General features: G+C 42.9%; 2 protein-coding genes across 2 annotated transcripts; one reads left to right on the forward strand and one right to left on the reverse strand.

The window, feature by feature from the left end:
* Positions 1-11,205: 11,205 nt before the first annotated feature.
* Positions 11,206-41,935, forward strand: LOC147634963 (small ribosomal subunit protein bS1c-like). Its single transcript, XM_086804224.1, has 7 exons — positions 11,206-11,713; positions 12,061-12,336; positions 40,446-40,526; positions 40,635-40,916; positions 41,044-41,154; positions 41,244-41,330; positions 41,580-41,935. Exons 1-7 carry the CDS (start codon positions 11,399-11,401, stop codon positions 41,679-41,681), a joined length of 1,254 nt encoding a protein of 417 aa, XP_086660350.1. The 5' UTR covers positions 11,206-11,398; the 3' UTR covers positions 41,682-41,935.
* A 16,139-nt stretch (positions 41,936-58,074) lies between these two features.
* LOC147634964 (uncharacterized) lies at positions 58,075-60,248 on the reverse strand. The gene has a single exon (XM_086804225.1). The coding sequence runs from the start codon at positions 60,044-60,046 to the stop codon at positions 58,262-58,264; it is 1,785 nt and encodes a 594-aa protein (XP_086660351.1). The 5' UTR covers positions 60,047-60,248; the 3' UTR covers positions 58,075-58,261.
* Positions 60,249-72,089: the final 11,841 nt, after the last annotated feature.

Here is a 72,089-nt window from a genome sequence, read left to right on the forward strand (position 1 = left end):
CATGTTGATCCAATGGTACATAAATGGGCTTACAACTAGCCATACCATATTTGGACAACATGTAGATCAAGCTACCCACTATCTTCCTGTACATAGTGGTATTCTCTAGCATCTCGCCTTTATTTGCACTCAGCTTGCCATGTTGATCCAATGGTACATAAATGGGCTTACAACTAGCCATACCATATTTGGACAACATGTCCAAAGCATACTATCACTATGACAGCCATATACCCCCTAATGACCTTAATTCCAAGAAAGTATCTCAGCTCACCCAAATACTTCATGTCAAACTTCTTCTTGAGGAGACCCCTTCATATGCTCGGTTTTCTATTCATTGTCTCACCTCTAACAATCAAATCATCCACATAAATTGTAATGATGTTAAACCCCTTATCACTCTCTTGCATATAGAGTGACTAATCTACATCTACCATATGAAAGTGAATGGTGATAGGATACTCTATGATTTTGTCATGCTAAGATCTCAATGCCTGTTTCAAACCATACAAGGCTTTACACAACCTACACATATAAATTGGGTGACTCAAATCCTCATAAAACCAAGTGGTTGGTCCAAATACACTTCTTCTTAATTCACCATGCAAGAATGCATTCTTTACATCCATCTAATGTAAGACCCAACCTTTTGATGCAACCACTACAATTACTGCTCTCATGGTAGCAATGAGGCTGAATGTCTCCTCATAATCAATGATGTAGGTTTGATTAGAACCTTTAGGAACCAATCTAGCTCTGTACCTGCTAATGCTTTCGTTTGAGTTATGCTTCACTTGGTACACCCACTTACATACAATTGCCTTTTTAGAGGACCCTCTTGGTCCACTCAATGACTGTGATTATTGACCTGCATTTTGTGCAACCATCTGTTCTTGTGCATCAGCCACAATCGAGTCTTTTACATCAGCATACCAGTTGCTCATCTCATCAAACACAACATGCTTGCTCACCCTCATCTCACGTGTGATAGGGATTGTAACATATATACCAATGGCAACACATTTTTCAGTCTTCGGATCCATCTTACATCATATCTCATCAGGAATATGTACATATGCAATGCATCCAAAAACTTTCAAGTGTGATAAATATGGTTTTCTATCACTGTACTCCTCTGGAGTTATACCATGCACTGCAAAACTATGAGACTCTTGTTCATGATGTAAACTGCAGTCGTAAAACTACTTCAATTCAATAATGATGAGGCATGCTCTTATCAACCACCATTAATGCATGAATAGCTTTTGCAATGTGCATATTCTTTCTCTTAGCAACACCAACCATTGTGTTGCGGAGTGCACCTGCATGTAAATTACGGAGTGTACCTGCATGTAAATTGCCTCTGAATTCCATGTCCTTTTAGATACACATTAAACTTATTGGAGAAATATTCTCCCTCTCCATCTAACCTCAAGCACTTAATCTACAAACCTATTTATTTTTCAGCCAGCATTATAAAATTTAAAAACGAGTAAACACTTCACTTTTCTATTTCATGAAGTACACCCACACCTTCCTTATGTGGTCTCATCAATGAAAGATACATAATAGAGACATCCTCCCATTGATATCATCTTTGCTAGCCCCCATACATTTGAGTGCACCACATCAAGTGTCCTCTTGCTTACATTTCTATTATGTGGAAATAGGTTCTTTGTTTGCTTCCCAGATTGACATGCTTTGCAAACCTTATGCATTCCATCCAGCTTAAACTTTGGTAAACCTAAGAATTCTAGAATTTTGTATGGACTTCAATTATTGCTCATTTACATGACCAATACATTTGTGCCAAATATTTATATCGGTCACAACACCTACACCTTGTGTAAACATAGCAGTTTTGACCTCAGGCATGTTTACATTCAAAGTAAACATTATGCTCACTCTCTTGCCCTTTACAACCAAATGACATTTGTTCTTGAAGTCTTCTACATAGAAGCCATTAAGGTTGAAGCGTACCTGCAAACCCTGCTCAATCATTTTTCCAATAGAAACTAAGTTATTTGTAATGTTGGGCACATGAAGTACATCAAACAAGTACTTTATCTTGTCATCCTACATAGCCAATGGCACATTCCCAATATGAGCAATAGGACGAGTTGTGTCATACCCCATCTTTACATAAGCTGGTTTTTCCAAGTTCGTCACATCCCTAAATCACTCACCATGGCTGGTCATGCGGTTAAGGCTCTTGAGTCCACATACCATACATCATGAGCATTTGTGAATACATCTACAATCATCATTGTATTTACCATGTGCTACATAACAAATAAATATTCACATCTATCTTCATCCTGCTTGCTTAAGGACGTATAATTGTTTGCTGTAATTTCCCATTCTTCATGTCACTTTGCTTCTTGTGACATTCTGTAAAAAAATGACATGTTTTGCCATAATAATAGCACTCTTTGGAACCTGTTCCAAATTGTTGTCTGTTCCAATTACCACGGCCTCTTTGGCTCCCCCTGCCTTGAGACTAGCCTCTTTCACCTGTGTGTGATTGTTACTACTGCTGTGAATCATTGGATTGTTGTTGTCCATAATTCTAGTTTCCATGTCAGCCCCCCACCACATTAGCCTCAACCACGACCTCTACCTTTGCCTTTACATGAATTGGAGTAAAAGTCCTATTTTAATGTGTTCTTGCTTTGTGAAGAGAAGAGTCCTCACCTAGATCCTTTTTTTTATATGATCTACATAGACACTAAGTCTCGAACGTTTGGGAACATTCTCCCTAACTGCAATGGAGGTCTTGAATGGATTGTACTCTTTGCCAAGCCCATTCAGATAGAAGCACACCAAATCATTATCTTCCACTGATACATTGATAGACCGAAAGGATTCAACAATGCCCTTGATCTTCAAGGCATACTCATTAATAAACATACTTTTCTTCTCCACAGTATGCAGCTCTTGTTTTAGCTGCAGATTCCTTGCCTTTGTGTTGGTATGGAACATCCACACCAAGTTTTGCCATGCAATTGCTGGAGTGTTGGCATCTTGTATATGTCATATCATTGTGTCTATAACATTGATTGAAAGCCAATACATGAATTTCCTTGCACCCTAGTTTCCAATCACATTGAATGACTTTACATCTACTAGAGTGGCATTCTCTTCAAGTAACTCTGGAGGCTCTTCATTGTCCCTTTAACATAGTCCCAAAATCCTTTACCCATTAGGAAATTGGTCATTCTAAGTTTCCAAAAGCATGGACGTTATTCTTGTCTAGCTTCTCACTAACAATCTAATTGAGTATATCAGGCATGTTTACCTGCACACAACCAGAACCCTACAAACAAACAATTTTTATATGCAACCTATAACATAGCAATATCTTCTACTATAGCGGTACTTCTGCACAACCTTGTTATGGGCTACCACACCAAGACGGAACTCAATACATTCACCTAAAGGATGAGCAATAGATCACAACTGTCGTAAGGCATTTATCAATGCTTCGAACTTGAGTCCTTTGGAGCCTCCAAGCTCGCTTGTTAAGCTCCAACCTCCACGCTATAGTGTTGTGTGTATGTCTCTCCTTTTCTAGGTGTTTCTTGTCTAGGTATAGCTCCATTGCCCAACATACGATAAATATTTCCTTATAGTGGCACGCCCGGTGGGACCCTATCTCTAGTTTAGGGTCTTGTGACACAAAATCTCACAATCTTGGGTAGATGGAGCCTTGCATTACATGAGCACTAGTGGTTGGGAAAAGCAACTGAGTCTGTCTCAGAGGGTTGAACGATAAAAGTGTCAGGAAGAACTTTAAAAGAAAGCATGATCTTTGAGTCCACCCATCACCAGGGTTAGTTCACCCCCTTTTACACAATCAAGTGTTGGTATACCTATCATTAAAACACATCCCAAAACTCTTCAAGTAACTCACATTCCTACATAACCACCAGGGTTAGTTCACCCCCTTTTACACAATCAAGTGTTGGTATACCTATCATTAAAACACATCCCATTTAACATCCCAAAACTCTTCAAGTAACTCACATTCCTACATAACCACCACTACCCCAAGTTGTCATCATGGCCGCGCTAGCCCTAGCACCCCAAGAAATTGTGAAACCTACAAACATGGCTCATTGAGAAAAACCAATTATACCTTTGCCTGAATTTCATGCTAGCCTAGTGGAGGATCCCCAAAGGCATTTAAATGACTTCAAGAGAGCTTGCCATATATCACAGATCTATGATGATGCTCATTTGATGGTTTATTTTGCTACAACTCTTAAGGGCCATGTTTTGCTGATTGGTACTGTTGCCAACCATCAAACTCAATTGTTGATTTTGCTGATTTTGAATGAAAATTCTTGGCTAAGTTTAGACCACTAGTGAGAGTAGCACTCAATTGGTGCATGAGTTATCTAACTTTAAGCAACAACCATGGGAAAATGTGAAGTAATATGGTTGGTAATTGAAAGATCTTATTCGACAATATGCTAATTTTGCCAACTTAGATCCTAGACTTGTGCTTGAAACTTTCATGAAGGGGTTACAACCTAATATCCAAATCTTGTGCTTGAAACTTTCATGAAGGGGTTACAACCTAATATCCAAATCTTAGTTAGATCCCAACAACCTACAGATTTAGAAGCTGCATCACCACAGGGACTCAAGTTAAAAATTCTTTAAATTCACTTTTGATTTTGCTCAACCATTGATGGGAAGTATTCATTAACCAACAAATTCCTATACCTCCATATATACACTATAGGTAGCACCACTTAATTATTTCCCACCACCACAATCCACTTTCTCACCTCCACATGTCTCTCAAATTTCAACCTCACCATTCCAACCTTTAGCCTTGCCACCTCCATCTCTCAATGCTTCCTCTCAGCCCACTACTTCACAAGCTCTACCAAGTACTTCTTAGTATGTGCCAGTGCCACCATTAGCCTCACAATACATACCACCATCACCACAAACCCGACAAATAGTCCAAGTTTCCTCTTAAGATGCGTATGAATCTAGTGCCTCTAACACTAATGATTTAAAAGATATGTACACAAACCATATGAACCAATTGAATGAAAACATCAAATCTATCATTTAAATGTGAATTTTTTGAAGAAGCAACAAAATCTCCTTGCAGCACCAAAAACTGAACCCCAGCCCACAAGGGTAGTTTGTCGAGCTTGTCTCACAAGGGAATGCCCTAATGTTCAATGCACATATTGTCTTGGGAATGGGCATGTAGAGGTCGATTTTTTAAAGAAATTTAGGCCTCAAAACAATAGACGAGGAGCTTTTCCATCACTTGTACCTTTGAACCATTGTAGTGATGTTACAAAACCACCTGGACCAAATTGGACCCTCAAAAGGAGCAGCCAAGTCCACAAGACCCAAATTCTTACACTAATAGGTTAACAACCATATTGGATTTGATTCATCTTCTCACTATGCATATGAATACCTTTTCTCCTTTGTGTTGCAGATGAGAAGGTAGTAAATAGGAGGACTATGTGGTTTGATGGAGCTAGCAGAGGGTCTACAAAGTCTAGATCATATGGCATTGTTATACATCATCCTGATGGGTCCATTAGTCTTCTAGGGGTTAGTTTTGGGGAATTTTTTAGTAACAATATGGCCGAATATTAAGTGTTGCTACTTGGGTTAAGGGCATTGAGAAAATTTGGGGCATCTTTGGTTCATGTTAAAGGGGATTTACAAATAGTTATCCACCAACTTTTGGGCATTTCTAAAACACTCCATCCTCTCATGCATTACTACACCACAGCAAGCCTATGATCTTTTTTCATATTTCTATGACCCCATTATTGAGTATGTCCCACGTTGTTAAAACACCATTGTCGGCACACTTGCCATGATGGCTCTCTCTAGATCCTTTGCCCAAAACTTAGGAACTTTGTCGACTTGTTCTCACTCGTTAGAAGATCTTAGCACTATGATTTATGTGTATCATTATTTATCCATTACACACGCATAATATTTTAAATATTAGCTCACACACTCACACCATGAAAATTACAATGATGCTCTCACTTAGTCTTGGCCAAAGTTTATCGTTCTCGTAGGGCACATTAACATGAAGATCTTGGCACAATTGTCCGTCTACGTGAGCTCAAAGAAAAGACTATCTCATTCAGAGAGAGACAGTTGAGGTGAAACTCGTTTGTCCTCAACAATGAAACATCAAAAGACATAGTTTCAGGATGTAGAAGATCAAGCCACAACTCCATCACAACAAATGTCCCCCAAAAATGCCATCAATGAAATGCAAATCAAAGAGGTCCACGTATGCCGTTCACAAGAACGGGATCACGTAGCTCAGTCGGCCAAAATCAACAATGCCTGGACATCCAAAAGCAAGTCAACAACTATATTTTAAAAAAGCAACTATTAAAAAAAAAGTAATAGCAATGGTGGGAGACCCTTAAAGGTAGTGTTCAAGAACCACCGTGTGGAGCCACATCGACCACCACATCCGGCAGAAGCGCCACAATAGTAGCAGCAGGCACCATAACAACAGAACCCACAATGGTGCAGATTGTGAGCAATAAAGTCGCACCTTGAAGAGGCAGGAAGTGAAAGGCATCGCAAAAGGAGCCGCCGTGTGGATAGAAGAAAGGGGAGGGGCACAACAAAAAAAGGGCAGTGGTGTTTAAGAACCACTGTGTGGGGCCACATCGACCACCACATGCGGCAGAAGTGCCACAGTAGCAGTAGCAAGCACCACAACACAACCCACAATGGTGCAAATCGTGAGCAACAAAGCTGCACCTTGAAGAGGCAAGAAGTGAAAGGTGTTGCAAAAGGAGCCACCATGTGCAGAGAAGAAAGGGGAGGGGCACAACAAAAAAAGGGCGGCGGTGTTCAAGAACCACTGTGTGGGGCCACATCGACCACCACATCCGGCAGAAGCGCCATAGTAACACAGCAGCAGACAGCAGGCACCACAACAGAACCCACAATGGTGCAGATCGTGAGCAACAAATCCACACCTCGAAGAGGCAAGAAGTGAAAGGCATTGCAAAAGGAGCCGCCATGTGGAGAGAAGAAAGGGGAGGGGCACAACAAAAAAGGGCGACGGTGTTCAAGAACCACCGTGTGGGGCCACATCGACCACCACATTCGGCAGAAGTGCCACAGTAGCATAGCAGCAGCACAGGCACCACAACAGAACCCATAATGGGAAGATCGTGAGCAACAAAGCCGTACCTTGAAGAGGCAAGAAGTGAAAGGCGTTGTAAAAGGAGCCGCCGTGTGCAGAGAAGAAAGGGGAGGGGCACAACAAAAAAAGAGCGGCGGTGTTCAAGAACCACAGTGTGGGGCCACATCGACCACCACATCCAGCAGAAGCGCCACATTAGCACAGCAAGCAGGCACCACAATAGAACCCACAAATGGTGCAGATCGTGAGCAACCCACAGTAGCACATCAGAGCAGGTACCACAATAGAACCCACAATGGTGCAGATCGTGAGCAACAAAGCTGCACCTTGAAGAGGCAGGAAGTGAAAGGTGTTGCAAAAAGAGCGGCCGTGTGGAGAGAAGAAAGGGGAGGGGCACAACAAAAAAAAGGGTGACGGTGTTCAAGAACCATCGTGTGGGGCCACATCGACTACCACATCTGGCAAAAACGCCACAGTAGCAGCAGTAGGCACCACAACAGAACCCACAATGGTGCAGATTGTGAGCAACAAAGCCGCACATCGAAGAGACAGGAAGTGAAAGGCGTTGCAAAAGAAGCCGCCATGTAGAGAGAAGAAAGGGGAGGGGCACAACAAAAAAAGGGCGGCAGTGTTCAAGAACCACTGTGTGGGGCCACATCGACCACCACATTCAGCAGAAGTGCCACAGTAGTAGCAGCAGGCACCACAACAGAACCCACAATGGTGTAGATTGTGAGCAAGAAAGCTGCTGCCAAGAGCAGATCGATAAAGCAACCACAACTGCAGCAGTGCAATGTCAAGAGACGCCAACATGGCAGCCGCATGAGAGCAGATTTTCTCTCTCCTTTTCTCTCTTACAAGTTGAAAGTAAAGAGTTTCTAAGTTGTATTTAAACCCTAACCTTTAAATGTCTCTTCATGTAATGTGGGATTATCTAAACAACATGTGGCAGTTTTGTGAGCTTTCCCTCCCTTAAAAAAAAAAGACTCACACGTGATTTCATACACACAAAGGCCCTACTAAAATTTGTGAAATTCTATTGATTTTGTGTATTTTGAACATTGAGAGGATATACACACTCGAGAACAACAACCTTAACAATGAAACAAACGGATTCAACATAAAAACTCAGCGAAAGGAGATAAGCTCTTCTTTTTCTTTTCCCTCCTCATATGTGATAAACATTAATAAACAACAATATTAAAAATTTCATCATCACATATATGAAATATTTTACCGAACTCCTATGATTCATACCTTTGTCAACATCACCATTGTGAATTCAATGCGCAATATTTTTACTCAAAATGTGATTCGTTTTTAGTGATTGCGTGATACATTATAAACATTGCAAGAATATTAATTACATAACATTTGTGGAATGGAGTGGGGGGTTGAGTTTGACTGCATTGCTCATGGGAGAAATATTAGTCACACACTCTAGCCTTTGGTTCCTTCTTATAGCTTTGGTATAGTGTTGTGTGTGCATCTCTCCTTTGCTAGGTGTTTCTTGTCTAGGTATAGCTCCATTGCCCAGGCAAGAAATATTTCTTGACAATTATTCTTTGTGAAGGAGATAGTGTTCTCTAGTACAAGCATGAGTATAAGGGATATTATTATTATAAAAAATACATTCTTGATGTATCTATGTTTATTTTAACTTTTTAGACATCATCCTTACTAGTCTTGAGTGAGTGTGTTGCTTTAACTTGATGGGATTATAGGCTCTAAAAGTCTATTTTATATCGATGTGTCCTTTTTGGCCTACCAAAAGCATGTTAACTGGGAGCCTATGGGGCATGGTTGTAATGAGGACTATTAATATAGATTTTTTGAGGTTAATATATACTCCTATCGAAGAAAACGGGGGTTGAATATTGTGATTATATGATTGTAGAGCTCTTTGTCTTTGAAAATCCAAAATTCTTATGGGTTGTATGTATTAACTAGGTACAGGTCAAGTCGAGATATCTTCATAGGGTTGTAGGTCCTTGGAAGTCTAAATTGCATCACCGTGTCTTACTTAGGCTATAGAGAGTCTACTGACTAGCAAGCTATTGGGCATGGCCATAATTATGATTATATGTATAGATTTTTGAGGCCTACCTGTACACCTATCCATAAAGTATGTATAGATTTTTGAGGCGTACCTGTACACCTATCCATAAAGTATGCTGTCTATTGACCAATGTATGTTATATCTTATGTATAGATTTTTGAGGCCTACCTGTACACCTATCCATAAAGTATGCTGTCTATTGACCAATGTATGTTATATCTTATGATTGTACAATTGTAAAGCTCTTTTGTCTCAAAAATCCAAAGTTTTAAATGGGATTTTTATGCACTACCCAAGTACAGATTTGAGAATAGAGTTGGTAGTTTTGAGTATAGGCATTATCTCGCAGCATGCGCAGGCCAACACGTAGACGTTGCTTTTTTGATGAACGAGGCTCTATGTTTGCTACACACCAAGATTTTGTGACACCATTTGATTCTACTTAGATATATTATATCTTCTTCATTGTATATAAATTTTTTTGGTGGTCCTGATATAGGTTATGATGACCTTCATATGTGAAACATTTTGGTTACCACATTTCAGTATAGTCTATTATATTCATGAGATTTTTTGGTGTGATGGGGACATTTGAATGTAAAGCATTCCAAGAACCGCATTTGGTGTGATGGGGACTTTTGAATGTAAAGCATTCCAAGCACCACATTTTCGTATAGTTTTTAAATGTATTGTTTTTTGTGTATAATGTTCATTCATGATTCTAATTATTGTTTTGGTCATTTACAAAGTTTCAAGTTTTGAGAGAGAGAGAGAGAGAGAGAGAGAGAGAGAGAGAGAGAGAGAGAGAGAGAGAGAGAGAGAGAGAGAGAGAAATGAAATGAAATGAAATGTTATATTAACGTCTTCAAAAGGCCAAAGTGACCTATGAGACCAAAGTTACAACCATGTGACATCTGATACACTATTTGGAAAAGAAAAGAAAGGACTGAAGGTAAGTATCTAGCCCTACAATACATCAGTAGGGAGCATCCGGAAGCAGCAACTAGGGAGAGTGGGAAGCTAATGCTACTAGTCAAAATGGGGTACATGAGTACATGGATACATGAATACATGAATATGGGGGAGTACAAAAGTGACAGTGAGTACAACTGGAGTGCCATAGTGAGATGCCTGGTCGGACGAGCCCGATGCCTCGCAATGATGCTCTGAATCCTCCGGTGTAGGCACCGTCTCTGATGTAAGGATCCGCGAACCCTCTGGATCTGCCCAACTGGATAGCTCTCTCAACTAGAGTCTCACGTGGTGCCCACTGTTGGGCTGTCGGGGTTGTGTGTCCTCCCGGGTAGTCCCTCTAAAGAAGTCAGTAATCTGTCTCAGTGTGGAATCTCTGCTAGTCAGGCGTCTGCTCCTCATAATGGACTCTCTGAGCTTGCAGATCTCCAGGAGATAAAACCCAAGCATCGCTGATCACAATAGTCTATGACTCTAGCCAGTGGTCCATATCCCTCTCTGAAAAGGCAATGGCAGCACCCTCGAATCTCATAATATGCTGTGCAGCGAGACAGATGTAGTGCTCCTCCGTCTCTGGCTCTATCCAACGAGAGAGAGAGAGAGAGAGAGATGAAATCTACGAGAGAGATTAGATTACCAATTGAATTGGGGTGGATTTGTGCCTATTTCCAACCCATAGTCTTGGGATGAACCCAACAGGAGAGTGAAACACGCTGCATAATTTGGTTGCGACTTTGTGATGTAAGTCAAGTTGCTATCATTGATGTTATAATACCTATCATTAGTGTCCCAAAGTGGCGAGACATTGGCAATTGGATGGTAAGGTGGTTTGTGAGATTGATGAGAAGACAATAATAGGGAGATGCATAGGCCAATGTAAAAAGGGCCATGAAGAAATGTTGGGAAAAATATTCACATTCTACTTGGTGGAGGAGCTTTGTTTGAGAAATTGATTCATATTATATATATATAGATATAAAATATCAAATACATTTGATTCATTTAAATTATTCAGGCATAAAAAATCGGAAGGAAAAAAGGCTTTATCCGGATGAATACAAGCAGTAGTGTGTGGCTTGCTGACCTACGACGAAGCCGAAGAGGTGCAAGGAAGCGTTTGTCCAAAAAAATTTCGTAGTCTCCTTCTTCTTGTTTATATTTCTGTGTAGCCAATTGCCATAGCCACTTTTCCCTATATGGCTGCAGTAGCCCAGCACATTGCAGCCGCAGCTAGCGCCCTCAAAGAGCCTCTTGGGCTGAGCCCCAATTCTTATGTGGGCTTCAGAAGCAGTGGGCTTGCTGGGAAGAGAGTATTCAGGGTTTCCAACAACGTCAGCAGAGTGCAGTGTGCCACCGCTGTTGTGCCCAAGAAGAAGGACAACCTGCTCGCAGCAGCTGAAGAGCGATGGCTCCGCGCAGTTGAGAACCCCCTCGAAGGCCTCACCTTCACCCCAGAAGAGTTCTCTCAAGCCCTCTCTAAATACGATTTCAGTTTCGAGATTGGACAGACGGTAAGGTTTTCTGGCACCTTTCAACTATGATGGGGGATGGAGATGCTGGCAGAGGTGTTGATAGAGGAGATGGTGTTAGTGCTGATGGTAAATATGGTCATGATCGTGATTGGCATAGTGGTAGTGATAATGATAGTGATGATTTGAGTTGCAGTATTGATAGTGACGATGATGGTGTTAAAAATGGAGATGGTAACAACACTTTGATGGTGATGATGTGATGACCATTGTGCTACACAGTTATTGGACACAGTTTGATTAAAATATTTATAGCCTCTCTTGGAATTAATACCTCAATTTTGGCTTGCAAATTAATACCTCAATTTTGGCATGTATGGTCTTTGCAGGTGAAAGGGGTTGTTTTTTTGGCCGATAACAATGGGGCCCTGATCGATATTGGTGCTAAAGCACCAGCTTTTTTACCTATTGGTGAGGCGTCCATTCTGAAGCTGAAAAATGTAGAAGAAATAGGCCTTACTCCAGGCATGGAAGATGAATTCTTTATCATCAGAGATGATGATGAGAACGGGCGCATGATCTTGAGCCTCAGGAAGATTCAGTATGACTTAGCATGGGAGCGCTGCAAGCAACTGCAGGCTGAGGAGGCCATCATCAAGGCACCTGTAAGTTGAAAAATGCACATTTACAAATTAATCTATTACATGAAGCTTCTCTTATAGCAAGTGGTGGTTGTAATGTTTCTCTTTATCGATTTAGCTGAAGCAGACATGAGTGCCCGCCTCAAAACATCGTGTTTGTCATAGTTCCTCTTGATTTTTGTGAAGTTGAAGATGGAAAGTGTGCTCTTGACGCTTCTATGTCCCCAAGGTCCACCTCTTTTATGAGATGCATTGTGCTCCATCAGGCCAGTAGGGTGGGGCCTTGTTGTGAGGATGAGGGGTTTGACTCGGCGTAGTTTATGCACGGACAAGGAAGGGATGACTTACCATGATAGCCACATGAAAACATGTTTTGCTAGTGCAAACGTGCCAACATGCTTTTAGCATGGACCTTGTGAAATGCATCGAAACTTCCTGAAAAGTTAGGGGAACTTAAATCATGCTAACAGCCAATCGGTTTGTTTTTGGATATATTGTGTAATTAGGAACCAGGTCTCTACTTTATACAATAGCTAGAACTCTCTAAGTTACATTAATTTGCCTTCTCCCAACCCAAGCCTCCACTTCTTTTCCTCTTGGTATCGCATTCGTATCATGGATAGGTAGGCTATATATTCTAGAAGCCATGCAAGGATTGTTGGGTATTTCGGAGTCTAGTAGTGTGTCCATTGGTGTGAACACCCCCATAGGGTATGAACAGCCCTTATTAAGGTCTAGGTCAAGAGATGAGGCTTGATGCCTATCAAAGCATGTACTTGGGTGTTTCCATTAAAACAGTGAGTATCATTTGAGTCGTGCAATATCTCTCTCTCTCTCTCTCTCTCTCTCTCTCCACCATTGTCATGGATTGAACTTCCTCTCTCCTTGAATCGTCATCTTTCTTTTCCACACCCTCCATAGCTTGCTCTCTGATTCTGTGGGTACAAATGTGGTATTAGAGCATGCTCATATGCTTCATGCAGCTTTTTTTTATTTTCTGCATTTTAGGGTTTCCAATCAACCATCTTCTGCCCATATGTATGCTACTGGCCGCCTGAGATCTCACCATCACTGCTTCAATTTGCGCGTTAATATCCATGGCTGCATTTTTGATCCTGCTGCCATCATCATCATCGTCATCGTCATCATGGCTGCGTTTTTGATCTTGCCACTGCCATCATCATCAGTACCTGCGTTTTCCTCATCATCGTCATCGATGTTTTTTTCTCTTGCATTAAACCTGCAGCAGTCGCCTTAGTCTCAGCCGCCCTCTACTCCTCTTTTGCTCCAACCTCTCTACTGCGCTGCACCTGCAAGGCACCTACATGTGGTTTTTCCCCTTGGATATCTAGTGTGAAACGACACTCTATCTATTGCTTTTGTACTTTCATATTATCAGTGGATGTGATATACGTGGAAGGTTGACTCTATCACCTCCACGGATTCTCACTCTTAACATCTGTGTATTGTGTCCATCTCCATCTTTGTGTGTAAAACCAGAGTTGAGGGAAATGGGGAAACAAAAACAGAAAGAGATACAGAAATGAAAATTTTGAGGAGAGCCAAAACGGAAACGGAAACACCACGTCAGCAAGGAGGGCTGAAATGGATATTAGTTGTTGTAGTGTGACATTTTCATATTAGTTCATGTTGATTTGGGTGGAAAGATCTCTGAAACGTGTGGAAAAGGCAAGCTGAAACGTTTCCCTTGTTAGCTGAAATGTTTCGGGCAGCCATTTCGGGGTTACCAAAACAACTGAAATGCGTTTCAGTCCCCTACCTACCCCGAAACGTGTTTTGGCCCTCAAAAACAACCGTCTCCTGTGACTATGGATGAAACCCTAACTCTCTGTGTTGTTGATTTTGGGGTGTGGCTACTAGCCAAGGAATGACTACTAGTCCGGGTATACGAACTTTACATATTCTGATGTGAAGCCATGGGACCTGATGCTCTAATATCAATGCTGCATGCGCGGAAGCCTTTCTAATGTGAAGTTGTGGGACCTGATGCTCAATACCACTGTTGGTATCATCAAGTCCAAAAGGTGGGTTTTATTTGTATTATGGTGCAAAAAGGTGACTTAAAAGTTTGTACATCTTCTAGGCCCTTGGTCTACCCCGTAGGGGTGACTTCTGGCCTTCTACATGCTTCTACTGGCTTTTGACTTCTTCAAAAGGTGATTGATGAATGCAAATGATGGCTTATGCTTATATAGGCTTGGATAGAGCTGGTCGGCCAAGAAGATGGTGTTGGCTTGTTGATTCTATCCACGACTTGAATATCCAGCATTAAATGCTGTCTTCTTTACATGTGTGGCCTTGATGCAATCCATGGTACCGACTGCTCCTAAGCCCATAATTAGCCCTGCTAATATCCAAAAAGTTAGCATTTCATCCTTGTATGCTGCCATTGTTCTAGCTCATATTTGTTCCATTTTTATGGCCCTTGATTGTAGGCTGGCCACCACTATTTTTTCCCATTTTTCTGGCATTATTTTAGGTATTGTTTCAGATCCCCCCTAGGTGAGACCCATCGCCACGGACTTTTTTCGATTCCTCCTCGCTGGTGCCCCAGTATCTCCATAGGTGGTTGAAGCACACGAGAGGGTTTGGCGGCATACGAGGGAGGTGGTTCCCTCTTCTCTTCGGTCATTCTTATTGACACCTTTTAGTGCTGAGGAGTTGGCAGAGGCAGCGAGACGGCTTCCAATCTCTTTCTTCGCCATTGGGACTTCATGGAAGGTGGCCTTTGTGCTGCCTTCAATGAGATTATGATCACAGGTGCCATGCCAGAGAGGCTCTCAGAGGGTTTGATTCACTTGATTCCCAAGGAGGGTGGTGACACATTGGAGATCCGGCAGCGGAGACCCATCACTGTTCTAGGGACAGCCTATAAGATCTCGGCCAAGGCCATCAGTAGGAGACTTCAGCCGTTTCTCCTAGACTTGATCCACGATGTTCAGATTGGCTTTGTTTAGGATCGGAGCATTCTGGACAACATCTTCACCTTCTGGGAGGCAGCATCTTCGGCCAGGATGCGGCAACAAGACCTCATTATGCTATTCCTCGACTTTGAGGAGGCTTATGATAGGGTGGATTGGAGCTTTCTGGAGGGCACTATGAGCTGGATGGGATTCCCCATGGAGTGGATTCGTGGAGTCTTAGGACTTTACTGAGCCTCACACAACCAGGTTCTCAGTTAGACAGGGCTGTTCTTTGGCACCTTACCTCTTCCTATTCGTCGTCGAGGCTATGAGTAGTTTTCTCGCCGCACAGGAGATTGGGCTTCAGGGATTGCATCTTCCCCTCCGCATGCAGGAGGAGCTGCTGGACTCAGAGTTTGTAGATGACACGGCAGGTTTCCTTGCAGGAGATGTAGGGAATCTACAGAGATTTGCAGAGGCGATTGAGGTTTTCTGCTGCACTATAGAAGCACAGATCAATTGGCACAAGTCGTGTGGTTTTTGGGTAGGCTCAGCACCTGCCCCGACTTTGGCGACCAGTTGAGGATTTTCAGTGGATCCTGAGGGGCACTCCAGTTTGATACTTGGTTGCCAGGTTGGCATAGATCTCTCTCTAGAGCAGTAGCTCGCCACGCTTCTTCTGAGTATTCGGAAGAAGCTTCTATATTGGAGCTCGATGAGACTCTCCCTAGCAGGCAAAGTGGTGGTGGTGAATCAGGTACTGCTAGCCACCATGTGGCCAGGTTTAGCGGTTGATCCGGAATTTCTTATGGGCCGGAAGTGATGGGAGGCCAGCCAGGGCCAAGGCGGCATGGTGAGTGATCATTCAGCCATGTAGCAGAGGTAGCTTGGACTCATCAATCCTGCTATTTAGAGCCGTGCCCTGCTGAGCAAGTTGATTGTTAGAGGACTCCTTCCCGGTGGTGAGCCCTTGAAGGATTTCTTATTGGCCCGGATTTCAGTCCGCACTCTGAGCCTTGGGGGCCCATGGCCGCAGAGTACCCGATGGATCTTCACAGAGATGAGAGCTCGTGGTTTTAGCCTAGCTTTTGAGGACAGATTTGCAGCCAGTTTACTTCGGGCTTGGGATCATCTCAGGCCAACCCTCAGACAGATAGTTCTAGTTGCCTTGGAGGAGTGGCTCCGGCAGCCTGTGGTCTGGAACCCCCTGATCCGTTTACCCAGTGGACACATGTTGAGGGCCTGACCGCATGTACCTTGGGGAGCCTTGAGCTCGGGACCAGCCAGGTCTCTTGGAGATTGGATTGTACACAGGCAGTTACCCCTGGAGGAATAGGAGAGAGGCCTGACAGGGATCTGGGGTCGAGATAGGCTCAACATCGACATTGACTCAGCTATCCCTTAGGAGTGGTTGATGCCTATTCCAGACCGACCCCCCCCCAAGTGTGGTTAGGAGTGTTTACTAGACATGATATCCTCGTGGTGGTCCACGGAGCAGATGAGGATAGTGGTATGCTCACTTTTTCTATTGGATCCTAGGGCAGAGTAGAGAGATTAGAGCTTCCCTTGGAGGATTTCCGAGGCTGCCCCTTGCAGAGGGTGAGGGTGATTGGTTTTCGGGCACAGGAATGGCACATAGGTGGCCAAGGAGAGACTATGGCGGCTATGGATCTGAGAGTGTTGACCTCTCACGCAGATGTAGTGGGACCCGGGAGAGTGGACTTGGCATGATCCTGAGGATCGGGAGGAGACTATGGACGCCCCTTTCTTTGCATAACATATACAACGCAGCTAGGCCGCAGGATCTAGATGCCTGAGATAGATGGCACACCGGTAGCAACAACACATTGGCAGTCACAGGGCCTATCATAGCGTTTCCTTTCAGATTTCTGGAAGAGGCTTTGGGACAGCTTTCGACCTAGAAAGATAACACTCTTTCTTTGGTTGATGACACACAGGAGTTTGGCAGTCGGTACTTGGCTGGCAATTGGAGGTTAGTCAGCGGCTTGTCTGCGGTGCAGCCACCATCAGGAGTCTCGGTGACATTGCCTTTGGGATTGCCCGAAGGCTCAACAGATTTGGCAGCAGATTCTCCGCATCTTCGCTATGGACATGGCATTGACTCGGATCATCACTCGGGGCACTGTCGCTTGGGTCACAGAGGCAAGAGCGATCAGGGCTTATGAGGAGGATGGGGCCTTGAGGTCTCTCACCATCGTATTGTAGCAGTACTAGTCACAACCCCTCCGACAGGTGACTGAGGTGGGAGATTTGCAGTAGCATCGCAGCCCGGCACATTTGGCGAGCTAGATGCAGTGAGGCCATCGAGGGTACCCACACTTTGCCAGCTGAGACCATCAGGAGCATATGGCTTGATATTATTCACACCCTCCGCGATCAGTGGGGGAAGCTACAGGGAGGTTCTGATCGCATGAGGAAGCAACGGAAAGCCTTCTTGAGACTTTGGAGGCCTGGCACTTTCCTCACAGATAGAGGCGGTGATCCCATTTGGCACTACAGACCACCTATGTGGTTGTTTCCTCCCCCTCCCCTTGTATGAGATAGCCTTCTCCTCATAGAGCGGCCAGCCGGAGCAGAAGCATCGCTTCCCCCTATGATCACTTGTTTCCCGCCCTTATATGAGGCGAGTTTGTATCTAGCCCGCCATGGTTGTACTTAGCCCTTTGTGGCTGTTTTCTTCTTTATCTAATTGAAGGATCTTTTTCCTGGAAAAAAAAAAAGCATACCAGATGAAGATAGGCAGAAGCAGATGCGCTGTGATGGAGATGAGAAATTTCATCCACAAACCGTATTGCATGTCTAGAAAGGCCTTTGGGATGGTGAAGGCCGCTGAAGCTGGAACGAGCATGGGCTGGAGAAGTCTTGTATCACAACCTGAAAGAACAGATAAGAAAGCTCACTAGGCCCAATACAAAGACGAAGATTGGCCCATACCTGGATGCTATGTTTAAAGGGAAGGCACAACTAGGAGCTGGAAAAGATAACGAGGAGGGCCCCAAGGAGAATGCACCAAGAAAGTCAGAAAGTGCGAAGCCCTCCGGAAAGCCTCAAGACCAGGCAACCTCGGGACAAAGGGAAAAAGAGAGCATTTGAATTTGGAGAGAAAAAAGCTGGCAGCAAGGAGGGGGCCACGGGGCGATGGAAGCGACAAGTGGCTGACAACTGAAGGAGGACTTGGCAAATATAGGCAAGTCAATATTATCCCAGAGGTTGGAGCAGCAACAGCAGGAGGCTACCTCCACCACTAGCCTATAGCTGGATACGTAGCCTCCATAGCCAGGACTCCTTGCACCCATGTCTGCCCAAACATTGCAAGCACATGCAAGTTTTCCAGATACCATTGAGACAGAATGGGTGCAGGGAGCCCCACATTACCTTCAACGATGCATGAATGATGGGTTGAAGGAGATGACGAAGCTACAATCCGTCATCAAGGAGAAGGACGTTGCCGTGCAAATGGTGAAGAGCATAGTTGACAGACGTTTTTAAGACGGGAAGTATTATACGAGTTTTACACTTTTAAAAACGTTTTTTATTTTTGGAGAACTGTTTTAAAATAAGTTTTTTATTCATTAAATTTTAAAGCTGTAATTATGGCATGTGTCTATAGTTTTTAAGCCTAGGATGTTGGAACCACAGATTTCATGTATAAAAGTTAACCTTGTGCATGAAAACAATGACCAAGGAACATAGATTTCAAGTCCTTCTCGCATTAGGAGAAGCTCATCTTCATTGACTTTAATATTGATTTACCAATGACTATTCAACATTAACCATTCATGTACATTGTAAACTTTAAAAATCGAAAGAATGATGACTGAAGAACTTAGACTCCAGAGGCTAGAGCTAAGAGACAACAAGTAACAGGATCCACCATCCATGATCAAAGTCGAATCAAAATGCCAAATTCCAATCACAAGTGCCAAGTTCAAATGAAATAAAAATAATGTCAAGACTGAAGAGACTGACACTCTAGAGTCTACATATCCATCTCAACATCATGATCAGATGCCTCAGCCTCTAAATGTGTAGTGTAAGAAGATGAATCATCGGATCTACCTCCTCTATCTGTGCTGCAACACTCTGACTCGTGCCAGCTCGAGCACTAGATTCCACCGCTGATGAACTGGTCGTGGCGTGAACTCGGGCTTGGACTCTCGAATGGCTCTGCGTGGTGCGAATTGGGTGCATGGCCTCCTCGTAGAGCATAGTATAAATGTCTCGCTCATCTGGTGGGATCTCTGGAATTTCCTTTATCTTCTCGATGTCGATCAAGTTGACATTCACTTGGTGAGGCTCAATGGGATTGCCTTTCTCCTCAAGAAGACAAAGGTTGTAGTGGCAATACACCAAACGCTCTAGCTGAGCGGTAGATAATCTATTCCTCTTCTTTGTGTGAAAGAGGGTCCAAGTACTCCAGTTTCTTTCACAAGGACCCGAGCTGCAGTCCTGAGAGAGAACTCTCATGGCAATGCGTCTCTGCCATTTAAAAATTAGAAGAACTTAGAAGCTGCTACGATAAATGAAGATTTAAGAAGTTGAGGAAAATTTACTAACACTCCATCACTCTAGGATCACAAGCAACAAAGTTCCTACCAAATGGGGAGTACCAATGCCATATTTCTTCCACCATGACACAGGCTCAAGTTGGCATTCTCGTAGGCGAGCAGTGGGGGACCCAAATTATTTTCCTGTGCCATTCTGAAAGTTTAGGCGCTCTTGCTCTAGTATCCTCAACTGCTGCACATCTCCACCAGTCAAATCATCGATGTACTCCCTCCAGCCATCCTCCAACTCCTCACATAAGAATTGCGTATCATTTCTCCATAAAGGATGGAGGTGTGTGCAATAGCATGAATTGGTCTATGAAACCAATCCCATTGAGTGAGCCACGTATTGCGAAGATCCGTCACCCTAATTGATTCATTAAAACATTATACATAAAACATTAAAATTCATTAGGGGTGTTATGCATAAATGATACAACTTACAAGTCAATGCAGTAATGTACTTACTCCTCTTCTTCCAAGCCTTGTGCCTTGTTAATGCATTCATCGATCTTGTCCATATACTCATACAATAAGCCAAGTCTGCTGCCCTCCATATTGGTGATGCGTAAGACATTGTAGAATGGCTGTAGAATCCTCACCAACACTTTAGCCTTCTTCCAAAAGGCTTCATCTCCCATTATAGTGGTTTCAAACTTCACATATTTGGGCCTTCTTTCTTTCACCTCATTCATCTCAAACCATGCGCGTGAAACAACTGTGTGCAAGAGTCCGGTCCGAACTCGTAGTACCCTGTCAACTAGAATAAACATGTAGGCAAATCTAGTGGAGGAGTGTTTTTGGAGCTGTAGCTCACTCTCTACTCTAAAGATGTTCAGCACCTTTGGCCTCTTTGTCACAAATTTGACAATGAACTTTGAAGTGGCCAACACTTTGGCAACCTATGGCATCTTTCCCACATCCTCTATCAACAAATCCAAGCTATGTGATGCACAAGGAGTCCAAACAATTTTTGGAAACTCCTCATGCAACATATGGCCCACACTGACACAATTAGAGCCATTATCTGTAATAACCTGCACTATGTTCTCTGGTCCTATCTCCATCACAGCCTCACGCAAGTGTCTCCAAATGAACTTCCCTGTCACCATTGTACCTGGCAAAGAGGCATTGATAGCCTTTAAGAACATAGTGCCCTTGCAGGAGGACACCAAAATGTCACACACTTCTTTTATGTACATCTGATCATCCATCACATAGAAGTGTGCGTCCATATTTCTCCCATGTAGCACTAAGGGGTTGTATGTTCTCCTCTACTTGCATACGCTCTCTCCTAAGCTAGGCCTCGTATGAAGGTTCCTCCCACTGATAGCCGATGCGGCTCACTGCCCTCATGCAACTTGTCCATCACTTTGTCTTCAATGAGGAAGGATAACGCACATTGAATGAACAATTTGGTTCTCTCGTTGGTAGCCGCTGCCACTCTTGCTTTTGGATGCCTGCTTTCACACTCCCTCTCTTCAATGCATTCACAATGGGCAACTTAGGTGGGCGTGACGGTGTGCCACTAACAGGCATTTGGATGTGCACCGAGCTTGAAACCACATCTTGCCTAGCTTGACCTGATCTTTCACTTTCCTCTTCTTGATCCTTTGTCCTTTTGGTCACACCTTGACCACTGCCTGACAAATCCTCTCCCTCATCTTGAGCCTTTGCAGCCATCTGTGCTCGTACCTGATTCACCACATCTTTGGGCACTCTAGGGCATATAGCAATGCCCTTTACCTTTAATGCAGCCAAGTGGGCTTTGATACGGGTAGCCTTCCCTGTGTAAATGTCACCACAATATTTGCATCTCCACCTGCCTTGGCCACTTTCATTGTAATTAGTTAGGTCCTCTACATGTGCATTCACTAGATCGGGAGTTCGGCCCATTTCAAGACTCAGGAGCAAATGGGGCAAAGGCGGGTATAGAAGAGGGGAAAAATTACAAAAGGTGGGAGCAGAGCTGCAGATGGCAGAGGCGGGAGCAAATGGTGGGGAGGCAACTTGCCAGGCGGGAGCAGAAGGGGCAGGTGGCCCGTGGGAGCAGTAGAGTGGCAGGAGCAGGTTGTTGCCTGCAGAGCAGATAGCTAGGAGCAGGCTCACAGAGGGTTTAGCTTGCAAGACAAAGACTGGAGCAGCACTGTAACAGGCGGAGCAGAAATTGCAGCAGGCGGCGGCAGCTATGTGGATGGTGGAAGGCGGCGGCAGCAAGATTGAAGGAACGTACAGGCGGTGGCAATCGAAAAACTACATGCGTGCATGATATCCAAGGGTTTTTTCATTTTAAAAAAATCACCTGCAAAAAAACGCGTACCCAAATAAAAAACATTTCAAAACGTACACGTTTTTTATTCCTTCAAAAAAACGTGTTTTTTAACAACTATGGTGATGAGCCAACAGGAATCCCTGCAAGAGGAGTTGCACAGGAGAAGGGCGGAAGCAGATCGACCGGATGAAATGCAAAAGCAGATCAAGGAGCTCCAGTAGGCCAGTAAAGAAATGGAGACGGAGATGGAGGAAATGAAGGAGATGATGGCCAGGAAAGACAGGAGACTGTGCAAATGCAGGAGGAGTTGGATAGGGCCATAGAAAACCAAGCCAGAATGGAAGGACAAGTTACCTTGATCCGCGAAGAGCACATCAAAATCATAATAGACGTCCAAGACAGGGTTGACACAGATAAAGTGGAGTTGGTGAAGGCAGAAGCCAGATTGGTAGTTCTGGACACATAAGAATTCCCAGAAGTGTACGAGTTGGATGCGGAGAGAATGGAGCAGTGGGAAGGTCATGCGGTGGATGACCTTAAGGAGGTGTGCGGAGTTTATCTGGAAAAACTAATAGCAGTAATGCAAGCGCCCACACCTTCTTGCAAACAGTTAGCTCCCCACCAGTCCAAAGGTGGAAATCTGGATCCAGCCCGGATAGCAGGCCTAGAACTAGCAAAGGCTTTGGAAGCACCAGCCACCGGTGGAGCGGGCAAAGAAGCTGGTAGCAACGGAGGAGGCGCCGGCAGAGAAGAGGAGCTGCACAAGGAAAATGAGTAGCCAGGGCAAGAAATTGAAACCTGGAAAAAGAGATTTGCCGTTTTGAAAGAAGAAGGGAAAAAGCCGGCTGTGCAACCCGAAGGGAAGGGGAGAAAGATCGTTCTATGGAATGGATCAACAATGGATCTCATCCCCGAGAATGAATTAAAGGAGCATGCATGGGCAGCCATGAAGAAATTGGAAGAAAAAGCGAATGATGTCACGTGCACACCAGTCGGGTGTACAGTGACATGGCTTCATTCTAGCATCATTAGCATCATCAGGAATCATCAGGCTTTTAATCATGATTTATTCAGGCATTTTATGGGCATTTTATATCAGCCGACTAGCATTTATGCTATTAGTGGCATTATTTATGCAGTCGTGGACATTCAGTAGGCTGGCCGACTGCATTTAGGCTGGCCGACCAGCAGCCCTTATGCATATAAATAGAAGAGCATATCCATTCAGCACATCATCCATTCAGTCATCAGCAGGCTCATCAGGGAAGCGCATCCTAGTCTGGATCATCAAGCGTTTCAGCCTGTCATCATCAGCATACAGCAGCAAGTTCATCATTGAAGCATTCAGCACTCAGTCCCTCAGCGTTTCTGCTCCAGGAAGGCTGAGAAGTGTAACGCATCTCCATCAGCATTCAGTTAACGCATCTCCATCAGCATTCAGTTAACGCAACATCAGTTCAGCATCAGCATCAGCAAAACACAGCCAGTTCAGCCATTCAGGTCTGCGTTTTCATCATTCATCAGTATTCAGCCTCTGTTCCCAAAGTTCCCTTCAGCGTTTCCTTCCAGGAGACAAGGGAAAGAGTGGACAGCAGTTCAGCCCGCATTTACAGCATATAGGCAGCATATTCAGCATTACAGATCCATTTGGATCATCATTGTAACATCATTCATTCATCTAATATAGCTGCATTGCATTGACACCAATCTGTTTGTCTCTTAAACATCATTAAGTGCAGTTAAGTGTAGACTAAGGTTGTGATTACTACGGTCTTAACCTCTCACATGTCACATTGGTATCAGAGCGTTACAGGGTAACCAGCCTTAGAGCATGTTCAGTTCATCAGTCATCCAGTCAGTCATCATTTTTATCGCTTCCGCACAGTTAAACCCAGTTCTCAAAATTTTGCAAGCCCCCCTTAGGGATTTTCCCTTAGGTCTGCATCAGTAACCCATCCATCTGCATTCTTGCACAGCATATAGGGTTGCACATGGCTTGCATCACAGTCATCATAGCAGTCATCTTAGCAGTCAGTTCTGCATACATGTTACCCATGAACTCTCAGGGAAGAAGGACATCCATCATCAAAGGAGCACATAAGTTTTGGCTTCAACTGGCAGCAGGGAGTTTCTCTTCCACAGAAGACGGAAGTTTGCTCCAACATCGCCTCAGGAGGTTCAGAGCTTCAGGTACGACGGAGATGGTAGGTGAAAGGTTTCCAGGAACAGGTCAGGGGTGACTCAGGTAGTTGCCATTCAGTTCCCGCAGTACATAGCGTCTTGGCTCAAGGATTTCACTCCTGCAGACGGCCTCAGTCCCAGCAGAAGACAGAAGGGGGCAGTGGTTCGGAGGAGAAGGATCGCAGAAGAGTCGAAGGTTGCCAGGTATACACCCAGCAACAGTTTAGCAGCGGGGAATGTCACGTGCACACCAGTCGGGTGTACAGTGACATGGCTTCATTCTAGCATCATTAGCATCATCAGGAATCATCAGGCTTTTAATCATGATTTATTCAGGCATTTTATGGGCATTTTATATCAGCCGACTAGCATTTATGCTATTAGTGGCATTATTTATGCAGTCGTGGACATTCAGTAGGCTGGCCAACTGCATTTAGGCTGGCCGACCAGCAGCCCTTATGCATATAAATAGAAGAGCATATCCATTCAGCACATCATCCATTCAGTCATCAGCAGGCTCATCACGGAAGCGCATCCTAGTCTGGATCATCAAGCGTTTCAGCCTGTCATCATCAGCATACAGCAGCAAGTTCATCATTGAAGCATTCAGCACTCAGTCCCTCAGCGTTTCTGCTCCAGGAAGGCTGAGAAGTGTAACGCATCTCCATCAGCATTCAGTTAACGCATCTCCATCAGCATTCAGTTAACGCAACATCAGTTCAGCATCAGCATCAGCAAAACGCAGCCAGTTCAGCCATTCAGGTCTGCGTTTTCATCATTCATCAGTATTCAGCCTCTGTTCCCAAAGTTCCCTTCAGCGTTTCCTTCCAGGAGACAAGGGAAAGAGTGGACAGCAGTTCAGCCCGCATTTACAGCATATAGGCAGCATATTCAGCATTACAGATCCATTTGGATCATCATTGTAACATCATTCATTCATCTAATATAGCTGCATTGCATTGACACCAATCTGTTTGTCTCTTAAACATCATTAAGTGCAGTTAAGTGTAGACTAAGGTTGTGATTACTACGGTCTTAACCTCTCACATGTCACAAATGATGAGCGCTCTCAGAGTCTAGATAGAAGAACTGGAGGCACTGATCGAAGAATTCAAAGAACAACAAAAACAAGATGGCAAGACCATCAAGGCTCTGAAAAAGGAAGAGGCAACTACACCCACAAGAGTGACCAAAGGCAAAGGCGGAAAGATGACCTTAAACGAGCTAAATATTGCTTTGGTAGATCCGATGGAGGCTATGAAGAAATCCCATGCTGAGGAAGTGCAGTCCAAGGAAAAAATGCTTCAAGACTTCCAAAGTTGGGCCAAAAGAGATAAGAGGTCAAGGGAGGACATGCAACGGGAATGGCAAGAAGAGATGGGCCAGAATAGCCTAAGTGTCTGGAAGGAGACCACCGTTAGATGTATGCAAAATTTGGTCCAGACGGCACGGTAGGCGGGTGCCATGAGGCTTCCAACTGGGATGACATTGCTAAATTCATGAGCCAGTTGGAAGTGCCTAAGGTGGCAGGTCCGGGCTAGAGGAGCTCCTAGGCAGTAGCGGCTGAAGTCCCTCCCTCGGATCTAGAGCCGTGTGGGGAAGCAGTGGGCTCTTATGGCTCGTGGATCCGGGTGAGGAGGCAACAGCTCACTCAAAGAGCAACATTGCTAGTGCCCCTCACCAATGGAGTCACCTAGCACTAAGCAGACACAGAAAAGGGGGTGTCAAGGTCAGAATCATTAGGCATACCACCCTATGGGTGGAAATGGAGTCGAGGTGGGAGAAGAGAGCCAAGAGAGCCATAACAGATCATCTTTGAAGACGACGCCATCACTCTAGAATATACAAAGTCCCATGCCATTGTGGCCGGCATGGCCATAGATACAACGAAAAGGGCTAAGGCAAAGTACCCGGAGGCGCGTTCTATAGTGTCACCAATTGGCCGACCATTTGGTCCATCTCCAGTTTTTGCGTCTCGTTCACTTGAGGCCAGGCCGGTGTCTCATGTGAAGAGGCCATTATTTTGCTGACATGGACGGGAGCCAGACTGGTGCCACCCGTGTGTTAGCAGGATGGTGTCGTATGGACGGGAGCCAGACTAGTGCCACCCGTGTATGACCTGGACTGTGTTCGATCCATGGGACTGTCACGCCATGGAAGAGCCAGTATTCGTGCCGTGTTTTGCCTATGGGACTGTCACACCATAGGGAGACTCGTGCCTGGAACTGTGTCTTACCTATGGGACTGTCACTCCATAGGAAGACCAGGTTTTTATGTTTTTATGTCGTCCTAGTTTTGTGCCAATAGATATTTTGTACTTGTTCCATGAACGGGAGATATGTCCATGTTACTATTTGCACATGCACACATGATTTGCATGCTTGAAACTGTTTTCGCATGACATGTATTTGTGTGTTTGCCTGCTTGACGTGTTACTTACTGAGCGGGGACGCCTGCCAGTGAGTCGTGAAGTCTGCTCTGTATTCTGACGAGTTTTGGTGCATGTGAACAGGTGGTAAGTATGTTGCACATGTTGCTTTTATTATTTTATCTCTAACCTCTTATTTTATAAGGTTAGGTGTTCACATTTATTTAAAAGTGGGCACCCCCTTTGGGCACCCACTTAGGGGCCAAGGTGGGGAGCCCCACTTTAAGTGAGTGTGGGGGTGGGCATGGTCACCTACCCAAACTCCCCACCCACATGCATGCGTAGAAATCTTCAGTGGTAACTTCACTTTAATTTCTATTAAAAAGGTTTCCCCCTTCAAGCGTGGGGATGATTCGCTTCTTTCTTTTTACGTAAGATCACCCGGCGACCATCTTCCTTGCGCATGTTTACCCCAGGCGACTGCTGAATTGTATGCGCTTCTGCTCCCAGGCGAGTGCTGGTGGCTGCGCTTAATCTTCAGTTGGCTGCTTGAACCTTGCAGGCGACTGTTTTGGCTGCTGCTGGCTGCGCCTGCCTCTACAGGTGGCTGAGAGTTGTTACAGGCGGCTGTTTACTCCACGCTGCTCTCTCTCTCCCAGGCGGCTGGCTGTACTGTACTACAGGCGGCTGCTCACCTCACATACAGGCAACTACACCTTGACTGCTGGCGGCTGCTTCTCTTTTCCCAGCCAGGCGCCCATCACACGCTCTGCCTACACAGAATTGGTTGCCACCATCTGAAGGCCACGCCTCACTCTACAGCTCCTCTCCTGCAGGCAACTGTGCCATCTCAACAAAGTGGTTGCTCTTACTGTCCAGCAGGCTGCAAGTGACTGTGCACTCCTTCTCCAATCAGGCAAGAGGTTGTGCACTCCATCTCCAATCAGCAGCCATGTCTCTCTTCTCACTTGCAAGTGGATGTTTCTCTCTCACAGCAGGCGGCTGTGTCCTTTGTGGTGGTACATCCTCTCCACTGGTGTTCTACAAGGAGACTTCGCATCACCTGGGTGACTTCATCATACCACAAGTACTGGTTTTCTATCAACCATCTACAAGTAAGTGATTTTCAGATTTGAGTAAAGTATTTTATGTTTAAATCTGATAAAGGATTCATCCCGCTCGGCCAACACCCGTTCGGTGCCGGGTTGTCCAAGCTATATTGGCGAACCTCGGTCCAAAGGTGCTGAGATCGGGAGAGCTAGGCGTTAGTACGAGAGCGCCTGTTTGTGCGTGGTCTCGGAACACCAGTGAGGCGCTCTCCGCGGAGTCTAGTGAAAGCACAGGACCGTAGAGATTGGACCACGCTAGTGGTCGTACTGCTTCGAGCTTCTACATCAAGTTTCGACCTCGAGCCTACTTGTTTGGTACTGTTTTCATATGTACATGGACATTATCTGGTTCTTGGAACCCATGGAGCATTGTATTTATGAAAAACTCCCAATAAATATATCATATATTGAGGGGGGGGGTCGGCCCGTTCCGGCCCCAGTGCTGGTGTCCATCTTTCCATTTCATTTCATTTAAATTTCAAGTTGTTTTAAGTTGTCCATTTCAAATTTGTGGTTTTAAAGTTGTGCTATTAAGCGTGTGGGTGTCCAACGGAGTCTTTCCCACTTGACGGGATCGGTTTCGTTGGTATCAGAGCACGGTTGTTTCCCTCTTCCTAGTGGGGAAACGAACCTGTGTACTGGACATCCCGCTTTTAGCAAACTTTGAACACAATGGACAGCCAAGGCAACCCTTTGGAAGTGCCTAATTCGAGGGGTCCCTCTAGTGCCTCTCGTGGGTCTGATGCCCTGCGAGGTAGACACAAGCCCCTTGAAAGGGTTCTTGAAAGTGAATCCAAGGGTCAACTGTCTCCAGGAAAGACAGTTATGCTTGAACAAGAGCCTGATGCTATGAGGGCTGAAATGGAACATATGAGAAAACTTTTGCAGGCTCAAGAGCAAGAATTAAAGTTTTTGCATGAAGATCCACATCTGCAAAGTGCTATTGAAGCCAGGAAGGCTGATGCTATGGTTGATGTAACTTTTGAATAAATGGCTCGTGAAGTCGGCAAGAAACCAAGGGAGTTGGCACTTGCCTATCTCCTTCGCAAAGGTGATATCAAAGAGGGGGATGACGGAGAGCTGAAATTCAGAAATCCACCTCGTTTGAAGCATGGAGATCCCGCATCCCAAAGGCTGAAATCTTTTATGCAAAAGGAAGAGGTGACTGTCACCTCTCGACATGCATCCTCTCCCCAAGGCACTAAGCCTGACAGATATATGTATGCCAGTGCTCATGGAGGGCACGAAAGTCACATGCATGCAAGATATGTATCTCATGGTGACAGGTCTACTACCAGAAAAATTTTGCCTTCTAAGTTGTCTCATGGAGAAACCATGCCATATGCAGGTAAGTCACATGCATCTGAGTTTCGAGTTCGTGGAGCACATGCCACCGTGACCATGAAGCTTCTATGACGGCCCATGGAGCCCATGCAGACAGGGCTACCCCGTTGGATAAGGGGAAAAGAAAAAGAGAGGCCATGAGCCTCATGCCAGGAAGCTCAAGGAGTTCAAAGCAGGTGATAAATCTGTCAAATTTGATGTCTTTCATGGTGAACATGATGCTTCTAAGGTGTTAGCATTTGTGGCACAGTTCGACATTGCTTTTAGCGATGAGGACTTTACAGAAAAGTCGAAGGTGCGCCATGCTAGCATGTTTTTGAAAGGGACTGCTGCCCATTGGTGGATCACTGAAAAGATCACCAAGGATCCCATTTCTACTTGGAAGGAATTCAAGGATAGATTTTATGCTCAGTTCTTGCCACCCAATGCAGAGCAAACTCTCACTCAAAAGTGGGACAGGCTGGAACAAAAAGATAATGAGAGTGTGCAACAGTATGTTAACAAATTTTGGAAAGTGTTGCTGGAAGTGACTCCCTTCATGCAAATCACAGAGGATGAAAGAAAGAGAAAGTTTCGTTCTGGACTGCAACCAGCATATAGATTAGGTATTGAATTGCACCCGAAACATACGTTGCAACAACTCACAGCTTCTGCTCTTGCTACGGAGCAATTGGTGCTCAAGATCAAGCAGGATCAAGGAGGTTCCAAGGGGAAGGACAAGGCTGTCCCAAATCAGCAAAAGGGTGGACAGCCACCTAAAAAGAACTTCCGGGAGCCTTACAAGGGTGGCAAAGCTGAAAATAACACATCTAAAGAACAGGGCCCAAGAAAGAACAAATTCGGCTTAACCCCGGAGCAAAGAGAGCAATATGCTACGGATGGAAAATGCTTTTCTTGTGGTAGCAAAGACCACATGTTTCGGCAATGCCTAGATCGCAAATCAAAGCACGAGGACAAGCACACCAAAGCAAATGTTCATGCAGTTCCTGATGTGCAAGGAAATACAGGTCATGATGCAAAAGAGCGTATGGTTTGCAAGGCTTGGGGGCAAATCAAGGATCAGCCCGCACTCTTCATGTTTGATGACTGTACAACTGACAATTTCATCTCTATGCAAATGGCAGCTGCATTGGGTATTGAGGTTGAAAATATGGGACCTCAGATTGAAGCTGAAGCTGCATTTATTGGCAAAGAGGTGCAGGTTACCCCTTTGATAGGGAAGTTGCGCATCCATATACAGGGCTATCTTGATAATGAGCATTTCTTAGTTGCTCCATTGAATGGATGTGATGTATTGTTGGGCAAGCCGTGGCATCATAGGCTTGAGCCCCGCAAAGACTACAAATCCAATATGATTTCTTTTATGCATAAAGGCCGCATGCATTTTATTGATGCTGGCAAAGAAGGGGATTCCATCCCAGTTGTATCACACATCCAAATTAATAAAGCAATGAAAAAGAGTCTTTCAGCGTACTTGGTTTTTGTGCGTGATAGTCTTGTGCCAAATCATCAAAATGTGGATGCTATGTCTAATGATAGGCTGAATTTTCTTAATGCATTCAACGACTGTTTTGCTGACTCGTTGCCAGGTGAATTACCTCCCCAAAGGCCCGAAGATCATCGCATAGATCTTGTGCGAGGTAGTTCTCCACCTAACAAACCCGCATACCGAGTGAGTGCTGCACAACAAGAAGAAATTATGAAGCAGGTAAATGAACTTTTAGAGAAAGGTTTGGTTCAGCCCAGTTCCTCACCTTACTGCTCTCCTGTGCTTCTTGTTCAAAAAAAGGACGGATCATTTCGTATGTGTGTGGACTATAGAGCTTTGAACAAGCTTACCATCAAGAACAGATTCCCAATTCCACGTATTGATGATATCTTGGATAAGCTTGATGGTTCAGCTTGCTTTAGCAGACTTGATTTGAAGAGTGGTTATCACCAGATACGCGTGGTGCCACAAGATGTCCATAAGACTGCATTCAAGACAGCCTTCGGATTATATGAATTCTTGGTAATGCCTTTTGGTCTCACCAATGCTCCTGCTACCTTTAATCGTATGATGGATAGGATATTCCGACCCCATCGCAAGTTTACAGGAGTCTTCTTTGATGATATCTTGGTTTTCTCCAAGAATGAGCAGGAACACAGAACTCATTTGGTCATAGTGTTCGAAGAGTTGCGGAAGCATAAACTTTTCGTCAATGCTAAGAAAAGTGAGTTTTTCCTTTCAGAGATTCATTATCTGGGACATATTGTATCCAAAGATGGAGTTACAATGGATCCTGCAAAGATCGAGACTATTCGGAATTGGCCCGAATTGCAAAACGTACATCAAGTACGTAGTTTTCTGGGATTATGTTCATATTACAGGCGTTTCATAAGGCATTTTGCTATGATTGCCACTCCTCTACATGATCTCACGAAGAAGAAAACTGCTTTCAAATGGACTTCAAAGGAACAGGATGCTTTCTTGCAGCTCAAACATGCGATCATATGTGGTCCAGTATTGATTGTTCCTGACTTGCACAAGTCATTCGTGGTTGAATGTGATGCTTGTGGTGATTGCATAGGAGCTGTCCTAAATCAAGAAGGGCATGCAATTGCATACGAGACCCGTCGTTTGCATGATGCTGAGCTTCATATGGATATCTATGAGAAAGAGCTCTTGGCTGTAATTCACGCCTTAAAGATTTGGAAACACTACCTTCTTGGGGCTGAATTTGTAGTCAAGACAGATCATCAAAGCTTGAGATACTTTCTATCTCAAACCAAGCTTTCAGAGAAGCAGATGAGAATGGCAAATTTTCTTTCCATGTTTCATTTTCAGATTGTGCATACTCCAGGAAAGAAAAATGTGGTGGCCGATGCACTATCTAGGAGGCCTTATGTTGCTGCAGTCTCAGTGGCCTCTCATGGAGATCTATCTGCTATGAGAGATTTGTATCATTTGGATGTTGATTGTTGCCATATATGGACTGATTTGATGGCTGGTCATTCACATGCCTCTTATGTTATCAACGAGGGTTATCTCATGAAGGATAATTGCCTATGTGTGGTGAAGGATTTGCGTCCAAAGGTTATGGACGAATGTCACGCTCCACCTTATGCTGGTCATGGAGGTATTATGCCTACTACTCGCATGATTCAGAGGTATTTCTTTTGGCCAAGCATGCATAAAGACATTGAGGCTTATGTGCGTGCATGTATTACTTGTCAAAAGGTAAAATTTGATAGGCAAAAGCCTCCAGGTTTGCTTCAGCCATTGCCTATTCCCTCGCAACCTTGGGAAAGTATCACGATGGATTTTATTATGGATTTGCCTAGATCCCAGCATGGGAATGATGCTATTTGGACTATTGTGGACAGGTTTAGCAAGCAAGCTCATTTCTTGCCCGTCAAGAAAACCATCAAAGCTGATCATACGGTAAAGCTTTTTCTTGCTAATATTTTCAAGCATCATGGTATGCCTAAATCCATTGTTGGGGATAGAGATCCCAGGACTACAAGCCTATTTTGGAGGGCTTTGTTTGATAATATGGGTACTAAGCTTGAGTTTTCATCAGCTTATCATCCCCAAACGGATGGCCAAAGTGAAGCTGCAAATTCAGCCGTGTTGGATTTGTTGAAGTGTTATGTGGCAGATCAAAAGAGTGCATGGGAGAAGTATCTTCCACTTGTTGAGTTTGCCTACAACAATACAATCCATGCTTTCACAAGAAAGGCTCCGTTTGAGATTATTTATGGCAGAGTGGTCTTGCCACCCATCCTTCGAACAAAGGATGAGATATTTGCAGCTGATGAATATGTTCGTGACTTGGATGTTGCCTTTGGTCAAGTGCGGACAGCCATTGCAAGATCTCAGGATAAGCATAAAATGGCTGCTGACAAGCATAGAAGGGACATGGAAGTCAAAGAAGGTGATTGGGTATTGCTGAAATTTGAGAAGGCTAGGCTTCAGAAGAGGCCAGGACGAGAAGGATCATATCCTAAGCTTTCTCCTCGCTATTATGGACCCTTCAAGGTGATTCAGAAGATCAATGAAGTGTCCTACAGGCTTGCTCTACCTAGTCATTGGAAGATTCACAATGCTTTTCATGTGAGTCTATTTCGGAAATATGTGGGGCCAGATCCTGATGAGCCTGTCACAGAAGATCCGCCAGAGATTGAAGAGCTTGAGGAGATCCTCCAGCCAGAACAGATTGTTTTTCACAAGGAGAGAAAGCTACCTGCAGGAAAGCTTTCCAGGAGATACCTTGTGAAATTTAAGAATTATTTGCCTATTGATGCCAAATGGGTAACTGAGGATTATTTTGCAGATTATCCGCAATTGTTGCAGGCATATCTTGAGGCTTTTCAGTTGAGGTCAACTCTTTAGAAGCCCAGGGGGATGTCACCAATTGGCCGACCATTTGGTCCATCTCCAGTTTTTGCGTCTCGTTCACTTGAGGCCAGGCCGGTGTCTCATGTGAAGAGGCCAGTATTTTGCTGACATGGACGGGAGCCAGACTGGTGCCACCCGTGTGTTAGCAGGATGGTGTCGTATGGACGGGAGCCAGACCAGTGCCACCCGTGTATGACCTGGACTGTGTTCGATCCATGGGACTGTCACGCCATGGAAGAGCCAGTATTCGTGCCGTGTTTTGCCTATGGGACTGTCACACCATAGGGAGACTCGTGCCTGGAACTGTGTCTTACCTATGGGACTGTCACTCCATAGGAAGACCAGGTTTTTATGTTTTTATGTCCTGCCAGTTTTGTGCCGACAGATATTTTGTACTTGTTCCATGAACGGGAGATATGTCCATGTTACTATTTGCACATGCACACATGATTTGCATGCTTGAAACTGTTTTCGCATGACATGTATTTGTGTGTTTGCCTGCTTGACGTGTTACTTACTGAGCGGGGACGCCTGCCAGTGAGTCGTGAAGTCTGCTCTGTATTCTGACGAGTTTTGGTGCATGTGAACAGGTGGTAAGTATGTTGCACATGTTGCTTTTATTATTTTATCTCTAACCTCTTATTTTATAAGGTTAGGTGTTCACATTTATTTAAAAGTGGGCACCCCCTTTGGGCACCCACTTAGGGGCCAAGGTGGGGAGCCCCACTTTAAGTGAGTGTGGGGGTGGGCATGGTCACCTACCCAAACTCCCCACCCACATGCATGCGTAGAAATCTTCAGTGGTAACTTCACTTTAATTTCTATTAAAAAGGTTTCCCCCTTCAAGCGTGGGGATGATTCGCTTCTTTCTTTTTACGTAAGATCACCCGGCGACCATCTTCCTTGCGCATGTTTACCCCAGGCGACTGCTGAATTGTATGCGCTTCTGCTCCCAGGCGAGTGCTGGTGGTTGCGCTTAATCTTCAGTTGGCTGCTTGAACCTTGCAGGCGACTGTTTTGGCTGCTGCTGGCTGCGCCTGCCTCTACAGGTGGCTGAGAGTTGTTACAGGCGGCTGTTTACTCCACGCTGCTCTCTCTCTCCCAGGCGGCTGGCTGTACTGTACTACAGGCGGCTGCTCACCTCACATACAGGCAACTACACCTTGACTACTGGCGGCTGCTTCTCTTTTCCCAGCCAGGCGCCCATCACACGCTCTGCCTACACAGAATTGGTTGCCACCATCTGAAGGCCACGCCTCACTCTACAGCTCCTCTCCTGCAGGCAACTGTGCCATCTCAACAAAGTGGTTGCTCTTACTGTCCAGCAGGCTGCAAGTGACTGTGCACTCCTTCTCCAATCAGGCAAGAGGTTGTGCACTCCATCTCCAATCAGCAGCCATGTCTCTCTCCTCACTTGCAAGTGGATGTTTCTCTCTCACAGCAGGCGGCTGTGTCCTTTGTGGTGGTACATCCTCTCCACTGGTGTTCTACAAGGAGACTTCGCATCACCTGGGTGACTTCATCATACCACAAGTATTGGTTTTCTATCAACCATCTACAAGTAAGTGATTTTCAGATTTGAGTAAAGTATTTTATGTTTAAATCTGATAAAGGATTCATCCCGCTCGGCCAACACCCGTTCGGTGCCGGGTTGTCCAAGCTATATTGGCGAACCTCGGTCCAAAGGTGCTGAGATCGGGAGAGCCAGGCGTTAGTACGAGAGTGCCTGTTTGTGCGTGGTCTCGGAACACCAGTGAGGCGCTCTCCGCGGAGTCTAGTGAAAGCACAGGACCGTAGAGATTGGACCACGCTAGTGGTCGTACTGCTTCGAGCTTCTACATCAAGTTTCGACCTCGAGCCTACTTGTTTGGTACTGTTTTCATATGTACATGGACATTATCTGGTTCTTGGAACCCATGGAGCATTGTATTTATTAAAAACTCCCAATAAATATATCATATATTGAGGGGGAGGGGGTCGGCCCGTTCCGGCCCCAGTGCTGGTGTCCATCTTTCCATTTCATTTCATTTAAATTTCAAGTTGTTTTAAGTTGTCCATTTCAAATTTGTGGTTTTAAAGTTGTGCTATTAAGCGTGTGGGTGTCCAACGGAGTCTTTCCCACTTGACGGGATCGGTTTCACATAGACGTGCAGTTTAGAAGGGCGGATGAAAGGATAGGGTTGGAGCATGCGTGGTTGAGCAACAGGAAAAGGGCCTATGAGTCAAGGTATACCCAAGCCCGCCCAATCAAGTTTGTATCAGGGGGCATCGCAATAGAAGCAGAACCAAAAAAAGGCGGATGGAACAAGCCATAACTGTCTGGACTGTAGGGTCTGGAGTTAGAGGCAGTCCAAATGCAAAATGTTTTTAGAGCAACAACTGTGGGCTTCGCTGCTAGCGCAACGTCCATCGTGATCGCTTGGTGTTGGCAGCCAACCAACCCTTTTGGTTGCCACCCAAGTCACTGCCTAGACTATCCTGTTGTGTAACAAACTATTATGGTTTGAGCCTTCTTGCTTTGTAACAACCTTGTAACGGTTTCTTGGAAACGGGTAGTAACCGGATGGATGTAAGCAGGAAAGTGTGGATTATTCAGATATGTGTGGATTGGAGGATAAGGAACTGAGGGGATAGTTGAGTACAGAGTTGATGAGCTGAGTGATTAACTCCCCATAGCTTAGGCAGACGTGTAGCTCAGCGTGCCGGCATTGGCTTATCGCATTGGGCATAGTTGCATTAGTCGCTGCTCTTCAAGAGCTGACTAGGTGGTCCGGAACCATGTTAAGTGCCGGGTCTTGACTGGACACTGATAGTGCTCGAAGTAGATCTCCAAAATGCAGCCACCAAAGAAGCAGAGGAAAAAAAACGCAGGCTGAAAACTCTTCTTTGCTGATCTGTGGAAGCACAAGATCTCTGATACCATGTGAGAATATGTGAGTATGAAGTGGAAGCAAGTAGAGATTAAACAAGAGAAAGTAGACAGCCAAGATCTGAAATGTATTGATTGAATTATGAATGAACAATGTCCGTGCTTATATACATATCTGTAGACCTAGTCGGATGTAGCAAAAAAGCTACTAGTTTGGACAAATGATAAAATGCCTAAAAAATCCTAAAACTAAGCTATAATAAAATAGCTGAAAAATATGGGACAAGTCCCTGATTACATCAGATAAATATCTAGATAAAAAGTGGCATAAAATGGGTTGGAGATGACATGTCCAACACCTGGCTGCCATTCGAAATTGAGTACAATTGTTTACAAATGTGGCATAGGATGCAGAAACCAATGTATTGGGGTGATTAGGCTGCAGAGATTGAATGCTAGAAGGAAGTGGTGGCTGCATATAGCCCTATAATGTGCAAACGGATGTAAAGTGGGCTGTTGGTTTCTCCAGCGGCAGCGGGGCATTGGCGATTGCAGGGACTATCACAAGAGTTCCTAGAGGATTTCTGGGCTCGGCTCTGGGCTAGTCGACAGGCCCGCAGGATCTCGGCTTTTCAGTGGCTGGTCGCCCACAGGGGCTCAGCAGTTGGCACTTGGCTTGTTTACAGCGGTCTTCCGGCGGCCTGCGTCCGATGCGGCCACCCTATGGAGACACAGAGACATTGCCTTTGGGACTGCCCTCAGGCACAGCAGATTTGGCTGCGGATGCTGCGTATTCTGGCCCCCCTCTCTCCAGAGGGTATGTTTACGTGGGGTGCCGCTGCTTGGTCGACTTCGTCAGGGCCTGCTATGGGCTATGAGATGGAGCAGGGCAGTCAGGCCATCAGATTTATTAGGGGCCAGCCTCGCCTGGTTCCGGCACCGGATTTCTCGTCCGCCAGCTGGACACAGGAGAGGGATTTACGATGGGAGTTCCTCAGCAGCCTCACCATCTGGTTCACTTGGAGGGCCCGGTGCTTTACGGCCTTTGAGGGGAGATTAGAGCCACCAGCAGAGACTGTTCGGGGGATTTGGCAGGAGTTGATCCACACCCTGCGAGGACAGTACGACCGCATCCGGGGAGACTCGGATGAGGCGATCTTACGGCGCCAGGCCTTTCACACCACTTGGCGCTGCGGCCCGTTCTACACCCTACACACGGGATCCCCCCGTTGGCACTACAGGCCACCTGTTTGGCTCTTCCCCCCCCCTATTGTATGATTTAGCCGCTCAGTTCTTTAGACTGATGCTTGTATTTTGCAGCACCTAGGGAGAGTCTCCCGGGCTGCCATGATGTATTCACTGCTCTTCTCTCTGTTAGGAGCAGGAGAGATCTCTTTTGTAGCCCTACGGGCGGTTTTTACATAACTAATGAAAGGATCTTTTCTCGGAAAAAAAAAAAAAAGTGGGCTGTTCTGCCCTTAGGGCAACTAATGTGTTGACACCTCCGCCCATTGCTTGAGTGTAGTGCCACTAGCTTGGACATTTCCCAGTTTTCATGTGTGGACGAGCTTTGGAAGATGCCATGACGCCCGGGAGTTGGAAGATGTACGAGCTTTGTGAATGGGGGATTATCCATGGGGGATTATCCAGTACAAAGAGCTAGGCATCCAGAGCTTCGTGTACTGAGAAATTCTCCTTGGTAATAAAGATATCGAAGTGGGGGTCGGCCCATTCTGGCCCTAGTGTGGTGTCACAAGTGTTGAGTTTATATTTTCAGCATCGTGGATGCTCTTTTTATAGTTATTATGGTTTCTATGCAAAGTGACTGTGGATGGTGAAGTCAAAGAGTGTTTAGACAAAACCCTGTTCACGTAGCATGGCTTTCTGATAGAGTTGTGGCTGATTTTATTGCTCACCCCCTTGCATTTGGTAAACCATCTTCCATGGTTGCTAAAGTTCTTAAGAAACTTCATGCTCCTGTGACTCTGGCTGCTAGTGTTAGCACATTCATCCCCAGTTTCTGCCCATATTTGGTGTCCCTTTTGGTCCCTTTTCATGGCCCTTGATTGTGGGCTGGCCACCCCTTTTTTATATATTTTTTTGGGATTTTTCCCAACCTGGATGTATTTTCCCCAGTCGGCCAGCTACATCATGTCTAGTCGGCCAGTTTATCATGTCCAGTTGGCCAGCCCCTCTTACCTATAAATAGGTGGATTGGCCTCTCACTTTTTCATCTTGCCTAGTCTTTCTTTTGGTCCCTCACTTATGAGACACTTTCTATCTCTTGCTTGGGACTGTATCACTTCAGTCAAGGTTGTTAGAGGCGTTAGAGGCATTATGTACAAGGCGGGTATGGTATGCGCTTCGAAAGACTCGTATTTTTTAGAGACGTTAGAGGTGTGTTAGAGGCGTCTGTTATATATATATATATATATATATATATATATATATATATATATATATATAGTGAAAGTTGAGAGAGAGAGAGAGACTAGAGTGTGTATGTATGAGCCTTGAGGGAGGGAGAGAGAGGGTGTGTATGAGAGAGGGAAAGAGAGTGTGAAAGAAAGAAAGCTGTATTAAACGTCTGTAAAAGGCCAAAATGACCTATGAGACCAAAATAGTCCATCATCATCATCTGGATACATCATCAAGATTCAAGGTTACAAAGTAAAATGAAATGAACTGAAATGAACCGGTAGAGTATAGAGAGAGCTCCAAAAGTGGGTATAAAAAACATCATCATCCTAGTGTGTTTGAAGTTTGAACTTTGAACTTTGAACTTTGGGTCTTGAGAAAGGCTTAAGGGAGGGAGGGAGAGAATGAGGGAGAGAGAGTGTGTGAGAGGGGCTGCCTTGGGCCGTTAAAGCCCCCATCTAAAGACACAAACCAGCAAAAAAAAAAGTTGTTTTTTTTTTGGGGTGGTGTGTGTGTGTGTGTGTGTGTGTGTGTGTGGACGCCTCGATTAGGTAGTTGTACGCCTCAAACTGTTAGAGGCGCGCCTCGTAACAACTATGACTTCAGTATATTCAGCAGAGTTGCTCCATATCTCTCTCTCTCTTGCACTCTCTGTTCAGCACACTCTAGTGCTTATTTGCTTCTGCTTTGTGCACTCATTCATGGTATCGTCGCTCTCGGTTCAGCGATTCCCTCTGCTATTCAGCATAGTTGCTCCATATCTCTCTCTCTTGCACTCTCTGCTCAGCACACTCTAGTGCTTATTTGCTTCCGCTCTGTGCACTCATTCAGCTAGTTTGGCTGTACACCCTTGAAAGAATCAACTAAAAAATAGGCCCACAAGCTGCCACAAACAGTCTTCTTTTCATTATTTGAAGGCATATCATCCTCCACTGGGGTTAGTCCTCCTTGTGCCTAGTAATTTTTTTCTTTTAGCTTTTTGATCATCGTTTTGTGCCTAGTTGATGGGTACCAAATAAATACAAGTACATTTGGGACCAGGAAGAAAAGCAACAAGAAAGGGACGGATGAGAGCAAGATAGCTGAGATGAATTTGAGTATGCACATTGTAGGTTAAAGCTGATTAATGGCTAGAAATTCAAGCGACTAGGCAAAAATTGCTAGCATGAACTGTGATTAGCAAGACAATTATGGTGCCTAGTTGCTTTTTGCTGGTTGCATGCATGCCCACACCTGGTCGATCCTGCTCTCCCCAAATTTGGAGCTATGAGAGCAGGTAAATCAGACCAAAAAATCAACATGCCCACAACTGGCCTTAGTCTTGTTAACCGGCCTTGGGCTTGGGATGTAACACCTTGTAGAGTTTTTTTAAATTGGTTGTGTAACTTGCAGCCTACTTGGCACTACCTGACTATTAATAAGAAATCAAAGATTTAAAACACGGCATTGGTCCTCTTGATTATAGATTACTGCACTTGTGTTTTAAACCATCTGCACGTTCTACATGCTTTCATAAGATAGCGGTTTTGATTCTTCGAAATAAAATGGCTGGAGACATCCCTTCTATTATCTTAAGCACATTCATAGTGAAGTTGAATGCTTTCATCTAGCTGGACCATACTAGTGCTAGCCATAAGGGAGCGTGGGTATTTGTGCATTTGGACTTTGTATGCACCACTGATTGTTGAATGGATTCCAGGTACTTGCGGCAAACCGAGGCGGTGTTGTAGTAGATATTGAGGGTTTAAGGGGTTTTGTACCCTTCTCCCACATCTCTTCGGTGAGCATCTCTATTCATCAGCTCTTAGTGGTCAATTTTGCTTTGGATGCTTTACACACGCATCTCTCATCAAGCTAAAGCAGATCTATTGCTTTCCCATTTTTGTAGAAGACAAGCTTTGAGGACTTGATTGACAAAATCATTCCTCTCAAGTTCATGGAGGTTGATGAAGAGCAGACACGACTAGTTTTAAGCAACAAGAAGGCTCTGGTGGAGAATCAGACTTCATTGGGCATAGGATCTGTAGTGGAAGGTGTGGTACAAAGTGTAAAACCATATGGAGCTTTCATTGATATGGGAGGTGTAAGTGGCCTGCTGCACATCAGTCAGATCAGCCATGACAGGATCACAGATGTTGAGAATGTTCTGCAACCGGGTGATAAGCTTAAGGTGATTCCCATTAAGTTATTCTCTCTCTTTCAAAATGGTTAAGAGTGGATGTAACACAATTTTTTGGATATGGTTGATATTGATCCTGGTCTAATAGAATGTCTTAGCGATACCGTCCTTGAAACAGGTCATGATTCTAAGTCAAGACCGTGAAAGGGGAAGGATCAGTCTGTCGACCAAAAAGCTGGAACCGACACCTGGAGACATGCTGCGTAATCCATCACTTGTATATGAATCGGTGAGCTTTGCTGTGTTTCTTAAGCTCATTTTGCTAGTGTGTTTGTGCATGAGCTTTGTGCATTAAGATTATTGTGATGAATTTTCCAGGCCGAGGAGATGGCTCAGACATTCCGGCAAAGAATAGCTCAAGCCGAGGCTGCAGCACGGGCCGAAGAGCTGAGAATGAGTCAAGAGGTGAGAATATGGGTTAGCTCTGAGGAGGTTTACTTTTCTGGTTTCTGTAGATGATCCATGTATGTGTGTGTGTGTGTGTGTGTAGATAGAGAGAGAGAGAGAGGCTGGGGAGCTGGAGTCCCTGCCATGGGAGCCTTCATTCCTCCCCACAAGGCTATGTGCCTGTTGTCTTTGTGTATGTTTTGAAGCTGTCAGCTGGCTTCGTCTAAGATAATCCTAAGCTTGTCAATACTGGACCTTGACTTGCAGGGTGGAAGCTTGGGGCTTAAATCAGATACAGGCTTAGGGAGCTTGGGTCTGGCCCTTGATGAACTGGACCTCAGCTCAGTACCAGCTGCTGTGGAGGCATAAGCGAGAGTGGTACACCATGGGTGGTTTCTAATTTGTCGAAGTGGCCAATGGCATCATGGACATTGTTTTGTTTGCCTAGCAAATGGCAATGGGGAATCTGGGATTTCCGTGTTTTTTTTTTGAATGTAAAGTCATTGCCCATGGTAATTTGCATACGGAACCTAGGACTTTGGTAATAGAAGATATACTTTGAAATTTCAACTCTGTATATTAGTCATCCATTCACAAAATTCCTTGTTTTACCATTCATCAATGTGCCTTTCTTGAAGGCTTGAGTTGCCTTATCCTGAGGTGATGCCTAATGGGGCACATATGCAGCAGGGTATTGTGTCTATTCCAGGCGACTTACTTCTTCGATACGACAAGCTTTTGCCATGTCATTTGGGTTTTTCAGACACAGAGGTAAAACAGGAATGCCTTTGGATTGTACAAAAGAATGCCTATGGAGTGAACATCATAATTGGGTCAAATGTATGATTCTCCTTTGTTCTGGGGCTATGATAAAGATGAAGGTTTTAGTAAAATAAAGCATGCACTTTCCTGAGGATATACTGGAGTTCTTCATATGCGCCTGACTGGGTTTGCCTGCTGCTTTGCATTGCATCCTAGAGCTAATTCTTTGTCTAAGGTTTGGGGCCGCAGAGGCGGGCTCCTAGCTATCATATGCGCTTTACTGGTTTGCCTGCTGCTTTGCTACATGCTCCTTGGGTTGCCCGATGTTTTGCTTGTTGGGATGTGATGTCTTGTTGGGGTTAGGGGGGTGGGGTGGGAAGGCACTTTTGTATTCAACATTTCATGGATTACCCCCACCATGCATGCAATTTAATCTTTTGGCACTACTCAATACCTTTGTAATCCCCCACCCATCCGACCCTTCCCCACTTCCTAAAGGCACTTTTGTAATCAACATTTCATGGATTACCCCCACTATGCATGCAATTTAATCTTTTGGCACTACTCAATACCTTTGTAATCCCCCACCCATCCAACCCTTCCCCACTTCCTACTCTTCCCTCTAGTGTGTCAATTGTTAAAAGGTAATATTTCTTGAAGAGATTTGATAACACTATTGCTTTGGAACACTTTTTCACACAATTGATGGAGGGATGCCAAACGCAAGGATGGTGTAAACCAAATGTCTGCTGAAATATCAAACAAGTTGAAGACAACAGTGAAGCCACTTCTTATAGTCGAGCATAAAATTACATGAGATGTCTTTGTAATGGTTCTTGTGTGAAGTTCAAACAAGGAGTGAGGGGGTGGATAAGATGTGTTACTGTCCATTTTACATCAATACCATCTATTGCATCCAATGTAGAGGAGAGTTGTGTATATGATGAGTGAGAATCTTTTATCCCTCTTGTCAAAAACAATTTGCCATAATAGAAGTATATTACAATTGCCATCCATGCCAATAAGAGCGGTCATACCATCTTAAAATCTCATGCACTTGAAAAAATTGTCTTGTAGTGAAGGTCAAGAATTTTGAACATAAATTGTTTGTGTTGTGAAAGTGTAATTGAATGCTAGTTATATATTCAAAGTGAAATTGATAAGGTCTTTAACCTTGAATGGGGCAGTTGTGAAATTAGATGCGGTTATGCTTGAGAGAGAGCATATAATTTTCAACCATATGCAGGGAACTATTAATTCTTGATAGGGCTTAATTCTTGCCAAAATGGAAGGAAGGAGCCACCTTTTATAGATGGAAAGAAAACCCTTTGCCCCACTACCACTCACTTGCCCCCTCCCACACCCTCTTCTTTGTTACAATTTAAAAATGATAAAATCTCCCAAAAAATTAGATTTGTTCTTTTTGAGGCCCAACTTGTTATGAGGCTAGGTCAAGTAGCTATTAACACTACCCCAAAGTCACTTTGCAGAAAAAGTTCACAAGGAGGTTACTAGAAGAAACCATGGAAATCTAGACTTTCCTATCTCATCCGCTCTCCAGCCCAGTAGTGTGAAGAATTTAGGTTTTGACTAGCCTAGTCTAGGATATGTCTATAGGGCCTCGTTTGTGCCAAACCCTATCTGGTTTTAGTCCACTGATAAAAATCTATGGCTAGGCATAGGAATCCAAGATTTTAGGCCTAAAACTCTTCTTTATGGAACAAATTTTAAGCCACATAACAAAGCACTTATAAAAGGGTTTTTGATCCAATTTGTTCGAGATGCAAATAGTGTCCATTTGACATAGACCGGATTTTTAGATTTGTAGGTTATCTATATGATGCTTAAAAATGTTGACTTATCAAACTCACTATTTTGCTTACAACCTACAATTTTCAGCTAGGCACCAGAATCAACTGAAAATCAAACTTGTTTGTTTGGAATCAAGTTGACACAAGGCTAGTGCATGTATCCATGGTAACACTATGTAAAAGTATGTTTCCTGATTGGTGAGTTTGAGAGGGAGATAGAAGCAGGCATGGAAACTTTGCCTCACAAGCTTGTTTCTTGGTCTTGTCTGCTCTCTAGCCTATTGGGACTCTATTCATCAGGCTTTGATTTAGTGGTTGTGCAACCCCCATGCCAACGTTCAAACATTGTGCAAATCATTGAAAATTGATAAATCTAGTCGTCGTCTCTAGGTCCAGTTGTAGAAAGCCTATGAAAGAGGGAAAAATACATTAAGCCCCAAATTAGAGCCCGCAAGCTTTGGAAAAGCCTCGACTATCAACTCTGGCAAATAAAATTCCAAAAGCAAGCAACCCAATGATTTGACTACATTATGAATATAAGAGTAGAGCATATCTTGCATGCAGAACCTAATTTCTCAAAAGTCTTAAAATATTCATCATTAAAAAGTCATATTAAAAAGCAAACGTGCACGTAGTTTCACTAGATGAATCCTAAGAAGACCACAAGCTTAACAAGATGTCGAGAAGATGCGAGTACTTAGTTGTGGTCTCCTCAACATTGCTGCATAGAATCCATGGGTCCCAAAGCCTCATTCACCTTAGTGGTCACCAAATAAGCCCATAATCGTAATGCTTGCTCATATGGAATTGTGAACTCACAACAAGATTAGTCCCCAGTATTAAAGCGAAGAATGTGACTCCGTGTCTGTGCTCGTGGATTGCATGAGGACTTACAATAGTGACCAGATAGGGTATGACTCTAGGCACGTAGCAGATTTCGTGTCCAGACTGGAGTCAGGGAGAAGATCTAGAAGGGGTGGAAGATGAATTCCCCAATGTGCATCTCCTCATCATAGATGGAGAAAAACCCAGCTGGTATGATGAGCTGCTCTAGTTCCTCTTTCGACTTGTCATTTTTGGAGTATATGTCTAGAGATTAGCTAACTCTCTGGAGCAAGTCGTTTATAGTGGTAGTAGCATGTCAGCTCTACAAGATGGGCATCGATTAAATTTTGAGAAGATGCATCCCCAAGCATAAACAACATGTTGTGCTAGATGAAGCACATCAAGGAATAAGTGGAGGGCACTTTTTCGAAGATGTCATGGGGCGAAAAGTGTTTCAAGTAGGATTATGGTGGCCGACGACTTTAAAAGATGCACAAAAGTTTGCAAAGGAGTGCGACATGTACCAAAGGCTGGGACAGCTGAATGATGTAGACAGAATGCCTCACAACCCAATATTTCCCCTAGAGCCATTCCAGATATGGGGTCTGGACTTGATCAACCCATTCAAGCTAGCAGTTCAACAAATAGGAAATAAATGCATTCTGGTGGCTACGGATTACTCCACAAAATGGGTAGAAGCCAAGGCTTTGAGAGGTTGTAAGGCATTGTATCAGTAAGCAAAGTTTTATTTTATGACAAGATTTGGATGCCCAATAGAGATAGTCAGCGCGATGAACAAGGGAGCCACTTCCTCAATGAAGTGATTAAGAAACTGACAGTGCAACATATGATCATACATAAGAATTCAACAGGCTACTACCCCCGCTGTCGCAGGAAAATGGGCAAGCGAAATCCACCAACAAAATCCTGAAGGGAATTTTGGTCAAGAGAGTGAATGAAAACAGGACCGATTGGGACACAAAGCCACACTTAGCATTATGGGCATTCCAAACAGCTTACAAGAATGCAATAGGACTTACGCCTTTCAGCATGGTGTATGGACTAGAAGCAATAGTGCCCATGGAGTTCCTCACATAGTGCCTTAGGATAGCAGTAGCAGAAAGGCTCTCTCCGGAGAGTTAGAAGTGCATAGAATTGAGCAACTCCTTCGGTTGGATGAAAGGAGACTGCATAATGCATGGACAGTGAAAATTGTACAAAAGAGGGAAAATTTAAGATGGAGCTCTAGGTGGACAGAAACACGACATTTAAGATGGAGCTCTAGGTGGACAGAAACACGACATTTAAGATCTTTGAAGAAGGAGATGCAGCCCTGATTTTCTCGCCAAGAATGGGACCCCACCCAGGAAAGCTGGGATGGGCCCATTTAGAATTGTCAAAAAATGAGATGGATGGGCCCATTTAGAATTGTCAAAAAAATGGGGACATGAACGTTTGAGCTAGCAAGCCTGGATGGTGAAAGGCGAAGGAAACTATAGCTGAAGCTTTATCATGGATAGATGCCAGAACAAGAAGGAAAAGTGTGTCCGGATCCATAGAATGTCCAACAAGAAGAATCTGAGGATTGGGAGTCAGAAGGAGTCGGAAGCCGGGCAAGATTCTAGAGAGAATGAAAATAGAAAAGAACAAAATCTAAAATTAGGCACTATTTATGTAAATATGACTGCAGTGTGCACAAAGAATGAGGAGTGAGCTGGTAATAGCATGGAGGTGGCAAGAAAATCGAGGTTGCCGCCCCGAAAAAGGATGCATGGATGGAAAGGGAAACGTGTTGCATCACCATCGCCCCTCCTCAACCCGACCATTAATGACCTCGCAACTCGTGCAGTAGGCACTCATGGTCAGTTTTTTAAAAGGATTTGGGAAAATCATGGAGATGTCAAGCAGTTATGGCCGTATCAAGGGAGGCATGCATCACGACAAGGCTGGAAACCTCTCCACATCGCAGGCTTGATTTTCATGTCACTAGTGTGTGCAAAAATTCTCTACTGCAGTGCACTCTCAAAAGTTTCTATGTTTTCACCCCTGTGCTCTGTCCCTCAACCCTAACTCTCTTGCAATTGAAAGGATGGTGGAATTTGAGTACCTCTCATCCACCTTGTAAAAGGAGGCAGATAAGCATGCTGAATGGCTTGATAGGATGGGAATAAAACAATTCGTGGAGCTACCATGGGAGGAGCTCCAACACAACTTCAAAGCTGCGGAGCAGTTGAAGCAGCTCCAAAAATCCAACATCATCATGCTACCCATCATGTGAGAAGAAAGTATTTGACCCCCTATATGTTGCTGAAGTGTTTAAATTACTGGTTGAGGGGGAGGCCAAGACCAAGCTAGCCAAATGACGAAGACTTGATTAAGGAATTCGGCCCGTTGGAGGGCACATTGGAGGGCAAGGCCAAGGAGTTCAAAATCACATGCACAGTAGACGACGATAGATAAAATTTTATGGTGGAGATGATCAATCTCACCTACAAACCATATAGCATGTCAAGAAAAACCTTCGGGATGGTAAGGGCTATTGAGGCTGGAACAAAAGTAGTGTGGGCGGAGGTCTTGTATCACAATCTAAAGGAGCAGATAGGGAAACTCACCTAGCCAAATATATTTGACATGCCTATTTAAAGCACAAGCAGGAGTCAAAAATGACAGGGAGGATGCAGCATGACAACCTAAGGAACAATGAGTTCTAGATAGAGCAACTAGGCTATGTTTGGATAGGGAAAAGACCAGGCGGCGTCGGGATTGGGGAAGAAAAGAGTCTTTGAATTTGGGGAGAAAATGACGGGCAACAAGAAGGGGAGGATTGCCAAGGAAGGGGCCAGCAGGAAACAGAGGCAATAGGTAGCCGGCAGCTAAAACAGGACTTGGCTGATATTGGCAAGTCAATCCTATTCCAGAGACTAGAGCATCAATAGGCAAGAGGCTACCACCATTGTGAACTTGCAGCTAGAACCAACACAATCATATCTCTCTGCAAACTTTCCAAATTCCATCAACACAGAGTGGGTGCAGGGAGCCCTTAACTACCTCCACCAACGCTGCATGAAGGAAATGACAAAGCTACAGTCAGCAGTCAGCAGTCATCAAGGAAAAGGATTCTACCATTCAGGTGGTGAGGAACCAACAGGAACCCGTGCAACAGGAGCTATGCAAGAGAAGGTTGGAAGCCAACCGACTGGATGAGATGCAGAAGAAGCAAATCTAGGAACTCCAGAAGGCCAATAGAGAAATGAAGGTGGAAATGAAAAAGATGAAGGAAATGATGGCCAAAAAAGAACAAGTAACTGCGCAACTGCATGATGAAGTGGAAAGGGCTAGGAAAATCCAAGAAATAACGGAGGGTCAAGTCATCCTGATCCGTGAAGAGCACCTTAAAATCATTAAAGAGGTGCGGGACAGGGCCGATAGAGACAAAGTAGAGTTGGTAAAAGTAAAAGCCAAACTGGTAGTCTTGGATGTAGAAAAGTTCCTAGAGGTATACGAGCTAGATGCTGAGAAGATGGAACAATGGGAAGGTCATGCAATAGATGACCTTAAGGAGGTGTGGGGAGAATATCCAAAAAAATTAATAGCTGTAATGCAAGCCCCCACACCTTCCTGCAAACAGATGGTTCCCCACCAAATCATAGGATGGAAATCCAAACGGGGACTCTGGAAATCCAAATCCAGCCCTAATAGCAGTCTCGGAGCCACAAAGTCCTTGGAAGCAGCTCTGTGGAAGCAGCTCTGCAACAACTGGCCAAGTAGGCAAGGAGGCTAGCAGCAGAGCGGGGGAGGCCCAATAGGGAGGAAGAGATGCAAATGGAAAATGAGCAACTGCGGTAAGAAATTGAGACCTTGTAAAAAAACTTTACGGCCTTGAAGGGAGATGGAAAGAAGCCAGCTGCGCAGTCAGAAGGGTAGGGGAGAGAAATTGTGCTATGGAAAGGTTCATCAATGGACCTAATCCCTGATGACGAACTAAAAGAGCATGGGTAGCTACAAAGAAATTGGAAGAAAAAGAAAACGATGAGGCCATGCTTAAAATCCATATTGAAGAGCTGGAGGCACTCGTGAAGAATTCAAAGAACATCACAAATAGGATGGAAAAACGATAAAGGCCCTGACGAAGGAGGTAGAGGCAGCTACACCTATAAGGGTGACAAGAGGGAAAGAGGGGAAAATGACAATTAATGAGTTGAGCATCGCTTTGACGATAGCCAATGATGACCTGAGGAAGAGAATAGACCAAATAGAGGCCATGAGAAAGGCACATGCAGAGGAAGTGCAAACAAAGGAAAAGATGTTAGAAGACTTCCAAAGCTGGGTGAAAAGAGAAAAAAGGGCAAAGGAGGACCTGTAGAAAAGGATCTAAGAAGAAATGGGCCAAAAGAGCATGGGCCTCTAGAAGAAGACTGCGCTAATAAAGTGTATGCAAAATTTAAACCAAACGGCTCAGGCAGGTGCCATGAGGCCTTCCAACTAGGACAAAATTGCAAAATTCATGAACCAATTGGAAGCAAGAATCATGCGGGTCTAGTTGTGCCTGAAGGAGAAGAACAGTATTGAATACAAGGAAGATAGGAGAGTTGAGTGAGCATTTCATGAGCAAAGCTCTTGCTAAGGCATTATACTATATTGTTCAAACTATTACTCAAGAATGACACATGGGTTCGTCTTGTCTTATTTATGTTTCACTCTGCATAGCTTTGTCTATTCTACATTCACTCTTGTGTTATGTGTAGTCATGTCTAGATGTGGACTCATGTCCGGATTCAGGACAGACCTAGGAACATACCTGCTTGTAGTTGTGATCAACTCCCCGAGCTTAGGCAGATAGGTAGCTCAACTTCCAAGCGTTGGCTTATTGCATTGGGCACAATTGCATCATTCATCACTCTTTTGGATCCAACTAGGTAAGAGCCGGGTCTTGACTGGACACCGACATTTGCCTCCTTCAGCATTGCATCATGAGAACCACCATACACTTTCCCTGAGCGCTCCATCTCACCAGTAAGTGGGCGTTGTCCAGCCACTGAAGAGAGGCAAGTATCTCCTTCCATCCAGACACCAAGCCATGAATTAAGGAGGACTCTTTTATTTGGCATTTGTCTACCGTGGCTAGTTAGTGTCTTCATGTTCCTGGTAATTACCCCCCAAGGGCGATCTGTCTCAATCCTATAGAGCCATGTAAGGGTGAGATCTTTAGCATGCAGAGCAAGGCCAGTTATCCCCATCCCCCCCCCAATCTACAGGGGGGAGCGGACGTGATCCCATGAGACTACATGCCAACTTCTTCTCTCAGAGTTGCCCCATAAGAAATCTTTGAATAGCTTCTCTGCTTTATTCTAGATAGCACAACTGAAGGTGCACACAAAGGCATATATGTTTAAGAATCACCAGCCTCCCTATGAATGAAAGCTGGGCTTTATCCCAGTGAGCCATCTTTCCTTGCAGCTTGGGGTAAAACCAATTAAACCTATGCTTATTGCTTACCTCAATCACTATGACGCAACCTAGGAATCTGAGAGGCATGCCATGGGGTATCCACTTAAACCCATATTTGAGATCCCATTGTTCTCGATCACCTTGATCCAATAGGAGGGCTTCTGCTTTCGCACTACTATTGAGACCGACTCGGATAGTTGGCAAAACTCATCAACTACTTGCAAGAATGTATCAACATTAGACTCTTCATAAGCCAAAATGGAACTATTTTCATCAACAAAAAATTGGGTGGTCATTTCGTGGTCCGTTCCCAGCAAGGGGAGCCCTTAAGGAGTCCTCACTCTTGGAAGTATTGCACAATGTTGGCAAGAAGGCTTTTTGTTACCACCAAGAACAACAGAGGTGCAAGGGGACATCCCTATGGGACTAATCTCTGGAGTGAAAATTCCCCAACTCCGTTGATAATGACCTCTGAATTAGCGTTCCCCAAGAGGGATCTGACCATTCTTATCAAAGTACTTCCAAATCCCATCTTGTCCAGCATTGATAGCATAAATGACTATGTCATATGCTCTATCTAGGTCCAGGTTAAGGAGCATATAACGTCTATTGAGAGAGCCAATGCATAATCAATCCCACTGGATATTAAGTACAACCTCATGTATCTGTCTGTCTTCATGACTTTACCCGAACTGGTTTGGGTCCACCACATTTGGTAGAATGTATTTTATTCAAATAGAAATGGCCTTGGCAAAAAAATTGTATGAGGTGTTTAGAATTGTAAGAAGGTGCTAGTCACCCACCCTGATTTGATTTTCTTTCTTGGGGATCAGTTTGATGTGGCCCTTGTTGACTTCTGAGGAGAGCGTTCCACTATGACACGTTGCATTGATCATAGCACACAAATCCTAACTGATGAGTGGCCAGAAGTGCGAGAAGACCTGGGGTAGGTGTCATGTTAAAGTCTTCGACCAAGATGACCTCTTCCCCTAGGATCCAGCTCAAGTGATCCTAGAGGGCTGCCCTTTCAGTAGAGTCATTCAATAAGGATAGGTTTCTTACCTTGAGGACAGGGTGTAGCCTTACCTCCTGAGTTAGAGCTCTGATCTCTATGGCTACTTCACGCTCTCGCTTGTGAGAGGACTCTACCAACTCTGGCTATGCTGATGGTGTGACCATGGGTTCCAAGGGTGTTTCTTAGCAGCTGTGCAAGGCCTCTCCTACAGGGGAGTCAGATACACAACTAGATGCGCGGCCCTGTTTGGTAGGAAATCTTTGGCAAAGTGCCTAGTTTGTTTGCACTTATAGCAGGAGTTGGGGAAGGTTCCAAACTTGACCAAAATAGTAAACTCAATACCTTCTGGGGTCAATAGAGCGAGGATGTTAGGGGTGTCGATACCTTATGGGGTCAATAGAGTGAGGATGTCAGGGGTGTCATTCCTCCTGTCCGAGAGAATACAACAATGTCACGGCCCTCTCCCTTCATTGAACTCCAATGGAGGAGAATATAGCACCCTGCCAAGCACACCCACTGTGGGTAATTCTTCCCATACGTAATATGGGAGGTCCGGGAAGTTGACCCACATTGGGCATTAATTTTGAAGAACATGTTTCGGGTTTTAGGCCGAGTACCATGGGATGAGGTGGATGAGGTTCCCATTGTAGCTGAGGAACCAGAGTTCAAATGATATCTGTCTATGCTAGGGACTCCACTAACACTTGAAAGAAGCTCTTCCCCACAAAGTGGAAGTGAACAAGTCTGCCCTTACCTTGGAATGGTGCACCAAACCATCTTTTTAACTCTTCTTTCTAAGAGTATACGCCCCGTGAAATACAATAAGTGCCACAGTCAACAGCTTTCTTAAACTCAAGGCACACTGTGTCCATGGGGAGTGAGTGTTAGCATAGCCTTGCTAACATGGGGGAACACACATGCTCGTACATACATAGCCATGGAGTACACATGTACACATGAGCATGGAGTAGGAGACATGGATCAACAACAAGATAAAAGATACACGATAAACATACAAACATAACAACATAACATCATAGTGTATTCCATATCCATGTATCACATATTTTGTGTCCAAGAATCATGTACATACCATAGTCATAGTCATGTCCAATTTGCATACAAGAGGGGCTTTATATATCCATCCAACCATGTCTCTTAGGATACCCATGTGACTATTGGGCTCCCATAACCTCCACAAGATTCTAACTCCCCTCTAGCCCTCTTGTAACCACTTCTTGATATAATATCTTGTAATAACCAAATCTCACAACTCATTAGCCTAAGGTAATGCTACTAATGCTAGGGAGTGTTCACACCCAAGCTAATGCCAAAATTCTAAGGGGTGTACACACCTGTCAAGGGGGGGAGGAGGTTTGAGGAGGTTTGGGTAGAATTTGATTTCGGAAGCCTCAAAAGACGTGTGAAGCACGGGTTTCCAACTAGTAGTAGTTAATGGCAAGAATCGATCAAAAGCACTGATCCACTTCATGATTGTTCAGACATTACGGAAGACAACGGCAAGAGAGCAACATGGAGAGTGATGATCTCAGAGAGAGCAATCGGGGAGAGGTTGGCCTCGTTTCTTGAAAAGATCGAGTGGAATGTGTAGAATGCGAAGTTGCTAAACACAAGCGTCGAGCAACTGGGAGATTGTGGGTTCAAAGGCTCTTCCCATGGCAGCAGCTTCTAGCATAATCTCCCTTCTCACGGGGTTTTGAAAGAAAACATAATCAAGAAAATCAAGAGCTTGTGGGCAAGGAGAAGATCGAAGTTTCTTGTCCCATCGTGATTGGCCAAGTATTAGCATAGCCTTACTAACATGGGGGAACACACATGCTCCTACATAAATAGCCACGAAGTACACATGTACACATGAGCATTGAGTAGGAGACATGGATCAACAACAAGATAAAAGATACAAGATAAACATACAAGCATAACAACATAGTGTATTCCATATCCATGTATCACATATTGTGTGTCCAAGAATCATGTGTAAGAATTATGTACGTATCATAGTCATAGTCATGTCCAATTTGCATACAGGAGGGGCTTTATATAGCCATCCAACCATGTGACTCTTGGGATACCCATGTGACTGTTGGGGTATCCATGTGACTAATGGGCTCCCATAACCTCCACAAGATCCTAACTCCCCTCTAGCCCTCTTGAACCACTTCTTGATATGACATCTTGTAATAACCAAATCACACATGCTCCTACATAAATAGCCACGGAGTACACATGTACACATGAGCATTGAGTAGGAGACATGGATCAATAACAAGATAAAAGATACAAGATAAACATACAAGCATAACAACATAGTGTATTCCATATCCATGTCTCACATATTGTGTGTCCAAGAATCATGTGTAAGAATTATGTACGTATCATAGTCATAGTCATGTCCAAGAATCATGTGTAAGAATTATGCACGTATCATAGTCATAGTCATGTCCAATTCGCATACAAGAGGGGCTTTATATAGCCATCCAACCATGTGACTCTTGGGATACCCATGTGACTGTTGGGGTATCCATGTGACTATTGGGCTCCCATAACCTCCACAAGATCCTAACTCCCCTCTAGCCCTCTTGAACCACTTCTTGATATAATAACCAAATCCCACAACTCATTAGTCTAAGCTAATGCTACTAATGCTAGGGGGTGTTCACACCCAAGCTAATGCCAAAATGCTAGGGGTGTAACACACCCGTCAAAACAGTGAGATCCTAGCATTGAACACCTTTTTGTTGGTCGAGGACTACGGGTCTTTTGCGTGATGTGCCTTGGTAACTTGAAGGTCTACATCCACTGCTTCTTGAAGGATTTGCATGGTGCTAGCATCCACAGGACTGAAGGACAAAATGTCAACATAAGCGCTGAGGTGCCTTGTCCTCCATTCTTAAAAGGAGAGACCATCGCATGTGATGTATCACTGGCAAGCCTTTGCATAATGACAAATCCCCCCTACCAGTGGATTCTCTGCATGTACAGTGGCCACGTGTCTAGCTCTCTGCTCAACTTTAACTCCAACACAGTGTTGACACGCTTACCATAGGGTTGTACCTAACCCTCTCGGGAGGCATTCGCCCCACGAGGCGGCAGCACTAGAGATGACAAACAGTGACTCGCCTAACCCTAACCCTAACCAGTACTCCAACTAGCGGTGTCTTCACTCTTTGAGCATTGACTTTTGTTTTTAAAGCTGTATTGATTAATGTTGCAGTCAATTCGAATCATGTGAAAGTCCTCAAAAGCAAACCTCATGGTTATACTCAATAATATTTCATTTTCATGCCATAATGTATAGTCTTATAGATGTTCTACCTTGTTTTATAGTTTTATGAGATTTTTTTTATTAAAGATTTTGAATAAAAAACATCCTTTTATTCGAACTTTCTTCCTTATTTCTCTACTTGTTTAGCATTCGGATCCTCCCCCATCTTCTTCTCTTTGTCAATTTGGATTCCCCTCTCTCTCTCTCTCTCTCTCTCTCTCTCTCTCTCTCTCACACACACACACACATGCACATAGGCACGCACGATGCAAGCACACATGCATGCAAGCACGTACACTCATATTATTATCAAAGTTTAGTATGCTTATATACTTGAAATCAACCACCAAGATTGTGAGAATTAAGTTAAAAAAGAGAGAGAAGAATATTGAAGGAAAACCAGCAAAGGTAAAAAACTTTTCTGCATTCAAAAGCCTGTAAGCAGCAAATTTACTTATGTCCTTTTTGAATTTGTGTTTATTCACCCTTTTTGTTTATCCTCCCTTAACAAACACGGATCCCTCCTTGCCTGTGCTTCACAGCAAGCTATGGAGACAACGAATAAAGGTTAAATTTGTATATCCTCAGAGAAAGGAGGCGTTCTAGGTGCTTGCTTTGAGAGAGAGCATGGAGAGACGGACATGCGTGCTGCTCTTCCCGTGCATGAGAGAGAGAGAGAGAGAGAGAGAGAGAGGATGTGCAGAGAGGGAGAGGCGAAGATGAAGACGCTCAATGACAGCATGCATAGCCACACGTCGTAGTTAACAAAAAAAGAAAGAAGATTAGATTATATTTCTTACTAAAAACTCCTAAATCCTTCTAAATGATTAAACCCTTGGATCAGAACGGGTGGAAAGTCAGCAACATCAAAGCCACAACCGGGTGAGCCAGGAACAAGAATGGAAGGAGGTAGGAAACCAGTTGACAAAGGAAGAAACAGAGCCTAACTAATCTTAAGAATACCATCCAAGAGTTGAGTTAAGCTTCTCTAAAACGCCTGTTGTATCTGACATGTTTGTCTTTTGAATAATACAAAATATCTCTCGTTCCGATTTTTTTTTTTTTAAACTAAATCCTTCCAAATAAAAACCTTTATTTAGAATCCCGTCTTCACTAAGCTCCAGACTCCAGAGTAGTGGGTAGTTCGATTTTATTAGTAGCCATGATCGGGGCTAACGGTTTTCCAGGATATCTCGGGTTTCTGCTTCACCCTGCCATTGGCATTCTTGGCTCTATCCAGTTAACAGTGAAAAAGGGTTTCTCAATAAGAACGTTTCGAAATAAGAATGGTTAATTAATAAATATAAAAAACATTTTGGTAGCTTATATTTATATAGCCTATTCTCACACACGAGTCAACATGGCCTAGGAAGCATTTAAGAACTTGGCCTTTGAAAACATTAGCATATGAGGCACAGTTACCATTTCTGTTTCAAATATTGACCTCCCTCAGCATCATGGCCTGTATGCATTGTGCAGGCTTGATTTAGGATGCATGCATAGAGCTCTTCTCAACCATCCAAGGTAAGCTCTTTTACTATTCACTTCCAAATACAAATCTCAGCCATCAAAAATTATATCTAGCAATGCGAAAATCTGGTTGGATTGGTTCCATGGGCAAAGGCTCTGAAACTGCTTAAGAGAAAATATTTTCAAAAAAGCAAAAAAACAAAAAAAAAAAGCCAAAAGTCACAATTCTCTTATATTTAAAAGAAAGGACAAATATTTTTATTTCCCTTGAGTGCACCTCTGTCATCTACCCTAATGCACCTTGTAGAGATGCAAAGCAATGACAATAAGTGTCCCATTGTGGAAAGGAAATGGAGAGTTGAGTTCTCTCATTTTACTCCAATCAATGATTACAATAGAACTTCCCCTCTCCTCTGAATACAAAATGTGTAATTGTTGAGTACATAATAAGACAGACTAAAGTTCTCTCTTGTTTTATTGAAAAGATTTTCCGATTTACAAAGTCATTAGGCCTATTCTGAATTTACAAAATTGGGATTATGTTTCTATTATGGTTCTCACGTAGCCAATGAGCAGCAGGTCTAACAGATCAATAAAGAAGACATGGTGTACACTTAGTTTAATATCATATATACTCAGAAACTGCACACCCCCCAAAAAAGGAGAGAAATAGAGCAGCAGGCCTAACAGATCAATAAAGAAGACATAGAGGAGAAGTCAGAGAGGGCAGGAGAGGAGGAGGTGGGTGATTCTTTATGACCAGGCCTTCTATCCAAGCCCAAAAACCCATTGCTACCAAGATACCCACACAAATTTTTAAGTATGATTAAATACGGCAATACGCCTTCATCGTGGCTGCACATGTATGATAAGCTAAATCAGGGAAATGAATCTGGATCACAATGCCATAGTACTTGTCAAAATGCACACACATAAAATCCATACTTCACTATCCACATAAAATCCATGCTTAACTATCCACTTCGTGTTTTGATCATCAATAGCAAGTGTTGATGTATTACCCACTCAGTTCTTTAAGCATTATACACCAGAGTGCATGATGAGATCACATTCTCATCCATTTTGCATTTGACCATCTTTGTAACAGCTTGGAGAATAGCCACCATCCTTCTTAGACCCTGAAAAAAAAAAAAAAAAAAAAAAACATCTTCACAGTCTGTGCTCCTACTGCATGGATCAATCTCCATCAAGTTCAATATCCCTTTTCCTTCCATTCAGAGAAGGATTTGCCATTTATAAAGAACTGAAAAGAGTGGATTACTGCAGAGTTGCAGACCCGGGTTCTTCTATTCATTTGGCATGCCACAATTGTAGTCAATTAATCACCGCCAATCTTCATCCATTCATGCATTCTTACTAAATATATTAATGTTATGAACATTTTGAGTTAGAAGGACGTGCTTAAACACATTGACACTAGATAGGAGTCAAACCTGCCACCCACCCCGGTGTTGAGTGTATGTGTGCGCTTACAACCTTTAACAATACTTTTGACACCCTCGGAGCTGTGAACATGCCACCCCCATCCACATTCACCTATGTGTATGTGCATGTGGGAGGTGCGATGTCCCCATGCACATGTGCATATGATAACATAATGTGACATGCAGCAAGTCTTGGATATCTTTTCTTAAGCCATGCCAAGCCAGCCCCCCCTATGTGATCCATGGATTAAAACCTGACCTCTCTCTCTCTCTCTCTCTCGTTTTGTTGGCATACAGTTACTCACAGAAGACATTTACTTACTTTTGGTCTGGTAGACTCTTTGGGTCTTTCGTAGACGTAAATAAGATCTCTCTCTCTCTCTCTCACACACACACACACACACACTCACATGCACACACACTGAGAAAGAGTGCTCAGCATACCTGACAAGAATGGAAACAGCAGCACTGAGCACAAAGCTCATCGGTAAGAGGCAAAAGCATACAGTTACTCACAGAAGACATTTACTTACTTTTGGTCTGGTAGACTCTTTGGGTCTTTCGTAGACGTAAATAAGATCTCTCTCTCTCTCTCTCTCTCTCTCTCTCTCTCTCTCACACACACACACACAAACACACTCACATGCACACACTGAGAAAGAGTGCTCAGCATACCTGACATGAATGGAAACAGCAGCACTGAGCACAAAGCTCATCGATAAGAGGCAAAAGCATACAATGTGTTTACACCAAGTACAAAGACCAATGTACACTACGTTTTTAGTTGTTAGGGCCAAGTACAGCCGTGCATAATTAGAATAGGCACCCAATTCAATGGAGTGTGAGTACATGGGATTAATTAGATTGACAGGAATTGCCGCTGAAATTCAGAAAGCTGGTATGGGATGGACCCAGCTGCTCTTCATGCTAGAGCTTTGCCCATTGCAAAGAGCCCTGATTTCAGAACATGCTGCACTGGAAGGAGATTCAGTAAGACCACCAAGTGCTTCAATCTCCTGGCCAACGGTCTCTTTGGAGAAGATCAAACTAGATGGTGCCATGAATTCGCTTGCATTTTCTGATGCTGCAGATGTGTACACAACATCTAATATTGTATTTGAGATTTCTGCTTTCACTTCTACTGTGCTGGTGGCAAGCTCAGCTGCGGATGTGCCCACATGCTTCAATGCCTTTTCCACTCCTGTGTTTACTCCAAGAGAGCCTACAAGCTCGGATGTGTTTAGAGATCCTGCGTTTAACCCCACTCTAACCTCAACATCAGATAAATTTTGATTTCCTCTGTATGATCCTATACATGAATCTTCGTCCTGTACCTTAAATGTGTGCCAGGCTTCTATGTCTAACCCCACATTAACTACTACATGATTTGATCCAGAAAAACAATGGGTTTCGGTCCTTGAACCTGCACACACATCTGAATCATTTGTTTCATCCTCCTCTAGACTAGAATCGTTGACAGGGTTGATCAATTCCAGCTTCAAGCACCCATCTTTTCTTGACACTATGAAATACTTGTGGGTTGGGGCTTTCACCTCTTGCAGCACAAACCTTCCGTCTCTGCGGAGGGAGCGAAGGCAGTAACCAGCACCACATGTTCCAGGAGCCTGACCCCTCTTGTCACAGTAGCTCTGCATTGCCAAGGAACTCAGAGGAGGGGGGAACCTTCTCCTGTGTCCCCTTCCCAGAGACGAAGCAAGAGAAAAAGCACCACCTTCCCAATCACTCTCCTCGTCATCGGATCTATGACAGCTCGACTCACAATCAACAATTGCATCATGAGCATTTGCCTCATTTTCTACTAAAATGGATGAAAACTCGCCCATCTTGTCGCTTGCACCACTGCTGTGATCATCACTTGCCACCAAAATGTGTGAGATTTCACCAATGTGATCACAAGGGTCATTGTTGCCATGGTCATCTTTTTCTGCTGGAGTGAGTGAGAGTTCACCCATCTGAACATGATCATCATAGCCGCAGCCATCTTCTTTTGCCGATTGGAGCGAAATTTGACCTGACTGGCGAAGTCGCTGCGCCTTCCATGCACTGGAAAGCTTGACCTCAGGCCCCACCTTATGCATGGCGGTGTAAGCCTCAGAAACCTCGGTGTCAGACTCGACAGCAGATGAGTGCCCATGCACATCATCCTCATCATCTGCATGATCAATGACACGTGGGAATTCTGATGCCAACCTCCTGATATGTGCCCCTTTCTTCCCACAAGAATAGTACTCAGTTGTGCATTTGTCAAATGGGTCATCCACATGATTCCGCACAGAATCGCGCCTGCTATACATTTTTGCAAGGCACTCTCTGAAACCGATGGTGTTATTACACTTTCCAAGAGATTTGAATCTCTCCACAATGCGCCTCGAAGGAGCTTGAGATTGAGACAGATTGTTTTGACCAGGAGAAAGATTAGGGTCGGCATGAGCCAGATTAGTGATGGTATGAATAGAGTGGACACGGCTGGAGGAGCCCTTGCGAGACAGCTGCTTTTCTTTATCACCATACCCACTTGCTTTTTCTTTTGCTTTTGCTTTTGATCTCCTCATGAGCGAAGGGAAGCCATAGCCACCACCCTTTGATTTGGGTTTTCTGTCTTCACAGAAAAGACCCAGATAGGATTGGACACTCTCAAGCACGGTCCTCATTGCGATTCAGAAGGCGGCCTGTGTGGCTAGCAGTTGGGCGTGGCTAAGAAGCATTGAAGATGAAGGCCATGGCAGCGCGCCTGCACAAAAGCTTCGCAAAAGGCAATGCATGGATGGAGTAGAAATGGTTGCAAAAACAAAAAAAAAAAAATGCAAGTTCCCGACGGTGATGATGATAGGATGAGGAGCCCCATACATTTGGAAAAGCAAGGCTGCTGTTTGCTTTTGTGAAAATTTAAAATTAAAATTTGAATTAAATTAATTTTTTTTTAGAAAAGCCTCTCAAACTAACCATCTCTCAAGCCGCTAACTTGGCCGCCGTTTTGCTAATCAATGATGTCACCTTCACCCCCAATTTTAGCCGCGCCTCCAAACTATCTAGTATCATCTACTAAAAGAGTATGTGGAACATTTATTCCTATGGTGTCCTTACCATTGGTTACATAACGTGTTTTTCATAATATATATTCATCTTTTGCAAATGTACTTAAACGTGAATACCTCCTCTTCCCTCGATATGGATCCCTCACCATGACCTTTAAAGTAAGTTTGGAAGGTCAAAAGCATCTTGTGTATTTGATCCATGCTAGGATATAAACACATCGCCTCATGCACGTAGTCTAGCTGGTAGAACGGCTGTATCCCATTACGGGGGCTCGAGTTTGATGCCAATGAGCTACACGACGAGGGTAGTTTGTGTGAGCCAATGGAGTAATCCACCTTTCCAACGCAGGATATAAACACATCATATGTATTTAAGAATACTACTTTTTAAGCGAGGTGCATCAACCAAGTTTAATCATAAAAAGGCCCCTCCTAACTCATGTTTCAACACTTCCTTCATAAACTCTCAATTCACAAGCCCTGTTTTTTTAGTCTCCTAAAGAAGTCCTTTACCAGAGCTGTCCCCAACTAGCCTTAGAGATGGAACAGTCACATAGTGTTTGATTACTTTTAGCTTCAAAGTTGTGATAGCCTGATGGGTAAAATATTTAAAGCGCTTCAAATGATATGACAAAGTTTCGCTCTTATCGAGTATGCCGAACAATTTTTCAAGGAAGTCTGAATGACTTTAAGACTAAGGAGAATCCTTCAATTCCCTATATTTTATGAAATTAAATGGTGCTTCCACTACCTTTCTAGACATAAATTTGGGCCTCTTCACATATCAAAGAATATGAGGAACGAAGAAGTGTGGCATTTTTTTGCATGACATGATAATGCTTACATCATCTTCCATAACAACATCACACGATGTTGTACCATGAAGTATAGATGATTACGAAGTATTAGAGTTGCATATTGCTCTAGGAATGAGCATAGCCATGCACACAAAATATCACCACTTAAGTAAGAAATTCACAATCTAGGAATGGCCATAAACACAACTACTAAGGATCAAACTTGGTTGCATATTCCCATGCATCCAAACTATAGTACTAGCATATATGCTACTAGCCACAAAGTCAGCCACCATCATTAGTAATAAACAAGTGGATTCAAGCTTGCTATTTATTTGATTAATTGGCTACTTAAGCATGTGCATGTAGCTTGTAGTTATAACTAAAAATTAAGTGAAACAATAGGACTAATTGATAATACTCTCTATATAGGGTGACAGGGAAAAGCAATACCCAAAATGATCATAGGTGTTTGATGTATTTACCAGGGGTTGTTGCTACCAATTAGATTTTGCTTGCTAAATATAATGGCACAATTTCTTTCCTAATTAAATTTGTGTAATTCATGGCTAAAAATGGAGATGCATCACTCAATAGATTGATTTACAGACAAAAAGACTTTCTGAATTAATGAATCGATTGAGATACTCAAAATAGCAGCTAAAGTGGTGATTAAAATCATCATGAGCTATTCCCAAATACAATGTACAATTCAATCCATAAGAATGAAATTGATGAAATTTGATGATTGGAATCCATGTTGATTAAGCAATCGGATGAGAGTGTTGAAGAATAGACAAGTTGAACTACTTATAGCTATATAGATATGCCTTATGTATTGGTGCATATCAACGTGTTTCCTTTCAACCCATCCATCTAGTACAGATGTATTTGTTGGTCGTTGGTTGTCGAGAGACAATAGAGGGGATCACTTACCAAACAAAAAATACATTTCATTAAGAAAAAGAAAGGTGTGGCATTACTTGTATCCCTGGGATCACTCACTTGTATCCCCTCTATTATATCGAGAGACAATAGAGGGGACCACTTGCCAACAAAAAGTGCAAGTTTCATTAAGAGAAAGAAAGGTGTGGCGTTGATTAGATCCCTTTAATGGAGGCATGATTAAATTGTTTATGCACATATAGAGAATTCCATTAAGAGAAAGAAAGGTGTGGCGTTGATTGGATCCCTTTAATGGAGGCATGATTAAATTGTTTATGCACATATAGAGAATTCCATGTTGCATGACCTTTGTGCCAAGCAGACCAGCTAGGCATAATGCCATTTTGGAAAGCATTAAATATTAGGAATTTGAGGATTCCTAAGTACTTTGATGGCTTAATGACTTTGAAAGTGTATAAATCCAAGGGGCATATGTTTTGTTCTTGTTACTTTGTTTAATTTCACCCACTTTTTGTTACACAAGCTACTACAATGCATCTAGTGCATCAATTACTTTGTATGCATATACGTGTCTTCTTTTCTAATACAAGTTTGTTCCTTGCAAATGCTCTCACACACAAAACTTGACAATGCCTTGCTCTACAACACTTTGTACATCTAGATGAGAAGACTAAAAAAGGTTTTTGTGAGCACCTTTATATTTAGAAATGGTGTCAAATTTTTAAAAGATTCCAGTTAACCCTTCCACCCTTTTTTTTTTCAAAACAAAAACTGTTCTAGTTGGTCTTTACTATAGCCCTGGAAATAACCAAGGGCACTAGGCTACACAATTCCATTGATGATGAAATAAACTTTGATACAAAAAATCTTGTGTGAATGAGAATGGAAAGAGCTAAATAGCCGGGATGATGATGTTCCCAATTGAAATCACTATAGCAACACCAACACATCATTTTTAAAGTAACCCAATTGGTGCAAAAACTAATTGTGACATTGCCTCGAATCTGGGGTTACCCATGACATGATATAGCACCTTTCACCTTAATCAATGCTTAATAGCAAGCCTCACATACATATTTAGAATTGTATGCTTTGTGACCTTGTGGATGTCTTCAACACCTTTATATTACTATAGTATTTTGTTGCATGCAAACAACACTGTCAACTATGGTTGTCTCTACTAAAAAGTCCATTCCATGAGCAATGCAAGAGAAAATTCAAACTTTTCAGATTTGTTTAAAGAAACTTGGATGGTCCTAACAAGCAAAATCATAATGGAAGAAGTAAATGAGTATGATCTTTGTCAAATTGCTTTACTAGAAACCCAAGAATCATCAATCTTTAGTCATGAGTCACAAGGTTTTTAATCTTTATCCACCTATTGCAAGTGAGTCATCATTTTATGTGTGGTGCCACTTGTCTCATCCTTGAGACACATGTACTATATAGGAATTTCCATAATCAATGCAAATAACCTTCCTCTCACTACCTATGGTCGAGGGCAACATAGTAAGGGAGTGGGGGGAGGACTCACTATTTATGGGTGTGTGCATAGTAAATAAGGGTTCAAATACCTAGGGTATGCAAAAAAAACAAAAACCTTTCTCAAAAAAAAAAAACATTCATGGGACTCGAATGCACTGAGAGTATCTTTTCTTAGCCATGATTTTAACTTCTGTGGGATAACTTTTTGTAAAGTTCCATAAGAAAACCAAGATCATAACATTCATTTGGATATTTTTCAAGGATTGTTCGTAACTTTTTCAGTTTTTTTCCGACAATTGTTGTAATCTTTTTGTTTAAAATGTGTTTAGCCTCTAAGTGTTTCTTGCATTGCTTCAATCTTTGTTCCCCCAAATTGTATGAGAGGAATTGGCAAGTTGAACTTGAAGTTAGAAAGGTATCCAGTCTCACGATTCACGTGTTATAAAACTTTCTTTAAAAAAAGCATTCACGGGACTCCAATGCTGAGTCAGAAAAGCTTGGCAGTGAGAGTTGATATATCCTTGGCCGTGATTTTAGCTTCTGTGGGATAACTTTTTGTAAAGTTCCATTACAAAACCAAGATCAAAGCATTCATTTGGTTGTTTTTCAAGGATTGTTCGTATCTTTTTCATGGTTGAAAAAGACAATTACTTCAATGTTTTTACATTAAAAAATGTGTTTAGAGCCTCCAAGTGTTGCTTGCAGTGCTTCAATCCTGGTTTCCACAAATTGTGTGCGAGGAATTGGGAAGTTGAACTTGAAGTTACAAAGGTAATCAGACTCATGATTCACATGTTATAAAAGTTTGGTGTGTATAATCTAGTCATGACTCATGTATATGATAGATGATAATGATTTATGTGCTCATGTGTTGCTGCTCGAGGCAAAGTTGATGCTTGTGAACCTCAATAATAAATAATGCCCTTAGAAAATTAATAAAAGTCAAAAAAAAGCGCGTGAGGAACTTTAGGAGGTGAGAGAGGTATATTCTAGGTAGGAATCTAAGAATCTAGCTTGTGAACCCAAAAAAGGTTGAACAGGTGGACGCCAGTTGGCCGTGAAAAAAGGGGATATAATAAAGGGTTGTCGAATACAGCTTTATGATTGGAGGACAGACGGATAGCAATGCAGCTGTACTGGTGGGGTTGGGTGGGTTAGCTGAGCTTTCCCCTCGTCGTGGGACACGCTGGCGCCTGGTCACCTGTACAGTCACGGATCCTGCAACGACTGGTGGCTACCCTTTTCTCTCCACATAAAATTTGGCATTTAAAAAGTATTTGATTTTTTTTTAAACTCTTTGATAGCTGCCATCTCGTGCCCTCGTAGCCATCCATCCATGTTCCTTTCCACATATTACTTTCCTTCAATTAAAGGTAATCTAATGAAAGTGCCACCACCACCACCACCACCACACACTTGAAAATTTCAAACGAGCAAAATTTGGTTTTTAAGTTGGCCCATCAAAAATGAGTAATGGAACATAAAATGTCAATAAAAGGCTAGAAGAGTTAAGAAGAAGAAGAAAAATCAACAATAAACAAAGGCTAGAAGTAACTACTCTTCTCCCCCATTTAAAAAAAAAAGAGTTAAGAAAAAGACTTACTCAAATCCAACCTTCTAGTGTATTAGAACTCACATGTGCCTTTTTGTGTGTGTAAATATAGAATGTTTTAAAGTATTTGATATTGAGGTACTTATGATAAATACTTGGCCACACATGAACGCATGAATATGGAATATTTGAACATTTGATAATTTATTTTGAATTAAAACACTCCTTTTAAAAGAAAGGCTTTAAACATATATTAAAAAGAGATAGACATCTACATCAAGAAGCTTAACTTATACCCAGCACCATTGAGCACTTCCTAAACTTCGTTAACATATCATTTAAACAGAAGCTTGCATTTCAATTAAACCCATAATGTAGTGTATGATCTCAATGTCTCTAAGACTATTAGCAATAAGTTCTCTCTACTTTTCCTCAATTTGCTTCCCTATATCCATAGCTTCACTTGAGAAGTTAGCAATATCAATCTCCATGTTTTCCATTTGATAGGTTTCCAGATCTCGAATCCCTTATCAACTTGGTTCTAGTCTCCTTAAGTATAGCTCTCATATGAAAATTAATACATAGCTTTAGTCCTTGCATCAAATTAGCCTATTTGCCTTGAAAAACAAGCTAATGTCTATTTATCCACACACTCCATAGGTATATAGATTTGATAGAGTTCCACAATCAAATTGAGACCCCCTTAGCTTGACGCCCTTACCTCCCCTAGAAGGATTTCCCTCTAATTAAGCCCTAAGATAGGGGTAGGTAAGATGAGGTAGGTTAGAAATTCTAGGGCTTCTAACCGATAGTTATTATTGAACAGGGGGAATTGTTTCCCTATCACCCTTGCATCTCAAGCTATGCCAATTTTTGTTGCTCTCTCATTATTAGTCCAAAGGGCCTTATGCTGCGAATCAGCCACAAGAGACATGACATTTTTGAAGGAATTACTTTTGACCCGATATTGGCAAATCTGAAGTACCATTGTCTCCTATCCCATGATATGTTCCGTCGAGTTTAGCTTTGATGTGAAGAGGAGGGTCCACTTTTTTTAAATGAGGAACTGGACATGGAGTCTTTCTCTTTCCACACAAATGCTCTAATGTCATAGAGCCCTTGAGTTGTATCAATGCTACAAGGTTTTGGTCCCACAAGGTTAGCTTGGGAATGAGAAGGTTAAGATCATCTTCATTAATCATCAATGTTTCCTTGAGTTCTTCTCTAGTGAGCCGTATGTGGTGTTGATAGTCCTAAGTATCTCCCCAGGTGGAGATACCTTTCTTAGACATCTTGCAAGCAAAAGGAATGATATAGTTACGACAAACCTTAGACAACCAAATTGAATCCATGTGCATAATGCATGCTTTAAATCTAAGGTTGCTAGTGAGAGAGAGAGGTGGGGCTTACATTTGTTCCATGCTTTCCATATGCCTTTGATTAGCTAGCTGCCCTTGGGCTTGATTTGAGTTTTGCTAAAGTATAAGGTCATAGGAGGAAGCTCTCTCCATATTGGGAAGGCCTGCACTAAAAATTGTGAGGCATCTCTATAAAGCGACTGAGCCCAATCCTCCCTTGGCTTGGATAAACTTCTGCTTATCCTCCTTATAATCATTGTATTAGCCAGTTCCCCTAAATTTGGTAGACCAATTCCACCTTTCGTTTTTGGTAGTGTACATTATTTCTAAGCAACTTTGGGTAATTTAAATGTATCTGCATCACCCCTCCATAAGAAGTTTCTGCACATTGTTTCTAGGGGTTTGAGTCCAGCTTGAGAGGGTCTCTAACATGAGAAATAATAAATAGTTACTAGAATTAGGATGTGTTTAAGAACCACCAATCTTCATGCAAATCCTTGTTGCATACCTTTCAATCTTTCAAATTTCTATTTAACTTTGTCCATGACCCACAACAATCTTTGGTGTTGGCTTACCCCAAAACCCATGGGATACCCCAGCAACCTAAAGATCCTACCCTCTAGGATAATTTGACATCCTTGTTCTAGGAGCCAGTTGGGAGGGTTATGTAATAGAGTTCTAATCCATGTTTTTGTGTGATTAATTTTTGTCCATGCCAAAAAAAAGCAATGAATATATAAGCGCCCAAAATGCCTCTCTCTCTCTCTCTCTCTCTCTCTCTCTCTCTCTCTCTCTCTCTCTCTCTCTCTCTCTCTCTCTCTCTCTCTCTCTCTCTCTCTCTCTCTCTCTCTCTCTCTCTCCGCCCGCACTCTCCCGGAGTGGGCGGTGTAAAAGCTACACGAGACGCGTACGGCGGCTCGATTTGGTGGGGCAACCTTAGAAAAGGTCGATGTAGGGCGCCTAGAAAGGGTAACGGTATTCGTAATAAAAAGGTTAGTGATAATAATTATTTAGTCTGTATGCAGCTTGGGTACCATGTATCTTGGATGTAGTCCTCTTTTATCTGGGAGGAGAATAGATGGAATCTCTTATGTAATCTGCTGAATTGCAATGTAAAGGATCTAGACTAGGCTTTGGCCCATGGAACTGTTTTGTAATGATCTTTCAGTGATAATATTATATATATCTACTTCCCAAAAAAAAGATAATAATTATTTAGGGGTGGGGCAACCTTATAAAAGGTTAGAAGTATTAATTTATGCCCACCATACCCATAACAAATTGGGTGCAGGACCAAAATTTGACGGGTTCCTTAAAATTTCAAACGACAGGCAATTTTTCAAACTACTTTTCAAATCATACCATTCAATTGGCATGCAATATATCAAAATGAAAAGCTTCTTTTTTAAAGTATATATTTATATATAATTCTCAATGAAATTTGTATACATAAAACATCAAATCTACTACTCTTTCAATCAAAATGATCATAAAACATCCAATATACTACTACTCTTTCAATCAAAATGAAAGCATCAATGTAAGACTACTAGTGCTGTGAGAGTACCAATGTGTGTGTGTGTGTGTGTGTGTGTGTGTGTGTGTGAGAGAGAGAGAGAGAGAGAGAGAGAGAGAGAAGCACTACAACATATCCTTGTGTTATATATAAATATTGTTTAAAATATAAAAAATCAATCCTTGCTAGATCCCAGCCCAAGTTGCAATTAGCAAATGTTGGCTGCCGAATCTTTTTCATTGCTCTTTGCCTTGCCTATAGCCTTGATTTACTAAAGAGGAATTTAGATGCAAAGTACTTTCAACACAATGAGACCTTAAGGCTCTATTTTTAGGCCTCCTTTTACTAGTTGTAGGACCCGCTTGCTAGTAGCTTGTTTGTTGCTCTCCACTCATCTTGGGTAACCCACGAGCTACCTAGCTATTTGTTTTGTACAACTTGCCAAAAATGGGCCCCAAAAAGCTTGGTGTGACCTGCTCAAGTTATGTTCAAGCCCAAGTAGCTTGTGTGTTGTTGTTTAATAATCTTGGGTACCCAACCATGAGTTACCCAAATGGCTACCCAACCATCTGTCTTACGTGTACAACTTGTCAAAATGGGGCCTAAATACCCTGATAGAACCCACTCGCTAGTTGTGTTCAAATTGAGGTTACTCGGATGCTACTGTCCAACAATCTTGGGTACCCATGGGTTGCCTAGCTATCTATCTATCCTACATGTACAGCTCACCAAAATAGACCCAAACACTCTAGTAGGGCTTATTCACTAGTTCTGTACAAGACGAAGTATCTTGAGTGTTGATGTTTAACCATCTTCTCAGAACCCCCATAAGCTACTTGATTGGCTACCCAAACATTTCTCTTACATGCCGAACTTGCAAAAAAGGGGGCCCAAAATCTTGGCTACTAAGTTGTATTGCACTTGCTTCTATAGGTGTAGTAACATGACTTTAGAGAGCAAATCACTCTAATGCCATTGCTCCTATCTTTGCCTTGTAACTAAGCATAAAAAATGTCTTTCTAGCAAACTTAAGATGCATCACTTGCATTACGTGATAGCAACATCAATGCATCAAGGATCCAAACACCAACTACTTCGCAAGTCTCAGTCATTTTCTAGAGTGGTCTATCACATGTTCTCATAGGCTACAATATTGGCTTAAAGACTATAGTTTTACACAAGGGTAGGATGGGTATAAACACATGATGAGAGGGATGCTCTCTTCCATTGACTAGAAGAGTCTTTCCGATAATTGGCCTCTTTCATGGGAAGCCCCTTCATTTGGCTCTTCCTTTGTCGTGATGTTTGCTTGATTGTTGCTTGGAGTCTTCTTCTTGCTCTCACAATCTTTCTCTATGTGGCCTGGGTTGCCACAAAATTTGCACTTCACTCTAGCTCTTGGTCCTCTTCAAATTGTGAAGAGCTTGACAGGGTTATTTGAGGCTTTTCACGTGATTGTGGACAAGCTTATGTTTGCTAGGAAATCTAATGCATCTCTTTTAAGTGACAAAATCTTTTTTTACAAGTTTAATTATGTTATTCCTATTATTTTTAATGAATATGGTAGTCTAAAATTAGCTCCTGTTCCTTCTTTGGGTTCTTTAGAACGACCCATCCCTGATAAGTGGTCCATAGACTCTAACTCTTAAAATCCAAGATGATGTCCGATATCCACAACTCCCTTAATTTCTCAAAAGCTTTCAGGTCTGTTGGTCTATCTTGGATTTTGCCAATTCATGTTTTTGTTATTTTTGAGCTTTTGAGAAGCCCCTTCATGTTCATTTGTAAAGAGGTCAACAAGCACTTCTTGAAATCTATCTTTGAAGAAGGTTGGTAGAAAGTTGATGGTATACACAAGAGTGATGTGTACTCTTGTAGGATGGTTGCATCAAGTATCACGTTTTGATATTTGATAATGCGCTCTACATTGTACATGCACTTCTACTACCAATAGTGGATGAAGAAACACAACACTTGGATACCATTAGAGTCTGAGGTAGAGCTTGGGACACTCATAGATCTCCAAGTGAACATGCTAAATGGGATCGTAGAGCTAGTTTCAGTAAATATTTGTTGGAGTTTTTTCAATGTTCAAGACCATTTGTTTTTTATGGGTGCACCTGAGTTAGAGAATGCAAGTTTTCGACGAGTAGTAGGTAGAAAGGTTGGTGATTCTTTTTTGAGATTAATTTTCTTTACCACTATAATTGTAGTCTTATTCACACATATTCTTTGCTTAATAAACATGTGAGGAAATGTTTAGAGAAGACTTTCATGGTTTCAAATGATTTGAATGTCCTTGATGTTGTTTTGTAAACAAGAAATCCCTGACTATATAAAGTGTTTTTCTTTAACATTATGTATAAGATGAAAAAATGGCTTACGTTAATGTCTTTCCTTTTTCTCATATTTTTTGTCGTTAAATAACTTTGAGATCTTGATTATATTTATATCAAATTACTGTAATGTGAGGCTATCGAAGCAACTGAACCAAAGACCCTAGTAACAAGTGTAGTGACAAGTCTTTTACTGGGTGCCAAGCGAAGATGCAAGCAAGTAGTGGAGCCCATCAAAAAACTTAAACAAAATTAACTCTTGATTGTCTACATCAATTTATTGTATATGAATCTTTGCTAAAGTTTGTAAACACTAAGTAATATCAATATATTTCTTTTGTAATTTCTCGACTATGTTTTCTTGCTTCTAGAAATTTAATGCCATACATGGTGCATTATCCATGGTCTTATTAATGAATCCTTAGATGTTCAAAATTTAACACCTCGTTCAATTTTCTTCAAAATAAGACTTTGTATTTTGACAATTTATTATGCTTAATAATCTGACCTTATTGTAATTTGGTCTTGAATTTAAAAATAAGACTTTGACTTGTGTTATGCTTAATACTCATAACCCTAAGATTGGCATTATCACAACTTGTAAATTTTTTTTTTTCTAAAAAGGGTGTTCAGTTGTTCCTGCCTTATTATGGTGTTAAGAGCACACTTTCATTTTTAACTTTGCAATAATGCTTGTGGTACAATTATGCATGATGTAGTCATAATGATGTTAACATGTAATAATACATATGAATATGATGATGTACAATGATGCATATGCATATGATGATGAGGTGAATGGATGTTGTTTTATGCTGCAAATGGTTAATGTGGCACAAGTGACGTGCTTTGTGATGCCACTATGGAAAAATTTGTTAAAAAATATAAAAAACCCGCCCCACCATGATGAATGAAATGGCCATCCACCAGGTGGATGCCCATTTTGTGTGCCGTGGTGGCATGTTTTTTATTTTTTTTACAAAATTTTCCATGAAGGTTGCCACTAAACATTTATCCAAATATCACTTGTTAACATTAACCATTTGCAACATAAAACTACATCCATCATTGTACATCATCATATTCATATGCATAATAGGGATTAACATCATTATGACTACATCATTAATGTGCATTAATATCATTATTTGGGTAAATGATTTATGGTGCCCACATGGCTTCTAATGAAAAACTATCAAAAAAATAAAAAACCCCACCACACGGTGCTTGAAATAATCTAACGCTTGTAAGAGAAAGTCCACTCTACGCATCATGGTGAGTTTTTTTAATTTTTGACAAAGTTTTTCATTGGAAGCCATGGTGGTTAAACTCAAGTACAATTTTGCTGCATGCATTTGATGCCACATGCTTGATACTAGCGTGCAGAGTCTAACAATAGCTACCACATGTAATACTACCATAACTAACAATTGTTGCCACATGTACCACTAGCCGACGTCTCCACTAAAGAAGATATAATTCTTCTTTCAAACACATCATTCCAGAAGTTAATAAGCTTCAACTATTTGAAGTCATGAACCATTGTTTAAGAAACATTAAGCCCAAGAAAATTTAGGCATTTATAAAACTTCATGCATTTTTTAAACTCAAATTGAACTTCTCTTATCACTATTGATTTTAAGGTTTGATAGTCCTTTATCACAAAGCAAAACATTGAAGAAACTTTGTATTTATATATGAAAGATTTA

Source organism: Cibotium barometz, chromosome 10 (genome assembly GCF_041138505.1).
Source record: "Cibotium barometz isolate CiBa-2024 chromosome 10, ASM4113850v1, whole genome shotgun sequence".
NCBI lineage: Eukaryota > Viridiplantae > Streptophyta > Polypodiopsida > Cyatheales > Cibotiaceae > Cibotium > Cibotium barometz.

Bases quoted from the DNA above. Each gene is read 5' to 3' on its own strand.
- LOC147634964 (XM_086804225.1), bottom strand. From the start codon at position 60,046: ATGAGGACCGTGCTTGAGAGTGTCCAATCCTATCTGGGTCTTTTCTGT.
- LOC147634963 (XM_086804224.1), top strand. From the start codon at position 11,399: ATGGCTGCAGTAGCCCAGCACATTGCAGCCGCAGCTAGCGCCCTCAAA. The intron at 40,527-40,634 runs GTGAGCATCTCT...CCATTTTTGTAG, and splicing joins CCTTCTCCCACATCTCTTCG to AAGACAAGCTTTGAGGACTT. The intron at 41,155-41,243 runs GTGAGCTTTGCT...TGAATTTTCCAG, and splicing joins CATCACTTGTATATGAATCG to GCCGAGGAGATGGCTCAGAC.